At 43.0% G+C, this 51,130-nt stretch overlaps 2 protein-coding genes across 4 annotated transcripts; one reads left to right on the top strand and one right to left on the bottom strand.

Annotated features, from left to right (window-relative positions):
- Positions 1–16,373: 16,373 nt before the first annotated feature.
- Positions 16,374–27,896, bottom strand: EAF2 (ELL associated factor 2). The gene is made up of 6 exons (XM_068407877.1): positions 27,728–27,896; positions 24,948–25,042; positions 24,128–24,264; positions 23,237–23,382; positions 21,611–21,877; positions 16,374–17,215 (listed from the first exon to the last, which is right to left on the bottom strand). Exons 1-6 carry the CDS (start codon positions 27,828–27,830, stop codon positions 17,169–17,171), a joined length of 795 nt encoding a protein of 264 aa, XP_068263978.1. The 5' UTR covers positions 27,831–27,896; the 3' UTR covers positions 16,374–17,168.
- A 153-nt stretch (positions 27,897–28,049) lies between these two features.
- IQCB1 (IQ motif containing B1) lies at positions 28,050–48,326 on the top strand. 3 transcript variants are annotated; one of them, XM_068407686.1, is made up of 14 exons: positions 28,050–28,128; positions 28,661–28,948; positions 29,778–29,940; positions 31,614–31,743; positions 33,998–34,091; positions 35,111–35,210; positions 35,575–35,747; positions 38,398–38,510; positions 39,604–39,713; positions 44,566–44,705; positions 45,136–45,284; positions 45,746–45,874; positions 46,255–46,411; positions 47,510–48,326. In XM_068407686.1, the coding sequence occupies exons 2-14, from the start codon at positions 28,831–28,833 to the stop codon at positions 47,737–47,739; spliced, it is 1,806 nt and encodes a 601-aa protein (XP_068263787.1). In that variant the 5' UTR covers positions 28,050–28,128; positions 28,661–28,830; the 3' UTR covers positions 47,740–48,326. The 3 variants fall into 3 exon arrangements, with proteins under 3 accessions (XP_068263787.1, XP_068263786.1, XP_068263788.1); XM_068407685.1 differs by lacking the exon at positions 28,050–28,128 and adding an exon at positions 28,157–28,261; XM_068407687.1 differs by lacking the exon at positions 28,050–28,128 and adding an exon at positions 28,280–28,391.
- The last annotated feature ends 2,804 nt before the right edge of the window (positions 48,327–51,130 follow it).

Raw genomic sequence — 51,130 nt, 5'->3', positions numbered from 1 at the left:
GTATTTTCAAAGATTTCCAGCAAGTCTTCTGGGCAATGCTCCCAATTTAGAACTTATCTGGAAACTAGAGAAACCTATTGAGTTGGGAGTTTAATTGTCCTGTTCCATTAGCTACTGCATGCATGTGAACATACTGTGCAGTAAGTCCTGGATTTCACCCCTGTGGCTGCTCTACTGAAACAAGTACTGGGTAGGAAATGGGTTCCCAACCCACAGAGATTTTTGCAACTTTGAAAAAAATCCCATTTTAGAATAAACCCAAGGCCTCTCAAATCCTGTCTGAAAAGAAATGCATGTGTACACCAGTGGCTAGGGTCTATCAACTGGGACAGGGCGAGACTCTTCAAGTCCATGTTGACTTCTTGGCAGGTCTCCTGCAAGCAGATTACTGGGCATGCCACTATCTCTGCTGCTGGAACTTCTTTGCACTCCATAAATATCACAGCTTCAATCAAACAATGACTTGAACCCAGCTTTTCAGGGCTAATTAATATTTATTTTCTACAAAGTGGAACTGTCTCAATAGGACAAGTTGATAAAAACCTGGCCCAAAATACCCATGAAACTGGTGTGTGAAGTTGGGATACATTCATCCAAGCTCACATTCAGCAACCTCTCACAGGTCCTGCTGCCAAGATAAGTGCTGCAACTCCCATGCTACGCACTGTAATAGAGCATGCAATCGTTTGTCTGTACGTCCTTCATCCAAGCAGAGTTTAATCAAAACCACCTCCCTTTGGAGAATTATTTTCTGAGCAAAACTTTTTCATCAAAATATTTTCAGCCACTTCAGGTACAACAGCTCAAACCCATTTGTTACATTGTGCATACTCTACAATTTAGCAGATCAATAAGCAATCTTTGCCTTAGTCACCAGCTACAGTAAGAACCTTTGCTGCTGCAGACAGACTCCCTTCTTTCTGTGTGCTTTTAACAACAATTCTGCCTCCAGCTTCTCTTTGCTTCCATGCACTTTGCAGAAACACTTGTGAGCAAAGTCAGCATCTCATTCACGGGACAGACGAGGCAGTACAAAAAGAGGGCTGAAAATACACCTCTCTTGCAGAAGGGAAAGCTGAAGTCTGTCATTCTGCGGGGCAAACCAAGCAAGCAACAAAGACCCTCACTTTCCTTTGGGAATAGCCTCTGTGAAATCCAGCCCCAGAAAGGCAGCCAGGAGCACAGAAGCATAGTGTGAGCAATCTGGCTAACAGAGCAAACTCCCAAATGGTGCAGGACTGAGCATGTCCCCCTGTGCTCTGCAAACTGCCACTGCTTAATTCCTTCCACAGCCCCCTTCCATCCTCCCAGCCCCGGAGAGCCTGCCCAGCGCCTCCCTTGTAGCCAGCACACACCTTGCCAGAGCTGACATCTGGGATTTAGCTGTGCTTTCAGTGCCACTGCCTGGCCAGCCTGGGGACTGGCATGTGCTCCTCTAACCTCGCATCTGCCTGCTACAGCAGTGATGTTACAGATGTGCTGTCCAACTCACAGAGCTCACCGTGAGCCGCTGCTGTGTCAGGGACATACAGGAGCGCAATCTAGCAGGCAGGAGAGACCCCTTCTTCATGGACATCCACAATTTGATGGATAAGCCAGGCTTTGAAGATGATATTATACGTGTTTTCCAGACATTTTATCACTCTTGACGCTTACTAACCAAGTCCTTACAGAAGGATACCTCAGTTCCCCCACCAGCACACTCAAACACAAATAACTATAGTCACCAAGCACTCTCCCTCAGTTTCAAGAAAAAAACAACAGTGTTTGCTTACATAAAGACCTCACAGTCACCACCAAATCTTGGGAAAGAGCTGCAGCAGTTTCTCCCTCTTCCTCCAGGGCTTTAGGGCTCATTACCAAACTAACAGATAGACAGGGTTTGCCTATTAGGAGCTTTTTTGTAAGACAATCTCTCTGCAATTCAAACAGTTTAGAACACAGCATGAACGCATCACAATTTATCTTAATTGAAAACTCCAATCTGGCACCTCTTGTCTTAGAAAGCCGGTCTCCCTCCCAGGGTCATTTGAGTTACACAAAGTTCTGTGTCGGTAGGTATGTAGAGGATGATGCTGAGGACTTGGTACTCAAGGGGGAAAGCAAGGCCGGCAGCCTTTCTGGAGGATCGCTCATCCTCTTACAGCCCACCCAGCTGAGGAGCTGTAGGATACAGTCACCAGTCTCAAGCAGTTCTTTGGCTGGAAATTGTTACCACTCCTCTGTGTTCCTCACCAAATTCTTCCTGCAGGTGAGAGCAGCAGCAAACTGTAACTCTGAGATAAGAAAAGTGTCAAGGAGTCTTGTCACCAGCCCAAGTTTATCATCCTGAGGACCCTGGAGCTTTGGATGATGGCTGAGCAAAAAATGGTCATAACCCATAAAATAGGCCGACCTCAGACAATTTGAGGCTTTTTTTCAGGCTTTTCCAGTCAACTCTGAGCTCTTTGCTGCCTCTAGGCCACACTAAATGTCTCATTTTCCTCCATAGAAATTGTAGTGATAAGCATAACTTTTGACAAAATGTGTCACATTTTATTCTGAGTCTGTCAGAACAAAACCTTCCTTGGAAAAGTTCTCCCTCTTCACTTTTGGCCCAAATGATTTACTGAACTTAGCCCAGATTCCCAAGTAATTTCATTCCACAAAACTATATTTCTCAGTGAATTAAGTATTCCTCAAAAGGCATTCCCCCTCTGCTGATGGCCTCTGCCATTTTCTGCTTTGATGTGGTAATAAAAGATGACTAATGGAGAACAAAACACCCCTTTACCACTGCAATACACTCCCGACCACTTTTTCATGTTAGATACAGGCTTCTCAGACTTTCAGAGACATGAAGCTCCTCCAGAGAGAGGAAATGACTTGCCTATATTCACACTGAGCCAACGGCAAGACAAAAGAGCTCTCTTGCATTGCAACTCTGTGCTTGAACCACAAAACACCCTTGAGAGGAAGAGATTTATTTCTACAGTTTCCTGATTTGCAACAGAAGCACCACCACAGGGGTTATTGTGAGGAATAATCATTAGCAGAAATATCAGAGTCATGCCTAAAAGCACCAGATATGACAACAATGGCATTGTGTGAGATGTCATCCCCACACCTAGTGAGAGACAGGCCTTGGAGCAGAGGGTTTGCAGTCTGTGAAGACAGCTGAAGGACACATGGGAAGTGTTAGTCCCTTTCAAATGCAGAGAGAGGCAGTGACTCCACGGCATTCATTCTGCATTCCTGCAGCAGACCGGCAGCTTATCTAGGCTAGACTTTCTTCCCTAATGTATATTAGCCAAGAAACCACAATTCATATGTGCAAATCTCCCATTTCTCACTGAGACTTTCTTCACTGCCTCACTCAGTGCTGACTGCCTCCTCCCATGCCAAGGGGCAGCGATCAGGGCAAGGATGTGCAGACTAGATTCCTTTTTGATCCGTTGGATAAAAACTATGGAAAGCTCTCAAGGCTGACCCTGCATGAACTGAGGGAACAAGAATGCAGTGCACCTTGCCTATTTCTAACTCCTACAGCTCTGTGAAATCTCAGCATGACTGTTAAATTGTGTTCCCCAGAAGCCCAGCTTCAGTCAATGCTTAGCAATGACTAAGCATTATGTCCTCCTCCTCTGGGGCACGGAATTCAGGGGGCTGTTAAGTTGAAATAGAGAGATCTGTATTTAACACCTCCCCAGACTCTGCTGGCATGCCTGCATAGACAGGCACAGGTCCACCACTCCCAGGCTCCCACCTGCATGGCGCAAGCCAAATCCCGCCTGGAAATACATGGCAGAGCTAGCACAGCGCTGCCCACTCTTGCTCACACTCAGGGGGCAGTGTCGAAGTACCTACCCAGTCCCCAGAACGTGTGTCTGGCAGGGGCGGAACGCAAGCATAGAACGTGTCCTTCACTCAGGCAAAGCGCCCTTCATGTGGCTTTTTGCCACAAATAAGATTTGTACATCTCCTTTCCTGCTTTCCTATAACTAGCATTCTGCTGGACGGAGCAAGTCCAAGGAGTCCCAAGGACACCAGGACTGCGTGGCATCGTACTGCACCATGCAAGGCCTTGCCATACAAGCACTCGGCCATCAGCAGGCAGCGCCTGAACTGAGACGTTTGAGAAACACAAGTTTATAAAAGATAAAAGCCCACGTTACCAAGTGAGGAAAGGGAGGGGACAACAAATCCAAACCACAACATACTGAGTACTTTTTTGGCTGTCCACTCTACTTCTGACAGCAGCTGCCTGCTGGCAGTGAGGAGGGGTTCCCCAGGCAGAGGAGATGCAGTTGCTCAGGCTGCTCCTGAGCCCTATTTTTCACCAGGGCTCTACCCGTACCACCAGCTGTACAGTGAATTTTCCCTCCCAGCCCTGGTGCAGGTGTTTCATCCCAATACTGGGTCTGGGCCTGGGAGAGCCCCGGGGCGGCTGGAGGGACAGGGCTCTCCTCATGGAGGCAGCGGCTGTAGGGCGGGGAAAGGCGGGAAAGCCCCGACAGCTCTCGCAGCTCCTCACCGTCGCTCACTGCGGCCCCAGCCCCTGGGGCCCGCTCCCCTCCAGGCCCCTCTGAGCTCCCCTTTGCTCCCGGCTCCATTCCTCCCTCAGCGGCATTTCCCCGCCGCTGCCCGGCCCGGCCCGCTGCCCCCTCCGCCGTGCGAAGGAGCCCAGAAGATGGCGCCGGCCCCTCAGCCGTGGCCGCCCTCCGTGCCGGGGAAGCCTCGGGGCTGGGGGGGCACCTGCGGGGCGCTGAGTTAAAACACAGCGGAGGAAACCTCCCTGTGCCCCCGGGCCGCGATTAAAATAAAACATCCCCTTGCCATGCCCGCAGGGGAACAGGAGCCACCGCCCACGCCGCTTTCACTGCAGGTCGCGGTGTGAAAGGCGCCCGCAAGCAACAGCCGCCAGCGGGACGTGAACCCGCCGATGCTGGCTGGCACCCGGGCGCTGCTGCGGCCCCTTCCCGCTTCTCCCCGCCCGCCTCCAGAGCGCCGGCGAGAGCTGGAGAGCCCCGGGGAACGCTTCGGGCCACCGCTGCCCCCTCCCCGGGGCTGCTGCCTCCATGCTGGCCTGGCCTGGGCAGAGCTCCCTGGCCCCGGTGACACAGTATTAGGGGAAACGGGAACGTACGAGGTCACCCCGGGAGGGAAAACACCGTTTTTTGTTATGGCAGCCTTCAGCAGGCAGGATTAAACCACGACTTGCGGAGACCAGCCCGTTTGCTGCCTACAGAACAAGTTTTCCAGCACCAGACGGAGCAGTTCGGGGAACCAGAGGGTGAGGCGGCCTCTGAATGCCCAGGCCTGGACCTGCAGCCAGGAGGATATTTATCTTTCCTCTGGATCAGGCTGCAGAGGAGTAACACGCTCTCCCTGGTGCTCTCCTCAGTTGCCAGCACCTTTAAATCTTTAAATCGCTGCTGAGCGATTACCAAACAGCTTCGGTGCCAGCCTGGTGCCTTCTGACTGTGGTAGGAATTCTGTCAGGGGAGGTTTGACGTGACAGCTGGGACTAGGTACTTGTGACAGACCTCACTCAGGAAATACAGGAGAAAATATCCACTTACAAGCAACAAAAATGCAGCATAAAGTTGGGTTGTTTTTTTTTTTTTAACATGGCTGGTTCTTTAGAAATGTTTTTGTCTCACAGCTGCTGTTGGGAAGGCAGTCCTTGGGACGCATGAAAGCCTCTGGAGGAACTGAGGAAGGAAATAGTTCCCCTTCAGGAGTTATTCTCATCTCACTCATACGTAGACGTAAAAATCTAAATCAACACTGAAGCCTGATTTCTCAGCAGTAGCAAACAGCATCAGAAGATGAACTGAAACATCAAGAGTGCTTTTAAAAAGGAAGTCAGAGATCCCAAACACTGGCATTCTTCAAAGACAGCAAAACTCTGGGCAACTGCCCAGTCTGGCACCTGGCCTGAGCGCCAAGGCACGTTATCCTCACTGGAGGAGTGAGCCAGGGGAAGGTTCTTGAGTGGGAGCTGGGGAGAAGCAGGATAGCAAAGCTCACGGGCATGGCCGTGTGGGACCTGACAGGGAACTGTGCCCACTGGACACAGGGCACAGGCAGCTGCCATCTGGGTGTTTGTACAACTGTTGTCAGAGTTCCCTCGAGGGAAACACCTCCTGTGGGAGATGTTTCAAAAAGCTCCACTGTTTTTGTTTGTCTTCTCTTTTCTTTTTTCTATCCTTGCTAGTAATCATCTTCATCTTCTACGTACCCAGTTCCCAGTGTCTTGGTTAGAGGATCTGGTGGCACCCAGGCAATCACTAAGAAATTCATTAGTGAAAGGTCTTGCTCTGGACTGCTCTATGGAATAACTTTGGGAAGCTCTCTGAGCTCTGTGAGTCCTAATCAATACTGACACCAACTCTCATGGGGCTGATTCCTGTCCCAAGCCTCAGAGGATCTCTCCACTCTCTATCTGGAGTTGTGGAAAAACGGTCTGCCTTCCTTGAAAAACTGTGGTTGCACAAGAAGAAAAGCATGCAGCATGCAAAAATAACAGATTTAAGACTAGAATATTGTGGGAAGAGGCCCCAAACCAAATTGCTTCAGATTTCCTTGCAAAGCAAAAATCCAGGGAATCAAACTGTTCCTGAACACAGCACCATCTCCTGTCTCGCACACAAACCCCCCAGTGCCATATGCTGAAACACCAGTTTTAAGTAATATTATTTATGTGCATCACCAGCATGTGAATATAAGTCCTTGGGGTAAGACAAGCTCCTGGAAAAAGGTGTGCATCTGCGGGAACTGAAACTTAAGTAAAGATTTGCCCAGAGAGGGTACAAACTATACTTGGCATCAGTCTGATCAAATAGGTTGAACTATTTGGGATGCCAAGTTTAGGCTTTTGGAAACCTGCAAGCACATGAAATGCAAGTACTTTCATCAGCTGGAGTGTCTTTTAATTGCAGGGGCTTTTTAAAAAAAAGAAAAACTGCTTGGATTTAGACTTCTTCTTTGTTGGGGAGCAGCATGGGCTGGCTGCTCCTCAAGAGATGGGGAGCCAGGAGCCAAACATGATAATGCAGCCGGCAGAGATGGTGGCCTTGTCAGTGAGTTGCTGCAGTCTGGGAGCCTCTCCCCACGGTCACCAAAGGAAGGGGGTTGCCCTTGGCTCTGCTGGCTCTAGCTCGGCCCAAGCCCAAGTACCAAAAGTGGCAGGAGAGGGGATGATCTCAGGACCTTTACACTCTTCCCAGTGACAGCCCAGCTATGCTACTGCGTAGGGATGAACAGTCCTCCTGGCAATTATTAGAAAAGTGAAATGCAGAAAGACCAACCAAACCACACCAGTCATTCAAAATAAGCTGGGGAAGGCAACTCTGGAAGTCATTGTGCATATATCTAATCCCCATGGGAATTACTCTTCCATGCCCTGAAGAATGCCACTTGGATATTTGTAAATTCAAATTGTCATTTTGGTCACATTGAAGTAATTTAGAATTTTGCAATTAATTTAAATGATGGTCAGAATTTAAAATCCATGTTACTACCCTGAGGCATTTAAAGCTGCTGTAAATGAAAAATGAAATTTATCAATCATTTCTCCCTCACACTGAACAAGTGCCCTTCACCGAACAATAGCTGTCTAATAGTTGTCTTCATCCTGTTGAAGTCAAGACCAGAATCTACAGCACCAAATGCTCTTTCTTCAGAGCTGTCGGTATCTCAACACGCACACAGACAAGAGAGCTAACAGCAGGCCTTGCAGACACACGGTTTTATCTTAACACAGCTAACACATTACCAGCTAATTCCTGGAAATTCAAAGCAGGCAGGTCTCGGACCCCACTCACACGTGTTGCTTGTGATAAGAAGCCACACTTCTGTATTTGTGCATCTGTTTGTCAGTGTGACTGAACAGGTAAGCTAGTTTACTGCTAAATATGTCCTGACCGTCTCGTTTCCTCTCAGCCCTGTGTCAGCCAGCTGTAAGCCTGCCTCTCCGAAGAGTTATTTTGGCACTGCCAGTTGCTAACAAACACGCTCTAGTCTAGGGCAGGCTGCACGGTGGCTGGGGATGAGTAAATTTTATGCCATCCATACACGACCTCACAATTAAATGCTTAATTGTATCATACCCTGAAAGCCTCAGATAAAACCATTTGAGAAAGCAGTGCTCTAATTTCCAGTTGATTTGTTGTTCAAGAACAAGAAATGTTAAAAGCAGGAACAAGATTCTAGTCAGACAAATGTGTCTCTGCAAATTGCCAGAGATACACAATTAATACTAAACTGTCATTAACCCTGCATACAGCTTTACAAAGCAGACTATAAAATAATCTGAAATTGCGTCCTTGCCTAATTCATCAGGACATGCCTTTTCAATACAAAGATGACGATTGTTTGAAACAGCTCCTAATGAGTCACTTTGGGCCACAGATAAATTGTTTCTGCCTCAGGGGATCCAACTCTCCTTTGTCAAATGCAACAGCAGCAATAATATATCCCTGGTTTGCTTTTTATCATCAGTTTTGTGATGTCTGCCTGTAAATCCAGCCAGACCCAGACCTGGAGTCCCATTTTGGCAGGGTGGCCCAGGATCAGAGTTTCTGCACCAGCAGCACCTTCCAACACCACCTTGAGCTTCAGCACAGCCAGATCCGTCTCCTTCAGGACAAATTGGGAGCAATACCTGCCTGTTGCTGGGGTGGGTTAGTCAGCACAGCCTCACCTACTCGTACTCACCCACCCTTTGTTTGTGACTCAAACATTTGCATTTTATGCCTTTTCTTTCCTCATGGACGGTAGTGCCAGAGGCTGGGAGACCATGCAGCTGGGTGGGTTATGCCCTGGCAGGACTGTGAGTTTGGATGTGTGAGTAACTCAGACCCAGAGAGAAAACGACTAACTGCTGTGGTTCCTATGGTGTGTCTCCCTTCTGAGATGCTCGCTCTTTGTGCTTTGAAAGCGTCCCCTTTAGGAAGAATCAAAGGGTCTCATTCCCTTTTGTCACAAGGGACACAGCAATGACGTAAAGTACTGTTGCATCTCTGGACCAATACAGAGTAGCTGCATGAAGAGTAGGGTGAGACAGTCATGCCTACTGGTTATGGACATAGGACCTGCCACACATTGCAGCTGCATGTCTGCAGGGAAGCAATGCAGCACTGATACGGAGCTGCCCCAGGCTAGGTTAGGGAGATAGGGGAGAGACCAGGAGAGGGCACACAGATGCCCCATTTCTCTTTTGACCTCATGGGCCGCCCAACCACACACCACCATGGGAGGTAACCCAGATGTTCCCTTGTGCCTCCAGCTTGACTTCAGCATAGTCAGGCTTCAGCCTTCAGAGAAGGTACCTGATGTCGTCCTTGCCACTGAGGCTGAGTGACAGAAGAGTTGTCTCCACCTCCCCCAGTCAGAGGGAGTGGAGCAGCTGTATGCATTGAAAAGGTGTTTTTAATTTTCTTCCTTGATGCAGTGGGAAGGAACTTCAGTGGTTTACCCCTTAAGACCAGGCTAAGGAGGCCTCAGCAAAGCCAGGAAGGAGCAGGGGCATATCATCACTTCCCCATATCAAGGTGCAGTCAACACAATCCTAAATACCCTCTCCCATGGGAAGAGAGTAGGAAAGCTCATGCGAGCATGGGGGGACAGAAACCTGTGAGACCAAGTGGCCTGATTTCACTGGAGCTGTGTCGTGTGCCAGTCTGGGAGTGCTGTAATAGTGCAGCAAGCTGGATGGGTGTTAAATTGTATGGTTTTGTCACCTGAGCAGAGTCTGGCAGCAACAAGTCCTGCTGCTGAGCCACTATGCAACTTTGAACAGTCACCTCACCTTATTGTGGCATGACCAAAATATTTCCCTCCCTGCCAACCACCCTGCCGCTATCCTTGTAAACTGGAAACGCGTGAGGGGTGCCAAGGCAAGCAAGCTTGAAATTACAGTTTTAATTTAGCTTAGAAAACAAATTTACCACTTCTACAGCCCCTCCTCCTTGTCCAAGAAGTACAAGGTGAAGAAAACACAGCTGCGAGGCAGCCTCTTGCAGCTGAGCATCTGTATCAGGCAGAAGGTCTCTGTGTGGTGTGAGCTGCTGATAAGACCCAGGAGGTTCACAAGCTACCACACAGTAGGGAGCAGTTTGCAGTCTCTGCACTTCCAGCAACCAACGCATCTGCCTGGTGGTTCCTCTCAAGGTCCCAGGAAATGTCAGATCAATCCACCAGCACCATCAAACACATCCCACAGACACTGGCTATTTGCCAACCTCCCATCACAGAGGTGCTCCCATTTAACAGCAGCTGAAGTTACCTGACAGTGATCGTTCTCCAGTACGGCACAAACAATCATCATCTCACACATATTTTTGTGAGGTTTAGAGAGATTTGTGCAGCATAAGCACTTCTCGTTTCCAGAACAGAGGTCATTTGGATCAAAGGCTCTGATGTAACGTGGCTTGCTCAGCTCAGAGTCTCTCTACAGAATTATAAATATATCCGAGACATTATTAAAATTTTAACAAGTTTCTCTCTCAGGGACCTCAATTATTCACCTGTGAGTAGCTGTTGTTTCATCACCAGGAGGGAGTCAAATGGAAAGTACAAAAGCAGGGATGCATTCTAAGCTTTTAGCAGTTGTTTTGTTTTACAAATTAACGGGGATAAAAAGTCCCCACTAAGCTCAGTACACTCCTTCCAGGTGGTACTTTCTAAAATGTACTCATTGTGGCAAGAACTTCTTAAATAGCTTAACGGTCTTGCATCCTTGGTTAAACATAGGCAGAGCCACTGATCATCAGTATCCTTGACAAATACCGTATCCTAGTGAAGGTTACAAGGCAAAGTCTGTCTTCTAAGGGGGAAAGTAGCTCAAATAAGGGAGCAACACAAGTGTAGCTGCTAATCTGCGTGTTTTCCCAACTTTCAGTTCACATTTGGCAAACATTTTTTACGACCAGTATTTATTAAAAAAAAAGCATTTATGAAATGTTAGCTAAATGTTTCTATTGGTAACTTTTTGCACAACGCAAAAAAACCCCAAAACAACCAGGTTATCACGCAGCACAGGAGTGGAAGTTGTTCCACATTGTGGTGGGAGAGGATTGTACAGCACACAAGCATTTCTGGAAGAGTTGCTGAAAGACAGCTAATGCCAAAGTTGTTTGTCTGACCCTAATGCTCCGAGTGGCCCATTATCTTGTTCTGCCTCTGTTGTGCCCTCGTTATTCCAGCAAAATCACAGGCACAAAACCTGTTTTTATTCAAAGGGGGAGTCTCAGTCAGACATTGGCCTTTAAAATGGCCTTAGCTTTTAGGAACACCTGGTGGTGGGAGATTTTTTATAACTACCATAAACTCTTGGATGAAAACTCTGGTAAAAGCCTAGATCTTTTCATAAATTGGAAATGCGCAACGAGTCAGGTGTAAAAAGGAAATTGGTTAAGGGATGAGTTGGGATTTCAGGCTGCAACCAGCTCCCATGTCTTTCTGAGAGCTGTGTACGAGGATGTCCACAAGTGTTTATTCCGAAAGTTGTGGCAATGAAAAGGTGCAGGAAAAAGTGGGGGGCTGCAGAGTTTACTGGAAACTTAATACATTGAGGGTCTTAGAATAAAGTACAGCCAATTGGGTGAGCTCAAATTTAATTCTGCTGGTTGCTAAGAGGAAGTCATTGTGCAACTGTTTTGCAAGAGTATCGAACTGGTAGAACAAGATACACAGCATGTGGAACTGAAACTAAAGAGATTAAAGAACAGTTTGGGTTGTTGTTGGGTCTTCTTTAATTACCTTTTTAAGACACTCCACTTTTCTTTAAACTTTAAATAACAGCACGAAGAAGGCCTGATGTCTTAGAGGGAGCAAATAATCCTCTGTCATGCATAAGCATGCTTATGAGAACAAGCCAGGTATGAATTTTCAGGAGACAAACCAAGCTGCACAGAAAAGACAGCATAAGGGAGATGAGAGATGGAGAACAGGTTCTGTAACAAGGGCCCCTGTTCAAAGCAAGTCAGGAGAGGCCTCGGCAGCTAACTCACCAGGTATGTGTTGCACATCAACAAAGCCTTCTCTGTTGAATGAAAGGCTCCTTCATCTTTGCCTCTAACCTCCATTCCTTCCTCACCACAGCAGAGGGATTTGCTTTTCAGAGAAGGAAAATCTGAAAACACACTCATTTCTTCTGTAAATTCAGAAAAAATACAGAAAAAACTAGAGCCCAAACCCTTGCTGTTCCCAGCAGGCCAGACCCTTCACTACCGCAGACATAGCATGGGCTTTATGAAAACCCTGTATGAAGTTGGTATCTCCGCTTAGGAGCTGAATAGTTCTTCCTGCCGACACAAACCCCGAGCTCTGAGCTTGCCCTTCAGGAGCTTTTCTCCAACACTAGAATCTGCAAGTGGTGAAATAAAAGCCATACTAACGGTCACCACAGTTTCACTGAACTGGGCAGAATAATAGCTGAGACACATAGGTCTTTCAATCCTCCCCTCTGATGTGGATGACTACCCTTATCTAGTTTTAGGTCTAAACTGTGAAAGAAGTTATTATATTTCACACTTTTTCCCCCTCATTTCAGTACATCTTCACCTTCTTCTCACATTTCCCCTACCTCCCCCAAAGCAGCAGGAACATGTATTTTAACAAAAAAACAAACATCTTTATTCAAAACTTCTCATTTCCTCATTTTTCTTTTTACATCTTCTCAAAAAGCTGGTCTGAACTCCATATCTACTTAGACTGTCCTCAGCACCTTACGTGGTTAGTTGAATGACCTCAAAAAGTGGTGATAGGAGGAATTCACGTGTACTGCAAGCATTCAGCCTAGGAATCATCATGAGCCAAGTCATCTTCTTTTTCCTTCTCTGGGCTTCTTCATTTCTATCCAGCCTAAGCATCCTCATCTCTTCTGTTTAAGAAGGATTCAACAGTCTGCTTGGCTGTTCTCAGAGACCTTTCTGTAGAAATTCTAAAGAAAATGAAAAGTGTTGGCCAGAAATGATACCATTTTTGTGGGCCAAAATCTTAAGAACAAGAGCCAACTATTACCTGAGATAATTTGTTCATGTTTGGTTCCTCAGAAATCAGTCAAGACCCAACAAATAATTCTTCTTAGAAATACTGCTGCTCTGTTTTCAAGATGATTCACTGTTTGTTAGCACAGAAGTGATTTACTAAAGTCCTTTAATCTGAAAAATTGTTATCTCCTGCCTTCCTCCAAAATAAAAAACAAAGCTCATGCAATAATGCTGATCATATCAGGTGCCTTGACAATAAACTCCACAATGAGCTGTGCTCCAGCTGATGCTGATACCATGATTTTGATGAGCAGCTGTTTTCAATAACCCACACCTTGGCATCAAAATAATTTTCAGAGATTATGTGGGAAATAAGATTATTAGTTACCAAACAATTACAAAATGCATGGACATTATATTGAGTTAGATGCTTATAAACTAGAACTTCCTGAAGGCCCGTTACAACATTAGGGGCAAGAATTACAGATAGACAGAAAACCCCAAGTAAATGGCAATCCCGCTGTAGTCGTAGAATACAGTAGTGCCAGGGCTGCCCTGAAGGCATCACCTCAGGCTCTCCACCTGCCCCAAGTCAGGGTTCATGAAAAACAAGAGTAGGACAGAGATCTTACAAAAATTGGAAGCTGCCAGGCAAGGTAGTTACAATTGGTAAGCATACATAATCACCATTTCAGGACTCAACGAGGGTTGAATACTACAACACTGAAGAGGCAGTTACTAGACAAATTGCTGCACGTACCAGGTGCCATGCAGAGAGAAGGGCTCAGGTGAGCTGTGGCTGCAGTGGTCCTTAGTGCTGCAGTAGTCAGAAGACTAAAAAATTTTGAAGTTTCCAGCTGCATTTGGAAGATATTTTTGATTTATCAATGTAAGTGATATGCAGATATTCCTCAAATCCAAAACATACACAATAGCTTAATTATAATGTCACAATAAAGTATATAATGTAACAATAAAATCTTCTTCAAATGTATCTCCTGCTTAGAGATACATACACACACATATGCTTCAAATCTCTGGATGTAAAGACAAAGCAACAAGATAGAACCAGATATATTTCAGAAGATTATTTTTAAAGAGGCACTCAGAGGTCATAGGAACTTTAGTAGTTGCTGATTTTACTCATTTCTAGTTAAGATGACATCACAGGAATAAACCTGTTTTTAAAGAAGGAAAGAATTTTCAAATCAGGGTCCAAAAAAAAATTCCAAGATCAAAAAAAGACAACTTGATTTGTTGTTCTATTACTAGAATACCTCCCTTATTCACACTTCTAAATCTCAATGCAACCACCTTCTCACTCCTGCCATTTGAGAACACCCTGCAGTAGGAGATACAGGGGCTCAGCACTGCCAGGGGCACACAAACCAAGCCTTAGGGCAGGAAATACCCCCAGCAAGTCACAAGTGAGGTCCAAGCCAATCCCCTCTGAATGACAACAGGCCCAAGCAAGCTCTTTAGCTCACTTGCCTGTGTTTGACACTTAGGTGGAGAAGGGGAGTCAGATCTCATACATTTGGGCTGGAACCAGCATACAGAGCTTTTTTCCTTCTCACATTTAAGGTCTGTTAGCTTTTCCCCTTGTAAGAACTCTGTTCCAGAATCTTATCTCCTGTCTTGATATTTAAAGGGAGCCTTTCCTCAATTATCACAGCTGTGCATTTGACAGAATATACCCATCTAGGTCACATACTCATTTATACTGGGTAGTGCCTGACTGGCCACTAATCACTTTGTACTACAAGCTGTACAAAAGCTTAACTGAGACTCTTCCCGTCCTAGAACGCCTTCCACCCAAAGATCAAATCCTAAAGGTTGTTACCGTCCTGAGACTCAGGAACTTGGAAATCTCCTTTACTCCCAGAGCTATATTTAAGCACCTGTACACACAATTGCAATTATACACAGATACAGGTAGATTGTACTCATCAGTTATATTGCTGAAGGAGTGATTGTAATCCATGAGTACACACACATTCTCCCTGATTTAGACCCTGGCCTGGTCAGTGCTTCCACACATCTGCTCATTCCCGTGCTCCTTCCCATACACCCTGAATGCACCATTATTCAGAAAAAATAGCAGCATTCTGGCTAGAATTAGAATTTAGCGTTGGCCTAAAGGAAGGCTTTGATGCAAATAAGCCACTGGGGACAGAGGGAAGGCAAAAAGAGGTCATTTCATCTCAGGACAGGGCATTATCATGCACCTCTTTATTTAGCACACAGGGCTGCTCCTTAGTACCAAGGTTACCTGCAACATCTCAGCTCCTCACATCACCCTAGCAGACTTTATTAGCAGCAGGTGTCAACAACCAAGTACTCTGCTAGAGTTCCCATACCAGCTATGATCCATCAGAGAACTCGGCACCCTTTCCCTTGAGAAAGTTCTGAGTACCTTACCGTAGTTATTAAACAGCATCCTTCCTCAAGGTTGCTCATTAGCCGTTTCCTTCTCAAAGACCTGTTCGCCCATGGTTATTAACTTGAGCTTCTTCCTTTGAGTATAAACAACAAAATGTTTTGCTTCTTACGATACCAACCTTAGGAAGCTGGAAGACTAGCAAGCTGTTACCTGGTGCAGTGCACGGACCAGTGCCATAGTTTGGGGTACAGAGCATAAGGTGGGGAAGCATCAGAAAGCAGCATTGTCAATATTTCATTTCTGCCTGGTGGTAACAATAAAGGTTCCTTTGTGAGAGGGTAGACATAGTTTTGGCCTCTTAATCTGTCTAGGGGTAAGCAGGGGCTGATACTCACAGCACAGCTGAGAGAATAAGCTAGTCTAGTACCATTTCTTGTATACATTAACTGAGGGAGCATTTTATCATGTCTGCACATTCAGGCGTACATATAGGATTCAATCCTCACAGCTTAGATAGCTGCGATTCAATGACTGTGGTCTAGCAAAGGAGACTTCTGTGCAAGACTGAGCAGATTTCTCTCATCAGAATTCATCCTATAGACATTTGCTACTGTTCGTTACAAAGCTCTTCAAGTAGTAAACTACAGGAGAAAATCTGTACTCCTACCTGCAGTTCTTCAGGTCTTAAAATAAAATTTCAAATGAAGAAAAAATAAGGTAAACACCTTTTCTTGTCTAACACAGTATCACTTACCAATGGCATTTGGCTATCATCTGTAATAAACATTCATCAGTACACTAGCACCACCATAAACTTTTGGTGAGCTCTTATTAGGGCTGTCTCAATGTAGGCAAAAGCAACAAACACGTTAAGTCTTGCAGACGGGGTGGGGAGTCCATGTTAGCTACTGTTTCACTGCGGTCTATTTCTTTGCATGACCCTTTCACTGTCATGACTACTATAGGTAGAAAATGGAATTCTTAACCAGTAAAAACAGAATCAGATGCACGAAAATGATAAATATTGCTTTATTAAATTACTTTTATACTCCTACAAAGAAATTTTCTGATTTCCGTTACAGAATTAAATGAAGGAAATTCATTGCTGTCTCTGCAGTTACCTAAATTTAGGTACAAAAAGGTTGTAAAAAGACCATCCTATTCAAGTTACATAAAAAAGGCAGAGAATAGACAAGTTCCCTTCGGAATCTTGAGGCTCAGAAATATAAAGTCCTATAATACAATGAAATTAAGAATTCAGCAATGTGTTGAACAATTGTAAACTGTAACTGCACTAGTGGACCACATTATTCAGCAGTTTCCTTAAAGGTACAAACTGTGAACTGAACAAAAAGTGTAGCTGACACAGCAGACCTCATTTAGTTGTTCTCCCTTTCACTCCCTCCAAGTAAAAGTTGTGAGATCAGCATTCAGCATTTAAATGATAGGAAGGAAACTTGCCTCCATAAATATCAGAAATTTCTCCATTCCATAACTATTATATAAAGTAACTAGCTGTTACAAATCAGTTTCAAGTAAAACAGGTGGCTGAGGCAAAAATAATCAAAATCAGATCATACACAATTTTACTGTAAATACAGTAATTTGAAAGATAAACACATAACCATAGCACTGACAGGATATCAATGCTGCCATATTATAGACATGATGTGTCAGTAGAAAATTAGGATGTCTATTATCAAAATTGAGGACATTCATTCCAGTCTCTGGTAATCTAATCTTAGTGCAAAACAGATGCTAAGACATATTTAGCAAAAAAGGTGATACATTTAAGGCCAAAAATTTGTTCAGTCATCACTATCGCTTCCAGATTCACTCAGCTGCAAGTCATTTCCTAGAAGAAAGAGAATCATCATATTAGTCATTTTCAAGGAAATACTTTTCTTCTTTCAAGATATTCCCTTTCCCAGCTAAAGGCTTACAAAAACTAATACCAACAGGTCAGGGCGGTTGGACTAGATGATCTTTAAAGGTCCCTTCTAACCCAAAATATTCTACGATAAGAGAATAAATAGGTGTAGAATTAAACTCCCCAGTGACAGAACCTTTGAGAGATCACTTTTCTACAATTTTAAAATCTTGGCAAGGAAGCCATTAGCTTATTAGTCACAAGTGCATTTATTTAATATCACCAGATCACAAAGGACAACACCTAGCTATCTTTGCCACCCACATTTTCATGCTTCATAAGTGGGAAAACTGCTGGTGAAGGCAGTTTTGTGAAAAACGAGTTGTTGGGTTTTTTGAAACACATCTAAATGCTACTCAGCTGTGCTTGAAAACAAAGTGGTGTCTCAATCAAGAAGAGCAGCTCTTTGATGTACCATTTAAAGATGTATCAGTGACCTACTATTTCAAACAGGTTTTGGAACAAGTGAACAAACAAAACATCAAAAGACATTTTACACAGCACTTTAATTTGGTGGCTATATATATTTCAAAAATGGGGAAGTAAGAAGAAAGAGTACATTGTGCTTGCAATGGATGTCCATAAGCTTAGGTGGGGGGATGGAGGGAATCTTTCCAGGATGACAGATAACTGACAAAAAATATACAGAATCTGCATCATATCTAGCAACTTTCCATGCATTTTTAAGAATTTGTTCCAACCAGTATGCTTTTATTCACACTTCCCTTGTCAAACAGCCATTAAAAAAAAAAAGGAACACATCTCAGGTGGGGCAGAAATGGCCTAAAAAGCAAAGGAAAATCACTGAAACTGAGTAGGCACACTATTTTCACGTGCCCTTTCCTCAGCTGCAGCACCCTTCACAGATCACTTTTGCAGATGGGTCAAAAAGTAACCTCATGACGGTAAACCCAACAAGACATTCAGATTGGATCTTTTGTTATCAGGCATATCATTTCTGCCAGAACACTGAAGTCTTTAACATGGCAGCATTTAGCCTTCCTTTGTTTTCCACTACATCATCACTAAAGCTTAGAAAGTGGTACATAATTCTCTGCAACAAAACAGAAAACACTTCATATAAGACAAGAATAGTGAAGATGGCTGTTTCCAGCCATCTTTAAAGTAACACTGTAGACAAATTTTTTCCAATCCTCTATATAGAGTCAACATTTACAGCTGTATTATTTTAATATAAGTTTTAAAAGCAATTTTGAAAGAACAAAATCAAGTAATTGGTCAATAATTATTCAGGACAATATATTATCCTAAGAAATAATATTTTAAGGCAGAGAATGCCATTAGTAGATTAAACTCATGCATTTATCACTCAAATGAAAACTTACAGTGAATTCTTAGAAACCCCAGCCCTGTTATGCACTACCTACTTTAGGAGAGGACTGGGAGCATGAACAAGAAGATAACCTTCCAAATACTGATTCTGCAGCCTTCAAAAGTTATTTCAACATAGTTAATAGAAATTACACAAACCCTATAACACCAGCCAAAAATACCAATGCTTGTGAAAACCAGCAGATGGGAAAAGCAAGAACTCCAAATTCCAGAGTCAGAAATAATGCATTAGGATTTACTTTGGGGAAAGCTTTCTGCCCCATTTTTATAAACCCTGCCTCTAAAACGCACCTTCAGAGAGATGGCAAAATAACACAGACTGGAGTTGGTGGTTTTCAGATGGGTTTGGTGCAAGAACAGAAAGATCATTTAACTAGGACTCTGAAGAAACATCTAGAATCTATTGTACTTATTAGGCAGCAAGAAAGTGGACAAAACTCTTGAATTCAGTTTTCACACTGCTAATTGCTTATTAGCAATATTAACTGGGGAAATAGACTGCAGTGCAAATGACGACATTTCCTAAACCTTTAAGTCAATGACTATAATACATTCAATTGAATTCTTGCAAGTTACAGGGGATGGGGAAACTCATAAGTGATGCATGTTTCACAGATCTTAGTGGTCACACCAACACTAAACTAATACAAGGGAAAATTATTTCACGACTAGCTGCTTGTAACAGCACCAAGTATCAAAAGAAGTGAAGTTGTGCTGAATACTATGTACATAACACAAGGCCCCAGAATAGCCAACCTTATGCTGTTTTTTCTTTGGAAAGTTACTTTATTTAACATAACTCTCATTTAAACAAAAAAGTAGACATAAAGCAACATATGATCAAGTATTTATGAAGAACAGATTCGTTAGTGCCACCATTTACAAACTTTCTTGTAAAGCAAGTTGTGAGCCTATATAATCAGCTTCTGAAGAGGCAGATCATGTATATCTGACAGAAGTATTTGGTTACCATGCTCTAGACCACCTCCTGTGTTTTCCAAGTTCCACAAAACCTCAGCTGTACGGTTTCTACATGCCAGATGAAACTCTGCTCTCTAACCCTTCCCCCAGCCTTCTGCCTGCACACAACAAGCCAAAGAAAAGCTTCACTAATTACCCAGTATGGCCCTGATTCTACAGAGGTGCACAAAACTAGTCACACACATAAGCGGTCAAGCCACAAAACAGGATTAGACAAGCAAACAGCTTGGGCAGACATTTGTTGATTCAATATTTTATTTTTGTAAAACATTGTTTGAGATGGAAGAAATGACTGTACAGGACCCCGACTGAGAACTCTTGCCATTCAAGCTAGAACCATGTGCTACCCATTTAGTTTCTCCAGGTTTCATTCTCCTGCCAAATTCCCTCAGCAGGGAGCTAGAGAAACACATTCTCCTTGAAATAACTTTTCCAATCTTTGTCTAGTTGAAGTGTATTTTAAGTGTTAACCGTACTGGAAGTTGGGGACAGAATCACTTTAAGCAGTAAATAGGTCTGTCACCATAAGAGAAGTAAATGGGATTAAGCTAGAGATCTAGGCAAGCTCTGATACTCAAGCACAAGGCTTGATGGTACAGACAGAAGTTCTGCCTGTCAATGTGGTTCTCGAGCACCATCAAGCCACCAACTTCCCCTGTAACAGTTTTGATGATGTCATGTTTTAAGCAGCGTTTTCTCACTATGACTGTTGGAACCGGTGGACTTGGCCACCTGTACTTTTAAGTGTATTTCTCAGTGGAAGCTTTGCCAGCTGGGATTCTGTTACTGGGGACAGAGCTTAATCTCGTTTTCATAACGGTTTTATTTAAAGCATGAAGAACGGGAAATCCCATTTGTGAATAAGGGTTGAAATAAATGGCACACTCTAAAGTTACGCAAATTATAAACATGAAGACATTGTTCTCTACAGTGACAGTAAAATGAAAGCAGCATTTAGGCCTTTGCGCACGAAGTCACAGGACTTTTCAGTCTGATCTTATCTGTTAATGGAGTACATAATTAAATATCTGCGCTGGTTATTTAAGTATTTAAATACGAGCTACAAAAAAAACCTGGGCCTGTTATCCATTAAGTACCGAAATAAAAGTAGATCTGCCAGAGTCTAAAATTTCAGTATAACAAGTTTACATATAAATGATAAACCTTAAAGATCTTAGGCTGCAAACCAGGGTTGATGGGAATCTCTTCAAACCAGAAGCCTGCAGCTAAGCACCTAATTAAAAATGTAATAATTTTCAAACAGTCACCATAGCTGAATACTCTCACTTCTATGTCTGAATATTCCTGATATTTAGGTAGCAAACTTAAGACTCTCTACCTAGTGGGTTTTTTTCTGTCCAAACTCTCCTTTTTTGAATACACTGAGCATTCAACTCCAGGCTGCGCAGCAACCACTTCTTGAAGAACATCACAGCTACTCTTCAAATTACATTTTTAGTTGCCTGAATGGGTGGAATAAGATAGTATCACCTGAAAGCAGATCGCCTCCTTTCTTATATGCAAAGGACAGCTTGCCATGCTGTCCAGTGGAACAGTGCCATGAACAAGAGTAACTGAAGTAGCTAAAAATACACCATCTCTTCTGTAATTCAGAGTATTGCCAGTATAGTATCCTTCCCAGGGTTCTACCCAAGAAATTATAAGCATATGTTTTGGGAGTGCCCTGTTAGTTCAAGTATTTTCAATACAAAATTACTGTTCTCTGGTCCCAATGTATATCACTGGAAGGAAGCCAGAAGAGCTTAGAAAATATTTTCAACGGCATCAGCTTTAATTTAATATCTCTGGGGACCAAGAACCTTCTATCCCAATGTCTAATTCAGACTGCTGCTGAACAATCAAACCCTAGCATCACTTCCCACAGTTTTAATTATAACAGAGACATACTTAAAACCAATACGGTTTCCTTTCAGAATCTTGATGTCTGGAATTGTGCACTAAGAAAAGAACGGCCTTTGTACTTACGTAGTGTATTCATCATATGACCACTGCTCTCTTGGGATCTGTTATGACTGGCATCTTTGTCAGGGACAGCCTGTTGTGGCATGGCAGACACAGTAGGCTGTGGCTGCAAATACGGCATTGATATAGGAAGAGAGGGCTTCGTTTCCTCATCTTCAGAATCACTAGAACTATTTTCACTACTTGATGAAGAGGATGAAGAACTTTTAGAGTCAGATGAACTGTCAGAGCTACTCAGCTGGTCCATGATACTGGCTTCTGCTTTTAGCTCTGCAAAAAAAATTATTTGTTTCTTAGTTAACATTCATCATAACTGAAATATAAGAAGTGGAAAAAAAAATTAAAAAAAAAAAGTCAACAACAGAAATTGGGTATACACATTATAGTGACTAAGAAAAACAAACTAAACCAAACCAAAAAACACCAAAACTCTCCAGAACAAAGAAAAGGGCACAAGCAAGCATCCAGCCTGTCATGTGGTTTTCTTCTCTCGCAGCTTGTGCACTTTATCCCTTTCAAGCCGAGCGTTACAACAAGGGTGTCTGTGAACCCAAATGCTAACCCCACATTCCACAGGGTAGTGCATCCCACATAGCCTTTAATTTCTGCAGCTAGCAAGTCTTCTGTATTTTCCTTAGCACCCCTAAAGATGCCTTTCACTGACTAAAAACTGCATTACACAAGAGTTTAATACATGTTGGCAGCCACTTTGGTGACTTGCAGTATGTTTGACATCACCAATTCCCCTAGAACAACAGACCACCAAGAAAAAGCATCATTTTATTCCATGCACTCAAGTACTCTTCTTCTTTGCAACCTTAGATGTATTCTAGTACTGTTCTGTAGTACAGCTTTCTGGTCAGAGTTTAAAACCAAAATGGAAAAAAAACCCAAAACCCTTCATAATGACACATCTAAAAAAAATCTGTTTAAAGGAATTCACAACATCTTGGGAGGCAGATGTCAATTCCAGTCAATGAAACTGCCACCTGTCAGCATTTCTGTAGCAAGTAATTACCACCTGCCATCTTCCTTGTCCTCCAAAAGGAAATAAGGCCTCCTATTAAGTGAAATATGAGTGTTGCACCAAACCAGAGTCTCTCAAAAATACAGTGCATAGCACTGTTCAAGGGTTGATTTATGCAGGTTTTTAACTGTCTTTTTCATTGGAACCTCATCTTTCACCAGTCTTATCCAGTAATTTAAAATGGATTTTGAGTTGTAAAGCACTGTAACCTATACGTTTGCTGAGTGGAGAGAAAGAATGAGAAGCGATGTCAAAATGGAACTGACTTGGTTCCAGTACAACCAACTATATACTTGATTAAAGTAGCAGTGGAAGACAGAATCAAGGAGAGAGAGCAGCGAGACCCTTGGCATTATTAAGCCTAATTGTTCATCCGATTTTTCACCTTAGCAAGTTTCAATTACTGCTTTGTTACCACTTGAGCCAGAGTGGTCATTTCCATATGAGGGAAAGAGCATACATAATCAGCTTCTAGTGTGAATCTCAAGATTAAAAAAAAAAAAAAAAACAACAAAACCCACACAAACAAAAAACATTGGCTCTTAAAACTAGTTGCTAGTGAAGAGCAAAGTTTCTGAAATTTATGTGACAGTGGAGCTTACCTCGTTCAATATCATCCATAGGAGAAGACGGAAACATCTTTTCTTTTGGTGGAGAATTTCTAATGTTGTTTGGAACCTTAGCTGCATTTCGCATTTGCTGCTGTTGCTGCTCTATGCGAGACTGGACTTTACTGCTTCCTTCAGCCCTGCATGTAAATGCAAAAGATTTTTAATTACTCTAGAAGACAAGACGCAAGGAAAAAGGCAAGAATACAGGGGATACAGTACCTTAAGATGGAATTATTTGTCATGCCTTTCTAAATAGCATCATTAGATTTCAAGGTACGTTATTATACTGGCATGTAGTTTTATATAGATGTATTAAAAATTGTTTTTTAATACAGTGCTAATAACTTTTCAACCCTTTGTCAGTTGATTTGGTTTTATACCTGGCTACCCAGGATTACTTAATAATAATTCTTCTGGAAATTACTTATGTAGACTCAAGCAGCAGGAAAAAAAAAAAAAAAAAAAATCAAAAACTTGGTATGAGAAAAACAAGCCATTAATATTACTGAAACATGTCACAAAATTTATCTTTTTAATTTTCTCATTTAGAAGTCAGAAGACAGCAGGCAAGCTACTTTCCAGACTCCCCCCTGCCCCGCAACATCATCAGAAAATAGTTACCATCTCTTTCAACAATATAGCAGTTTAGTTAACAAAAAAAACAAACATCCCCATTTCTTCTGCCAGTCAGGACTTAAAAGCTGTGAAGTCAGTGTGCTGAGAAAGCAGGCTTTTCACTCTATTGAACAAGGCCAGGTACTTTCTAAAAATGACGTTTTGCTAAAAATAGTAATGAGTAGTCCTTCATCTCAATTTAGACTCAGTAACAAATCAATTTTCACAATGAGTAAAGCACAGTTGTTTCTCCTGTAAATCACCCACCTGGTTTTTTTCACAGTGATGTTGCTACTAAGTTTCTCCAGGCGACATTCTCCAGTGTCATGGTTGATAATTAAGATACATTCTTTTAGGTAAGGCTTCTTCGAGCCCTTGAACACAGTCACTGGTGGAGTTGAGCCCTATTAAATCACAAGTCCAGTAAGTGTTAGTTCTGTAGTCTTTTTTCCCTTCAAAACAGCAATCCATCACAGTGATGACAAGTTCACTACAAGTGATCACTTCTAGCCTCTAAAAATGTTATCGGTTAATTCAAATCAGATTCACAGTAGCTATGACCAAAAGCAGCTGGTGACTGACTGGAACAGGATTTCACCCAGCTTAGCTTAGTTTGAAACTGATTAAATGCTTATTTCCCAAAGAGAGCATGCTCACTGGAGGACTCTTTTTACCAAAAGGGGTTTCAGTTACCATTTCAGCAGAGCAGTAAAACATGGCAGGTAGTAAATTTTCCCTTTCCAGTCTTTCCTGCTTTAGAACTGCACTAGAGCAGTAAATACCAAGGGGAAACTTGTGCTGCCAACATCCACATGAAGCTTTTCTGTGTACGCAACACTTCTGGGTCATCCTACAGCATATTTCCAATGTGGTGAATACACTTAAAGTTACAGTACAGCTGTTTAACCTCTAGGTCTTTTGTAATTTTACATTCTTACAGCAATTGTTTTTCTACTCTAGAAAAACAATCACACAAGCAGGTCTGAAACAGCACTGAAACTTCATATCCTTCTATATTCAGTATATGCTTATGATAACAAAAGAAACCATTCCCTTAGGCCCGCCACTCTTCAGCCACCCCACTCACCTCAATATTTGGCAGTGTTATTGTCACCTGTTCACCTTTGCCAACTTCAAGGTCTCCTTCACAGGACATATCAATAGACGCAGGCTTAAAGTCATCTAAATATAAAAAACAAACTGGATTATTTACAGGCTTTTCAGGAATTTTATAAACACAGACACCTTTTAATTGCAATGGAGGCTGTTAAGTTAAAGCCTTTTCTGCTAGTGTATCATCTACCATTCCCCTGAGCAGATTGCTCCCTAAGTCAGTAGAATTCAAAGTCAAGATGGTTTTCTCGAGATTCAGTAAAAGTGTTAACTCTTTTCAGTTAAAATCAGAAAAATGCTTTTAAGTTTTAATTGTTAAAGAGGCTGGATGAGCTGTGTTATATTTCAAAAGATAAATCCTCACAAAATTACTTTCAGAAAAATCAATAAATAGTTCTTGAAAATGTCAATCCAAAGCACGGGAGATATAGACAAGTGGCCAAAAATGCGAAGAACAACATCAATCCTCAAAATCAGTTTCTGATTTTACTACAACATGCATGTCAGAAGCTGAACAAAACTCAAGTTTCAGGATATTTATTTTTGTCAAAAACAAAATTACTTCCCAATTAATATTTAATTTCTTTTTTGTCTTTTTCGACATCTGAATTATTGATTAAAATAAGTTTTAAACAAAAGAAGATATCCATTTCTGGTTATTCTCAAAAATCTGAGACATTGAAAAAGAGCATGTGTTCAGGCATCAGCACTGCTGCTGTGTAACATACCATTCCCTGTAAAGTGTGACTTCCACCACAAATGAATTGGGAAGGGCTACAGCTAAAGGCCTGCCTGCACAGATCTAGAGAGAGAGGACGGCATCAAGAGGCCCTGCAAGGCACGTGGTAACAGATGTGGGTTTGGACCTGTGGTTCCAGCAAACATAGGGCCAGTCTGACACCCCGGGGATGGCCGGTGCCCTGCCTCGCACGCCGGGGAGCTGCACCCTGTTGCAGCTGAAGAGAAGCACAGAGGGACGAGGCGTGTATTAGACGGCACGCTCCCTGGCCACAGCACTGCACGCACTCCTTGCCTCACAACCTGTTGTGTCACCCGCTGCTGGTCACGGGCGGCTGCGCTCTGTTACGGCTGGGGAGCTTCCCAGTTCAGTAACACTGCCTGCAACCCACTGGCCAGGCGGCACAGACCACAGCTGGGAGCCCTGGCTCCAGCTCGCACACCAACCGGGCAAGAAAACCAAGCTTCAGGAGCTGCTGGGCAGGACTATGCACACAGCAGAAGGCTTTGAGCTAAGACACAGTCAACAGCCCCTGCCAACCTTGTTTATGGCAAAACCCCACACGTCTTACAGGGATAAGCATAAAATAGTTCCAAACTTTCTCAGCGAATAAGAGAATCTTTGCTTTAATATATGGCTGCTGAGTGGTTAATACTTTAGAAAATTAAGATACTGATTCGAGTGTTTATAAACAGACTCCTGATCTTAAATTTTAACCATCAGATGTCTTCCCCTTTACTTGTTTGTTAACAAAAACTTCAGGTGTCAGAGAAGGATATTTTTGCATGTGCATTTGACAGAACTGATGAACGTGCCAGTTTCTATGTCTCATTTGTTGGAAAGGAAGAGAGATTTCAAAACAGATTTCAGAATAAATCATCAGGGTAGGAGGTACCAGACGTGGTTTTTAGTCCTCTTTAAAATTAGGGTAAATTTCAAGTTACAGCATTTGTTTAATTCCATTTATAGCTTTTGCCCGCTCCCTCCCCTCCCACAGTCACAGACAATCCTACTAAGTGCCACTCCATTTGCTCACAGAAGCACATTACCCATCTCACTGCACTGCGTGAAAGCACATAGGACATTCTCCAGAGAATGTATGTGAGACTGAATCTTGGGGATCCGTCTATAAATAATGAGACATCAAAACCAGAAGCAGCAGTCCTAAATTACCACAACTATAATCCCGAGAGCATTTGTTTCCTAGCTACCCTCAGAATCTTCAAGCACACACCTCTCTAGATAGTAATTATGTACTCAGGGAGGGTATACTAGCTTTGTGATTAATACTGCCTTTAACCTTTGATTGCTGAATTGTACTTAACTTCTAAAAACCAAGCACAAGGAAAGAGGGCAAAGCCAGAGCTTCAACCCAATTCGATTTTCAGCAGAACTGCACCGAGACGCTATTCTGGATGCAAAAGGCGTAAAGTGAAGTTAGTGCCCAGAAAGTAGAGAGGAGCTGTACTGGGATACAATGGCTGTACACCTCACCAGCAACACGCGCTCAGGAGCAAAGGAAACATGACCTGCACCGCATTGCTCCCGACATCCCGGACCAGCACCCCAGCGACAGGGACTCGGTTCCCAGGTGCGTCCCAAGATCCCCAGACCAAGGCAGGCAACTCATTTCAGCTTCCCAGGCCTTACCTGTGTAGCTACCTGATATTCCAGCTCCCACCAGGCTACCGGTACGACCTACTGAACCAGATAACCTCCTCCACACACAGCCTACCCAAGCAGGGGGGTGCCCGGTCACGGCTCAAACAAACCCCCACGGTAGTTTTGCCACGCTGCCCTTCTCCTCCCTCGGCGCCCGGCTGCCTGCCGTGCCATGTCTTCCCTCACACCCGTCCGGGCCTGCTCCGACCCTGCCCGGCCAGCGTTCCCACTGCGGTGGGTCCAGGTCTGGGGGAGGGGGGAGGGCCGGGGGCCGCCGGACAGCGGCACCTGGGCACCGCCCCCGCCCCGGACCCACCGCTTCCCTCAGGTGCTACCCCAGCCCCCACGCTCACAGCGGACGGTGTGGAAGGCGCAGCGCGGTTGTTTCTCGAAGCTCTCGCCCAGTTTCAACACTCGCTCCTTAGGGTCGAAAAGCGACGGGACCGCTCCGTTCATCGCGGCGCCTCACACCATGGCGAGCCCCGGCGGCCCCCGCCGCTGCCGCCCCAGCTGCCGAACATCCCTCGCACCGCCCGGGCACGCCCACGGACGGCGGACACGCCTCCTCTGGCCGCATAGGCCACGCCCACTCGCGCTTCCATAGGCCGACGCCAGCGGAGCCACCTCCCCTTCAAGAGGCGCGTCACGGGCAGCGTGAGTTTGGATTGGGCGGCGAGGCGTCCCTCTGTAGATTTCCACGAGTGGAACTGTCGGATATGCAAATGACACCCTCCTCCTTCAGGAGAGAGCTCTGGTTGGTGGAGAGCGGCCGCGACCACGCAGCGGGGAGAGGGGGAGGGGGAGCGGTCGGGTTAGAGCCGGCGGGTTCGGTTTCCAACTACCCCCCCCCCCCCCTCGCCCCGGATTGGGGGAGCCCCCGCGTGGCGGTGAGAGGGGTCGGGGGGGAAGGACGGGGCTTCCCTCAGAGCGTCTGTGGCGGCCCCGCTCGTGGGGACCGCGGGCCCGGCGGCTCTGTGACATCGCGACCGCCGCCGGCGGAGGCCGTGGGGTCGTGAGGTGACTCCGGTGGGAGAGGGCACCTCTCCCTCGCCGCCCTGCTGGCGGGCAGCGCCCTTCCGCGGCCCCTTTCCCCCCTGGCCCGTGGCTCAGGTGATGCTGGCGGCCCTCAGGGAGGCCTCTGGTGCTGCCCGCCCCGTGGGGCCTCTCTGGGGCTGCCCTGCCGGAGCCCTGCGCTGCCGGCAGAGCCAGTCCCGCTGCCCGCGGCCTCGAGAGGCAGCGTGCGGGAGCGTGGATGGGGTTTCCTCCATGTTTGTTTCCTTCCTCAGGGGGAGACCTGCAGCCCGAGGCGCGGAGCAGAGCGGGAGCTTCCAGCTGATGGTGGAGGAGCTGGAGGTCTGATGGAAGTAGTGGCTTAAGGACCCCACGCCTGCACTGAAACAATTAAAAAGGGAAAAAGGCTTGAATCGATGGTATTGCAGGCCTCTCTCTGCTTCCTATGGCCAACGCGCCCAGCGCGGGGCTGGCAGCTGCGGATCCCCGGGTACGGGCCTTAGCTGCTCAGGTCACTGAGAGCAGAGAACAGGACATCCCCCTGCTACTTCTGAAGTTAAAGGGTAATTAATACCATTTCTAAAATAAAAGGACGAGGTAATGAAGTACAGACAGTTCTTATTCCTTCTGCCTCCTTAAATACAGATTTTTCTGAATATTTCTGGCAGGGCTGGAAACCCTGTAAGGTTGATAATAGGGCTTTTCCTGAGTGGTGTTGGGTGGCATTGGGCTTGGCAACAGTAAGGAGGAGGAGCAGGGGAGCAAATGGAGAGGAAGTCTTTTCTCCCTCTCAGCTGTCACTGTGTTTCTAAGGCTCTGCTAATGTGGGCAAGGATCTTACACTTGGTCAAATCATTTCTCCCAGTGCTTTTGGGTAGAGAGCCAGAGTGGTCATCAGTATTCAATTTTTAAGTCGACATAGAAACGCAATTGTGAGCTCCTGTGTGACTCCCCCCGTCTTCCCTTCTGCCACATAGCCACTGCTCATAGGAACAGTAGAAACAAGTTAGGTCCTGTTCTAAATTGGGATGTAATTATAAGGAAGCTCTATGTTTCACAGTGGTTGTGGTTTTATCTGGCCTAGGAAATTCATACAAATGGGCTATATCCCAGGTAATGTATGTTTTACTACTAAAAGTGTAATGAGAAAATGGAAACCTAAGTTTAGCTATCCTTCCCAATTGTCATATAATATCTTAACAAATGGATTGTAGCTGTAGCGGTGGAAAATGCTGACAAAATATTTAATGCTTTTGTTAGCGCTTTTAGAATTACCTTAATCCTGGCTCAGTGTATGCATATTCCCTCTTACGTTTTGGAAAAAGAAAAAAAAAGTCTTCCACACGAGAATCTTACGCTTCTCTTTGTCTCCCTCCTGCTTTCTTCCCACAGGAATTTTAAATAGTGCTTCCTTGGGATGTGAAGAATCCAAAAAAATTAAGCAAGATATATACGATTATGATCTTACTCAGTACTGCCTGCTGGTCCTTAGGCAAGACCACTCTCGGCTGCGTGGAGGCTGGGCTACTGCTGCCCAGCTAGCAGAGATACTGAGGTACAAAAAAATTGCTAAGAAGTTTTCTTCTTGTTTTCTTTCTGGCCTTTCATCTTGCTCTTTTTCTTTTCAAGCTGTAATACATTGGCTCCCATCCAGAACAAGGCTTGTTGTTCAGGAAAGGCCAGGGTTAAAGTGCAGGGAGCAGTCAAGAGCAGAGGGGTCAGGCATAGCCTAATTGGTTCTGTTTAATTCATTCGCATTGTGTTTCATTGAGCTGGGTAAACTGTTTGGTGGGAACAGTTTTTGTGTTGGCTTTACCTTTTTTTTTGTGAACAGTACTCATCAGTGTCACAGTCCTTACCCAGTAATTGCTAATTTTGAATTGCAGTTATTTTAAGAAGTTTGTTTACTTAGATTTCATCTTGAAAAAATCTTCAGCCTGATTGACTCACAGCTTGGCTTGACTCTATTTAAACATCTATTTACATATCTATTTAATATACCTATTTTAAATATCTATTTACATTTTAAACATAATAGAGGACGCAGTTTATACAGAGTAGATAGCTTGATGTGGTGATACTGTGAGAATGGCATAATTAAGTTCAATTCCTAGCTAGTAAATAAGACAACTTTAAACTCAGATCCCCAGTGATCCAATCTCAGTTTTCGATATTGGGAAAAATAATAAGTTTTACATTTTCCCCAAGTTGTACTTGATTTTGGCTTAACTAGGGAGCAAAATTCTAAGGCATGAAGCAATTAGGCAACCATCTCTTATTTATGCCATATCTGCAGTATGAATTTTTAATGCCAGGAATTTCACTAAGAGGTGCAAGATTTATCACCAGGGTTGTGTGATACTTAAATCATCCCCTATCAGCTATTTCAGTTTGCAGAGAATACTGAAATTTATTTTAGCTATAAAAATGTCCTTTTGTAACTAGGTGAATCTCAGCTTCATGCCTAGCATTTGCTTTCCAAGGGCTTTGGTAAGCAAAGCTTTACGTGTGTGCATTCACAAAAAGCTAACAAAACCTAGATAAGATGTCAGGAAACAAAATTTATAAAAAGTTAGAAAGGCTCTTTTGTTGCACTATTGTCAGTGCGGAGTACAGAACTGAGAAACTTCCCAGTTCTAAAACGTGCAGTTTCTTGTAAAAAGTCTTACAGAAATGACCAACATGTTTGCAGTGAGTAAATAAGAAAAATGAGATTTGAAGAACTGATTTCTAGCCCACATGTATTCCTCAGTTAGAGGAAAGTTGTAGACAGAGTCACTGAAGATTTTGTGGTAAGTAATATTTTTTTTATACGTATTTTGGTTGCCTGATCTGCACCCCCTTCATTAGGTTTCCTTTCTCAGGTTTTTGTCTACCTTTCTATTTTGCCTTTCTTTTCCTCTATGACCATCAGAGCCCTTCCCTAGCACGTGGAACAAGCCTGAACAGATCCTACAAAGCTGAAGGAGAAAGTGCCTCGGATAAGTTTTAAACTGACACATGCTATAATAAGTAGCAACATACTTGCTCTTCTCAGCCTGACAGTGATTCCTCTGCCTTTTGAGGCAGCTACCTTGGAGCCTGTCACAGCAGTTAGCTGTTGTTCAGTGTTGAATTGTCCCATGCCAGTGAAGCATTTCTTCTCCAATGACGATGTGACATTCATTCAAAGCTGTTTAAACAGGCCCTCGACTATTCACGTTGATTATTTTTTTTTCCCTATTTCAGTCATTGTTGTGTAGGACTAGAGGTGAAAGAAGATCCTGAGGAATTTTACAAGAAATTCCTTCCTTCGGCTATAGACAACCTGCTGGTTTTGGGAAGACGCTTGCAAGCACGATTTATCCGAGCAATCGAGGTATTTAAATTTCATAGTTAAAAGAGCAGAGAACCTCTGTAAACTTTCCAGGGTTACGTATTGTATAAGTAGGATATTATTCTAGGAACACGGTATTATGAAAATTTATTTTCCAGAAGTTAAAGTAGTTTTTCTTATGCCTTGGAGCTTTGAAACTGAAATCTGTCATTGTGGAGCATTCGGTCCATTACGTGTGCACAGCTAGTTTGTTACCATGGGTTTGTTTAGAGAATTGGGCTACTACTTTTTGGAAGTTTTAAAGGCAGGGGGAAGGAATGCAATGATAAGTAGGACAGAAGAATTAGAGCAGTGTGATAGAAAAAAATGCCTTACAAAAAGCAGCATCCCAGTCACGGTGGTGTCTTTTTAACTTTGCATATAATTAGTTCAGTCTTTGTAATGGCTCTGTTCCCACTGCTTTATTCAGCTTTACAAAAAAGGTTTAGGAAGTCTTAAGACTTTAAATCAGATTTGTTGAAGTTTTTTTTGCCATACAATTTCTGCCGTGAAATTGGAAAAAAATTCCAAAAATGCTCACTGCTTTTGAAGCTGCGCGTTGGGAACCCTGAAGGCAGACTTTGTGAATTTGTAGATTTGAACACTTTCTCCCATTGCTCTCCCTCTTTGCAGAGAAGAAGGGTTTTGCCCAGCTAGGTTCCCTCATGCTTTTGAAGCATTCTGAGTTCCAGAATCAGAAAGGAAAAAAACAACAAATGAAACCCACGAATAATTTAAATAACCAACCAAATAACATGGATTCCGGTAGTTTCTTTTTAATGTCCCCCTTTCCCCATAGTATCTCACTTCTTGGCACGCTGGCTTCTTGCACTTAGTCTAAGTTTTCTTACGGAGTATTGTGATGGACACCACAAGCACAATCAGTTCTCAGAAAGTATCAGCAGAGTAAGGTATTTTCTGTTAGTTCAATACTTTAGAAGTGCATTTAGTGCTGAAGAAGGAAGCTTCCTGAATGACATCCCAGGAGACTCAAGTCTTATCCGCAATATGTAATTTCCCCCACACTTTCTTATTATGTCTCAGCCTACATGCTACTTGAGTCATGCTTGTGGGCAAAGATTTCTTTTGAATGCAAATGCAGTCTACATTATAATTCGTACTTTGGCTTTTAAACCTTGTGGTCTCAGAGGTGACTGGGCACCCAGACTTGGTGCTTGCTCAGTGGAACTTTGGAAATCCCACTCTACCAATGGAGATTCATAGTTTATTCTGTCCTCGTTTGCTTTTTGTACAAGTCTTTGAAGTCAAGGGAAGCGCTGAAATAGCTTTCAGAAACTGACGTATTGCCAAAACAGAGAACTGATAATATTACAGCTTAACTTACTACTGTGATTTTGTATCATGTCTCATTGTCAGTAAGAACCAAATAAGAAGTTAAACTGTGACTGACGGCTGGGACTTACAGCACAGATCTAGGAATAGGCTTTCCAGAGTTTCATTTGTGGAGGCTCTATTAATGTGGGAGATATCAGGCCAAGTGCTTTACAATAACATTTGTCAGCAATGTAGTACTATCAAAAGCCCCTTTGCTGTCCTAGACACCAAGATTTTACATTTCCAGTGCCCTGTGGCTCACACCTAGAATACAGACTCTAGACTGTGCGTCTGTGTGTGTGTTCACATGTTAAAACCTGGATTCTTCCTGGTCATTTTTTCCAGTCCTTTGTTATCACGGGCAAGCACATAACATAATCTGTTTGGCAAACTGATCAAACTTCAGCTTAATAGTCCTTTGGTATTTGCTCCCAGACCTCCAACTAGGAGGTGCTTCTGAAGCCTCACCATGCCAGTTTTTAGGAACCTTTTCCATTTTAACTGTGTCCTTGGCCACTTTGTACCCTTTTTTTTCCTGTGCTTTAATCTTAAATAACATATTTCCCACTTTGTGAATTAAATATATGATGCATTTGTACTGAGCTATTATTTATCTTCTTAGCCCTCCTATGCTATCAAATATTTTTTAAGGAGTAAACAAGACTTCTCTCTCCCTGTCAGGATGTTTTCAGGAATGGATGCTTTTTTTAGTATGTTTAGAGTTTGTTGGTGGATCTCTGACCCTGAAGGACTCAAGTTATTTTTCTGACTGGTGTTCCTACAGTTTCACCAACCTCATCTGGGAGTTTGATGGAGTTTTGGTCTCCAAAGCCCTGAACCATACAAACCTTCCCACTACATCAAGCTGAAGTCCTCAGTGAAGATAGATACATACACATGCTTTTATTTCTCTTTTGTTTAGGATGAAGAAAAACAAGATTTTTTACACTGGTTCCAAACAGTAACTGATGCCATCTGCTGGCTGTTCTGTGGGCACGTTCAACTAGCAGCGTGTGGTAAGGGAAAAGTAAACCCGCAAAACACCTGAAAATTTATTTATGGCAACTACAGGTATCCAGAATCACTCTTAGGCTAATCTCCACCTAGTTTTCTAAATTGGCATAGGTGTTAAATCAATCTCTTAAAATAGTCCACTCAACAGAAACAGCAATACCTGAAGTGGAAAAGATCCACTAAAGGGAAATACTAAAGAGTTCCCCTCTAACCTTTCAGAGAGAAACATTAAAAGTGTTTTCATGTAATTTCCCTTTGTAGTTCTACACCTTAAAAAAATCAGGTTTTTTTTCTATTAAGATATAGTTGATCTTTTTACCTATGTGATCATCATATGCAGAAATTTGACCAGAGTATATTGCTGGCCCTGAAAAGTGGATAGACTTGAAAACAGATTTCTGAAGTTGTTGCCATGCCAGAAAATTTTACAAATATCTGACAAGCTTCACTATACACTTCTGACCAAAATAAGCTTTCGATTAAACGAATGTTAATGACACTGATTTTACAAAGCAGAATTTGGTTTTGTTTCTAAGGTAGAACAAAAACCACACACAGCCAGAAAAATTACTAAATATACACTGGAATAAAAAAGATGGTGCTTTAATGACATCAGTGGACTTGCATTAAATAAACCTGCTGTAACACACTGTCAAGGTTGAAGTCCTTATCTTTTCCAGATATTGTTGCCCCAGTGATAATTCCACTGTTGTAATAAGAAACTGGTACTAGTGTAACATGAAAGGTTAAAAGCTTTTATTCCATTGCAACAGCAGTGCCTGAGGGATATCCAAAGGCAGAAAAAACAGGGCTCAACATGATTTTTGGATGTTGAAGTAGATTACTGATTCCAGTAAGTTTCAGTGTAAAAATTACAAAAGAGGGAGTTTGTTGCAGAAACAGTATCTGGTTTTACTTGCTATGGTTTATGTTCCATAATGAAGTTTATTTATTTTGTGGTATTTTCATGTCCGGTTCTGATTGTGTGATTTCTTGTTTGCTTGTTTTTGTTTCTTTGCAGTACTGCAAAACGATCGCTTCCTGCAGTTGTTAATAACAGATGATGTTGAAACGGCAATGATAATGATGTCTGTTTTACACAAAATTTTGAGGGTCAATAGGTTAGTTGTTTTTATATCATTGATTTTTCCGAATTTTAAATTTAAAGCTCAGTTCATTACTACTTGGTAAAATGGAACTTTTTCATGTACAAAAATTGTTGTGGTTTTTTTTTTCCTAGTCTTGTTGTAGAAATAGAAGAAATAGCTATTTTCTTTATCTTGTTGTGAAATTGAGGTAATGGAAATCAGTTGATTTAGAACAGTAGTACTGCCTGGATCAGATTGCTGGTCCAGCTAGCGGGGTATGGTGGCTTCCTGAATGCCTGACATATCTAAAAATAAGTCAGTGTTAAAAAGCTCATAGTTTGTAATTAACACTTCAATTCTGTCCTCCCCGCCTTTTTTTTTCTTCTTCTTTTTAAAGTTCTGTCTTGCTTCAGGTTGATGAAGAGACCCTTCACTCTGTTTTGGATGAACTTATTTATAAGCTTTCATCTACCACCAATCCTGTCATAGGAAATGCTGCTACGAAACTGCTGTTGTTGGTGGCAAAATTTTGCAAGCAGCTTGTGAAGTTGCTCACAGCTCGCTACAAAGGTTTGTAAACATGCACGGGAACAATCACTCAGCCTCCTCTTACATTCACTGTGAAAATACAAAGATGGAGGTTTCCCATCTCGGTTCAATAACTAGCCTATACAGACGGAAACTGCAGTGCTGTGTTGGGTTTTTTTTTCCCCTTCTTTTCTGTTCGTTTTCATTGTAGTTTAAGGTGCTGCACCTCTTTCTGTTTCTTAGATTTATTTTCTGTGTATTGAGGACTCTGCATATGGCAACTTGTCTCTTAAAGCTGTTGTTTGTCACTTCCAACCTGATGGGCTTTACTTCTTTCTTTCTGCATCTTTCTTCCTGTGCAGGTTGGATATTGAGAGATCCTAGTAGCAGGGTGCCTGTACTGCCAGGGTAAGAGCTGTGTGTCAGACATCTGCCAGTGTGCTAAGAAGCACACCAATCCAGAAGCATGAAAGTTTTACTTAAAGCCAACTTCTGACCCTGGCTGTTACAGGTCTGCTCATCTGGTGCTTAACAGAACAGGTGCTGTTCTGTTACTGAGGAGCTGACTGTCTTTTGACAGCCAAGTGATTGGAATGAACTCTTTCCAAGAATTCATGAAATGAATTTATGGTTTTGTCTTGATGCCTTTAGATGAGGAGGCCGAGTATGCATATAATGTGCTCTATGTTATTCATTATTAATGAGGCGTCCCATGTTTCTGTCTCTAGCCTAGCAGGGAGCTCCAGGAAACCCCTTTGTCCTTTGTCATGCCCGTGGAGACTAAGAAAGAGGCTTTGATGTTTGTTATCAATGGTCAGAACTACTTGTGAGCAGCCTCAGTCCTTTGGTGACAAGGACAGTAAGAAGTGGGTATGCCAGACAAAAAGGTCCAATTCCCTTTTTTACGCTTGTGCTGACTACTTATTAGGTAGTACCAGCCAGATAAATTTCTGGACCAGATGGGCAGCTTTGCCACCTTTTTACTTACAGAATTGAGAGAGGAGGGCTTCCTCTTGGTGGGAAATTAAGTATAATGTGCCTAAGGCTGGTATCACATTGCAGATTCTTGTGAAGCTGCTGTGATGGTCTGATCATCCCAGTTGTAGAATGCTGGCTTGTCTGAAGAGGTGGAAGTCTCCATCAAAGGATTATGCTTCATTTTGCTCTAGAATCACAATGCCACAGTCATTTAGAGACTCTTCATCCCTCTTCTGTACATGTTTCCTGTTTCCATTAAGAAAAAAAATAACACACTTTTCCTGATTTTTTTTGGTTTTGTTTTTTTAAGTTAGAGTCCCTATGTTAGTTTTCATTCAGGCTTTGGAATCCTTTAGGTAGTTTGAGGAACAGCAGCAACAAAGCAAGCATTACTGTATTTCCACCATCTGGCCATCTCATTGAAGTCACTTGGCTTCACAGTGGCTCAGAGCTGTTGCCAGTATGAGGTACTTCAGGGTAAGCTTTCTGTCAGTAAAGACAGCCTGCTGGAGGTGAGGACATCACCTGAACCTCACATCTCCAAGACTTGCACAGTCTTTACATCGGGTTTCCAGGAGGGCCTAGTCTTTTTGTCTGCATGGGTTGACACATCCAAGAGGCACACTTGAGGTGCTCTCTGTCAGTAGCTGAAAGGTGCATATGGCTGTGTAGTCTGTACAGAACCTGGTAGATGGTTGCATCAGACCCACAGGACTTCTGTGAGGGAGCTGCCTTGTGTAGCCAGGCTACATGCTTTTGCAGAGCTCAGGCAGCCTTAGGGCACCCAGTGACTCCATTTGGACTCTCACCTCTCTCTCCCCTCAAGTGTGTAACCATCATCGGCTTTCCAGAATGGTGCATGTGTGATGGAATAGAGGTGTCATTTCTGTTTGCATGAAGGACTTGTGCTCCATATCCAGATCCTGTAAGTATATATGAGTGTTGGAGTTGCCCAGTGTATGAATATGCTCATGGACCATGACTTGAAGATAGAAAAGTTACTTGCATCTGCAGTTTTTCAGGAGGCTAACCAAACATGTGTCTACTTCCTGCCCTCCTGCCTTTTCCCTCCAACTCCCTGCAGAACTCTCAAGCTCTGGGATTTGTCTGATACAAAGCTAAAAAGCATGTGTTTCTGTCTACTTGTGTCCTGTGTTGCAGCACAGGGACTGTGTGTGTGTTGTGGGGGCAGCACAAGTGTGTGCTTTTTAGCTACTGCAAACCTAAAAAGCTATTTTGTCTCAGGGATTGGATGCACATGTACTCACAGTTAGACTATGCTATACAGATAAGACATCAAAGAATTCCAGTTATAAATAAATAATTTTTATTACGAAAAATATGAAAGCGGTGCTAATAAAACCTCGCACTTGCATGGTGCTTTACATCCTTTTAGTACCTTACAATGAGTTACTGATAAGACACTGAAAGTACATTGATAATTTAACTGCCAGTTATGTAGACGCAATAGATAGTGACTTGGACATACAAAATTACAATCACTGTATAATACTCCTCTGTGATGGAGCACCAGATATTCATTGGTAATGTTCTACATTGAAATTCAAAGATCACTGATGGTGTTCCGCTCCAGTGTAGTGTTCCTTTGCACATAGAATCAGATATGATTTTTTTACTTGAAAATTGTTAGCTTGAAATCCTGAAAAGAAAAATTCACCTTAGCAGTATCACATACTTCTTCTCTCTCTCTTAGGATTAAAAGGGCTTTTAAGTAAACAGTGGACTGGCAAAGGATTTGACAGGGATCTCAGCCAACTCTTGGACCTGCTGTACTTGGAACAATCCAATGGAAAAGGAGAAATGCAGGTGCTGAAGTTTAAAGAGACTTTTGTATGTGAAATCTCAGTTACGTGTGGTTTATTTATCTTTAGAATGGATTTACTCTGTCACTTTGATGAAGCTTTTCAAAGGCTGTGTTATTTTTTCACTATATTAATGGATTTTTCAGGTTTGTATTTATTAATTTTTTTTCCCTTCATCATTTTTGAAGACATCAAGAAATTGTCCAGTGATTAAGGTATGGGATTGTGACTTGAGAGATTAATTTTATGTTGCAGATTCACCATAGATTTCTATACAACCGTAGGGGGAAAAAAAATTAATTTAGTTTTGCTAACAAAAATAACGGTATCTGCTGTTCTCACATCAGTGTTACAAATTTAGATCTGTGAACTCTAGGCAGCATTTTCATAGAATTAAGTCATATAGAAAAAATGTTCAGTAAGAACACCTTCTGGGCTGTGTTCCCAATAAAAGAGACAATGTGTGTTTTATGAACTTCATACCAAAATTTTACATGCAGGTTTCTCAGAGACAGTACTTTAAAGGAAATCAGAGTTATGTTTGTAGAGACTTGCTTTCATCTTCAACAGAGCAGGGTGTTTTGTATTGTGGGGTTTTTTTTAAATCCACTTAAGAATCGAATTGATTTTTTTTTCAGATTTATTTCATTTCAGTGACTTCTGATAATACTGCAAATGTAACATTTTCCCTGCTGCTAATGCTCCAAACTTGTCTTTCTGTCCTCTCTAGTGTAGGTATTTTGACTGAATCACCATTTGAAATACCAAGTGCTTCAGGTGTTTTAAATACAAATTTCTAACATTGATTAATGCAGCTAATATATATTTTAGATTTGTGCTGTAGATTCATTTGTTTACCACAGAGAGCATTGATCTAGATGATCAGATTAACTGCCTTTGGAGCAAGTACAGGTTTCATGAAAATAACTGTCTTATAGGACCTTAAATTCCCCAAGATGTTACAAATATTGAATTTTGATGCATTTGAAAACTGGTGGTTTTTGGTCAAATATTGAGATTGTTCCAAATATGCAAGCAGTAATAAAGTGGTTTTATTTGCAGAGAAAACATACTACTAACTGCTTTATTAATTTCAGAGGCAGCATCAAGCAGCTTGTATAATCCAGGCTATGTGGAGGGGATTTCAGACAAGGAAAAGGCTGAAAAAACTACCCCAAGCAGTGACCACTTTGCAAAGAAGCTTCAGGTAAACAGTATGGCTTTGTTAAAAGCACTAAGGAGAAGAATCTAGTAAGAAGGTTTGGTTTGGTTTTTCTCAGGTCACAGAGTCACAGGAAAAATTTAGGTCATCTAATCCTATCTCCTACTTTGAAGTAGGGCCAGCCTCAAAAAGGGATCCAGCTGCTCGGGGCTGCATCCAGTTATGGAGGTCTCCAAGAATGGAGATCCCACCATCTCACTTGGTCCCTGTCCTGGTGCTGCATGACTTGCCTTGTGAAGAATTCTTCCATTACAGCCAGTGGGAATTTCCTTGTTGCAGCTCTTTACCACTGCCTCTTGTCCTTTTTCTGTGTGTCTCTAAGAGTCTGGCTCTGTCTTCCCTTCCTGTAGGTAGTGGAAGACAGAAATTTGATTTCCCTTCCTTTAGCCTAAACAAGCCCATCTCTTTGCCTGTCTTTGTATGTCATACATTCCGTAGCTCTAATTGTCCCCATCTGAACAATCTCTATCCCTTCAGTTTGTCAACAGCTGTCTTCTACTGGGGGTCCCAGTAGAGTGTGGCTAATATTCCAGATGTGACCTCAAGAGTGCCGAGTAAAGCGAAATAATAATCTTCCTTGAACTGCTGCCTCTGCTTTTGCTAGTGCAGCCCACTACACAACTAGCTTTTGTTACTGCAAGGATACGCTGCTGGCTTGTGTTCAACTTGTCACCCACAGGAACCCTAGGTCCTTTTCTTTGGAGCTGCTGTCCAGGTAGTCAGTGTCCAACCTGTCCTGGTTCATGAGGTTATTTTGTACCAGGTGTAGAACTTCCCATTTGAACTTTATGTGGTTTCTGTTGACCCATTTTCTGTGTTTGTGGAGGTTCCTCTGAGTGTCAGCCCTACCCTGTATATGACAGCCTTGTTAAAGTCAAGGAAAATGACATCCACTGCTCTCCCCTTGTCCACAGAGCCAGTCACCTCATCGCAGAAGGCAGTCGGGCTGGTCAAATATGATTTGCCTGTGACAAATATATGCTGGCTATTCCCATTCACTTCCTGTCCTTCCTGGAAATAGCTTCCCTGAGGATGTGTTCCTATGTCCCAGGGCATAAATTTGGGCTGACCAAGAGTTCCTTCATTTTGATGATGCCTTTTTCCAGTCAGCTGTTCTTTCTGAAACATAAAGGTAATGTGATGCCAAGATGAGCTGTTGCACTACAGATTCTTTTAGCAGAAACATCCAAACAATGTGCTTTTCCAGCAGTACCAAACTGCCACTTCTGGTGCCAAAAGCTCCAACCGTCCCTTTCCCAGCTGCCAAACTTCTCCATGAAAAAACTTACTTCTATGATGCTTTTATATGTTTTCAGTGTAAAAAATTACGGCATATGGAAAACTGAATGCTGTAGCATGGGATTGCACTAAATAGCACTAGAAGATGATGTACTGGTGGTAGAAGAGTTAACAGGTTCACAGTTCACTTGACACAAAATTTCACCCTAAATTGAATGTGGGGCATTCAATTTAGCCCTGGCGTTTCCAATCTGCCATGCCAGAGTGCTACAGAAACCAAGGATCATAGTGCTTGCTCAGTATAGTGCTTGCAAGACCTTGTTCTTTATTAATATTTGAAATCTTTGACCCTCAGAAGCGGAGTCACTTCAATGACGTAGAAATAGTATCCTCTGACTTGGAGCACCACAGAAGAATGAAGCTATGTAAATAATGCTTGTCTTATTTGAAGTAGAATTTCAGCAGTGATGTTAGCATGTTAGGCTAACTCTTTTGAGAAATTTAGTGTGAATTTAACATAGGTTAAGGGATCTAAATTAAGTTCAGACTCTACAGCAGGTTTCTTCAACCTTTTTTTTTGCACATGTTGAGCACTACCGTGCCAAAACTAGATCTTAGAAATCAATTAGTCAATTCACACTGCATTATGATCAGGTTGTTAGAAAGCAGGCAGTTATGATTTTTTTTCTAGACTGCCATTAAGATATTGGACTATCTAGTGTGTCATCTTCAAATTCTGGAAGCTTTGCAGGGTAAATGTGTCCATTGAGGGCCACGAGCCACGCCAGCTTTTGTGCTGAAACACCAAGAATGACATCCTTGTCACTCCTTTTTACTCCACCATACACTTTGAGCCAATGTTTCTTCCCTCATCAGGCACCTTGCAAGCCTGCAAGCCAAAATCATAGCCTAGAAAACTTGGATGATGGGCTAGGACATAACATGGTAAAGCAGACGGGAGAGGGTGGCGAGGCTATCGGCAATCAACAAGCTCCTTTTCTTTCTTATGTCGTGTTTTTAGTATTGTAAGCATTAGTATGTGCCTCTGAAGTACTTCTTCAGTCATTTAAATGGACTTTTGAATGTGTTTGTTTAATATTGAGAGGAATGGAAATGTATTAATGTCCTTACAGTTCTGTGTTCATGGCTCAGTCAGTCCCAATGTACTGAGTACGATATAGTAACTGTACAGCTCCAGTGTTGTTTTTTTTCTAAGTCAGAGCTGGTGTTAGTGTTATGCTGAAAAATAGTGTTTGGACTACTGTAAGCATGACTTTAGGAAAACTTTCAAGAGGACTTTTGAATTTTTAACAGTCAGAGTTTGGTTATATTCACAGATTTATTTTAGAACAAGTATGGTTAAATGCAGCTGAGGTTGAAACTCCAAACTCTGCTCACCTGCAGCTGCTGTGGAAGATCTTAAACTCTGCAAGTTATAAACTTCTGAAACTCTGTGGTTTCAGAAATGTCTCCTCCGTGAATGTTAAAGCCTGTAATCTCTCCTTGAAGTTAGTTCAGTGTTACATAGCTAATTGTAGAACTGTTAAAATGACAATAATTTGTATTAATCATGCTTCAAAAATCAAAGCATTTTATATACATAAAGAGATGATCAGAGGGAGGCTGATCTGTGCCATGAACTGCTGAAGGAAGCTTGGATCTTACTCTATTTGTGTTTTGCTTCTGTTCAGAGGCATTTCCCCATCACAGTGTGGTCTTGTGCAAACAAATATGCCTTATCATTAGGAGGAACAGAGAATGAAGAAGAGCATGTGTTTTGCAGACTACGTGGGGAAGAATCAGTATCAAAGAAACATTTAAATACCTGACAGACACTATTGGTAGTTTCACAGATACATATCTGAAAAGTTCATGAAACATTCTTGTAGTTTTCCACCTAGTGGAGCTGATAAAAATTTCTAGGGAAAATTATTAATAGTTTTATCAAGAAAATGTCATCAGAAGTCCTGTTTCATCCTGTGACATCATTCCACTTAGAAGTATAATATGTGACTGCCTGGATTAAAATGCTAAGATTTACAGCTCTAATTTGCAGAGACGTGAGGGCTGGAAACCTCTAGTTTCCTTGAGACCATTCTGATATAATCACATATATCATGATCTGTCTCTGTAGGTAGATGTGTGGGCACGCTTCACGTCTGCGTTACTGTCGTGAAAGGATTATGGTCTCTCAGATCGTGGTGAAGGCTGTTTATCAGTTAGGGCCAGATCTTTAAATCGAGAGCATCTCTTTTACACAATAGCTTCTATCTCATCTTTCCCCGCCCAGTTATAGAGACTGAGGAGAAAGTATGGTTGGTGGAAAAACTACAACTCAGTTTATGCTAGTGATGGAACACACACAAATAACTCAATAGTACTGCGAGTCTAAAGGTACGTGACATGCAGCAATACCAAAATTACTGGACATTAGTTCTAGTCTATGCCCTTTTTTTCCCCTTTCTGGCATCTCTTATGCCTGTGCTCTGTCCATTTATTCTCTTTCCTGGTGCTTAAGGTGCTCCTTTCATTGTCCCTGTGAGCCCAGTGGGGGGACTCAGGTACTGAGCAGGCAAATGATTTTGCTGCAATAGGAGAAGAGGAGGAGTCACATCATTACCTCACTATGGGGTAAACTCATAAAGTCTCAAGTGTTAAGCTGCTAATGAGGTCAGGTCCATTGGGAGGAGAAGGGGTAGTGAAGGGAGGGGGAGCCCTAGCCCACAGTTCCTCATGCTTCACTGGGACCATGTCGAAGTGGTCTCAGTAATTATTAGTATCGATACATCAGTATATTTAGTATTAATATATTAGTCTCTCTATTAAAATGTTAGCATATATATAATTGATATACACGCTATTATTAGCTTAAACACTCCAGGGCCAGTTACAATTTTCAGCTGTCTCATCTGTGCAACATCTGCTGGGGCTTTTCCAATGCCAAGCACAGCAGGGCAACATCCCAACATCAAATTACAACAACTCATACAGATCAGGAAGAATTTGCAAGAAAATTCTTTCCTAGTGTTCTGTTATTAAAATTGATGGAGAAAATTTCCTGGGAAAAAAAAATCCCTCCAGATTTACAAAGTGAGCCTCAACAGCCAACATTCTGATATACTTTTGTAGCTGGTACAAAAGTAACAGTATGTATTATGGAAAGCAGGTGCCATGCATGCTGATGGATGCACTGGAAAAGGTGCATGCTGGAGCAGATGGCTAATGTTGCTTTACCTCTTCCCTAGATGATGGAATCAAAATTGTTGTTCTAGTTCATGCTGTCTGTGAATGTCCCACATGGAGCATCGTTCCCTTCAGGGTCCTTAGAACTTTTTCCTAAGTAAAAATATATCCTGTGATTTGATAGCAGATTGAGTGACTGTCTCAGAGTTTTTCATGGCTATAGATAGTGTGGTAATTCGTTACCTTGCAGATGATTTCTCGTTGCTTGGTGTGGTCCTGCAGCCAACAGCTGGGATGGCAGATTATTTTGTGGATTTCTTCCCTCGATGCTGGACCATTTGACACAAAGAGAAAGAGAGATGCTTTTAAGAAATGTAGAATTTGAGCTAATCGTTAATATATTTGTGTATTGCAGAGCTAAACGGGAACAGGAGCTGCATTTAAAAAAACAGAAGGAAGATGAGGCTCTAAAACTGCAAATGCAACTTCAGAGAGAGCGGGCCATGAGACTCTTTCGTGAACGACAGCTGGCCGTACTGGAAATAATCCATGCCAGTATGTTTTGTGTTAAACTATATCAGAAGATTAAACTGTCTGTGTCTCCTTAACCAGACCAGTTTCCCCAAATATATTTCCTAATCTTGCATGTCTGTTTGCACTGTAGTCTTACTGTCTCTTCTCCTGACCCAACCAATTATCTGACAGAGAACATGCTAATTCTACAAGGGCTCAGTAACTACTGATCAATGGCACAGGATCAATGGCTGCCTTCACAATGGCACAGCAGAAAGGGAGACAATTTTCTTCTTACAAAACTCCACTGCAGCTACAAGTCTCTGAGATGTGGCCCACAGCTAGTGGACCTTGGATAAAGAGGGGTTTTTAACCAAGCATTTTTGGTACTATCTAGTTTGAGGATTAAAAATGTAAATTGTTAAGAGATCCTAACCCACAGGTTATAACTGGATTTTTGTTACGTTTGTAGGTCAGGTAAATAAGTACATGGAGGAAATGGAGGGGAAATCAGCATTAACTATCCAGAGATTCTGGCGAGGGTATAGAGCAAGAAGAAATTTTCATCAACAGAGGCAATGTCTTAAGGAGTATAAAGCGGCTGTCATCATTCAGAGAGCAGTAAGTATATATACTTTGTTCTAACATTAGGTAGGACTGAATGCATTATTGCAATGCCCCAAAAAGCTCTCTTTATTCTCTTACTGTCGATGTAGCCATAATTTATTAAAAAAATATTCAGAGGATGATAGTTTAGAGCTACAAGTTGTTTAGACGAGCTAAACCGTGCATAGGTTACAAAGCCTGATACAGTCTTGTGACTAAAATATAAGAGCTGCCACTTTGAAACCTAAGGCTGGAATTTCACCACACTGCAGATGAGTCAGTAATTTCTTATGAGTGTTCGTACTTACTATTTAGCATTCATGCTGACCGTCCTATGTTGTCTTTTCAGCATCATAGCTGAATTTATGCTTTAACAGATGCAGTACTGAAACACTTTTCACTGATTGATTACAAACAAAGAGAGAAGACAAACTTCCTGTTTATGATTGTCATATTCTCATATGTTCTTTCCAAAGGCTTGTAAATTCTTGGAAAAACAAAGAAGGAGGAGACTTCTCTCTCCTTGGAAAGATCCTAAGGGACTGACTGATGAGCAGAGACTAGCTTTGCAGCAGAAGGTGGATGACTACATCAAATTGCATCCGGTCTGTTTCTTAGTCATTTCATAATTCGCATTAATGATGCACCATAAAATACTGTAGGGATGAAATATATTCAGCTTCATAAATTCTGATCAAGATAATCCGTGTGAGGTATGCATACATTAACCCTGCTTGTTTGTGAGCAAGGTACTAGGATATTGGGGATTTTAACCATTAATCTAATAAAAAGGGTCAAATCAAACTGTAATTGGAAAATTTATGAACTTGATGATGGATAGCTTTGGAGAGAGCTGCAGAGGAAGCAAAATTATTAAGTTAACAATTAAGAACAGCATTTGCATTCCTCATTTAGACATTATTCTGCCCCCAAAAGATTTAAAATAACCAGCTCCTAATGGTAACAAACTGTTATTTTCCTCCAGGCTTCCCAAATGTCAGAAGAAATGAGTAAAGAATTACATATGCAGGCCCAGGAAAAGTTGGCACAGTTCCTGTTGAGGAGCAGACTGGATCAGAGAGCAGCGCAGCGGAGAGAGACGTTACTGGCTCAGGTCAACACCGATGTGGAGCTGCTAATGAGTATGTGACTGCTCTGGTCATAGTTTTGATTACCATTTGGATTAAACTAATTGAGAGACAAAATTAGAGGGAACAGTGGTAAAGCCTCATATCAAAACTGAAATATCTTTCTTCCTTTGCCATATACCTTATCTTGAGGTTCAGGCTTTGTTAGACATTATCCAGGTGTTGCTATAGGTTAAGTATATACACCTGCTTTTCAAGGAGCAGCTTATTCTTCTGCTAGAAGTCTCTCTCTGATATGTTCACAAGAAAAGCTATGTAAAGGCATTAAAATTTCTCAGAAGGGGATCTCACACAACCTTTTCTTCTACATTTGTTTGGCTTTGTTCTGTTTTTTTGTGTTGCAAGCAAGCTGCTAGTTGAAGCACTCTCACCTCCTCCAGATAAAGAGGGAAATCTTTGAGCTATGAATTCTGAGTCATGTTTTCACTTTCTCTGGCCTGGCTTTATTTGAAACAGAATTCACTATTGGGCTATCTTAATTCCAGACAAGTAGCCTGGAGTGAAAGCATGAGAATAGCAAACTGCAGCCACCAGAGAGCACCCAAGCAGGACGAAATTCAGCAAGTTACTGAATTTCATTAACTTAGTCTGTCACATGATGTGTCACTGCAGTTCATTGCTCCCTGACCAGGCAAATCAGCAACACACTCTTAGCTGTCCTGGGTCCCCTAGGCAGGGAATACACAGTGCTGCTGCACCAGGGCGGTGGAAACGCTACACTGATCTCACCTTGCGCCAGGAGCACTGATCCAGCAGTAGTGACGAGGAACTCCTCTTTCTGTTAGGTCATAGTTTCACAAGAAGTAATTTTGGTGGATGCCACCAGTGCAGCTGAATGAAGTAGTCCTGCTTTCCTCCCTTCTTCTCCCTCCCCCCATTGTGTATTTATTTTTTCAGATTAGCCTTAATTTGGATTGCTTCTCCAGCCAGGTTTATCATGCAGCCATAAAATTGTAATGCCAGCATGGGGAAAGGAGTGACCTAGGACAGGGAGAAGTGGGAGGGTAGTGCTCCTTTTTTTTTGTTTGAAATGCTTGTAAAACCACAGCATAAGAAACAAAATACAGAAAACTCTTCTCCTTGTTCTTACAGATGCTCCAGGGTTAGCAGAGAGCACAGAAAAAGATCTTGATGTCTTTGTGAGTCGATCAATCCCTGTAGCTACCAAGGCAAGACAATCCCACAACACTATGATGAAATACACTCGCTGGCCATGGTGGAAGAAGCTTGGAGACGAGTTTGTGGAGGATGATGTCATTCCTGATGATGCCCTAAATGCAGAACTGGGAACTCTATTTGTTAGTGGAAGGAAATCCTTTTAGGTAACAGGCAGAAGAATTTCTTACTCAACCAGACTCATACCTTGCACTATGCATTCACTTGGGTGTGTTTTTAAGGAAGGAAAACACTTGAATTGTAAGACAAAGCACTGAAAAAGACCAAAGCCTTATTTTAGTGCATTTTACTTATCTTGTTAAGCATATCTTCCTGTACATCAAGAGTTAGATCCTACTGATAGTGCTGCTGCAAGTAGGATTTAAATACTGTAGTTGTAAATGAGGAGGTTTTGTAATTTGTATCACTTTAAAAGTAAGTTCATAACCTTTGGCTTTTCAGTTCTTATTCACACTTGGGTGCGTAAAGAATCATGCCATTGTAAAAGTCTGGGCTTTTATAGGAAAACATTTTATCAGGTGATGTGGTTTGAGATACAGATGGGTTCAGAACAAACCAAGACAGCAATAAGAAGTCAAGCAAGCACTAGGCAGGCTGGGTGCTTACGGTAGGGTAGAACAGCTGACTGCAGTCAGCACAAGCAAAACTCGGCCTGAGGAACCTCCACCAGCCTTTTGATAGCAGCAAGGGGAGAAAAAAAAACACTAATATTCTTGGTTTATATGTGTTTTCCTTTAAAAGCATGCGGTTCTTTCCACAGTCAATGCAGTGCATTGTAACATGGGTGCAGTCCAAACTGTTACATGGGATTGTAGCCTCAGTGTGACCATCTGGACCATCAGCTCCATCTTCTTAAACCATGCAGATGCTGTTTAATCCAGAAAGGTCTGTGACCCGGTACACAGTAAAAACCTACAGTCAAAGGCTAAAGGATGCTGCTTACCGATGTGCCCAGAAAGCAAGGAGAGCTCAAGGCTGCAGCCAGTGCCTTAGGTGCCTGCGCTATTTTTTTAGGTGAGAGGCCCAGAGAGTCTTAAGAATTAGATCTTACCGCACTGCAGAGGAGGAAAAAGCGCAGTGACTTCTGCCACTTATATGTGGGCAGCCATACTGGTTCAGCATGTTTGTTTTCCATTTTCTCTAGAAGGTTTGGAGTTGTAATTTTAGTGGAGATGAATGGAAAACAAATAAATAGAAATAGTGGGCAGAAGCCCAAGCCCATTCAGATGCAGCTGATACATTGACATTAATAACTGGACAGCTGCCAAGAGAAAGAGCTGTGATTTGGAAGGCACTTAATTGGCTCTCAGTTCCTTTCTTGGAGAGTTAACTGGTAGAATAATCCATTAAGTATTTGCCAGGGCACTTGCACATGTCTGTTGAGTTACTTGTTCTGCACAGCCCTGCTATTAGTTTTAGGTTGTGCCCATAACAAGATGGGTTCTCTACAACCACCAGACTGGAGGGGCCGGGGGGCAGTCACCAAGTGCTCCAGGGGACTCCAGTGCTGCCACACTCTGGCGCTGGAAAAGGCCCAGTGTCTCTGGATGAACTGCCGCAAGCCAGCTGTTGCCTCGCCAATACACATCATCGTCCCCTCTGCTGTGCAGCCGCTGACCCAAACTATTTTGAGACAGCAGCCTCTGCTGTTATGTTTATTCCTAATCACCCTCATTATAACAGCTCTTTAGCACAGGGGGATGTTCACAAAGGTGCTTTGCTTAATGTATTTGATGTGAAGAGATGAGCCCCCCTGGCCAGTGTTAAATACCAAGTGAATTACAGTGCCTTCTTACCAAAAAGCCATTTATTGTAATGGTAATGGCCTCTGCCACTCACTGCCATTGGAGTGGGTAATGAACTCCCCCTTTGGAATACGCGATTTGCTGGGTAATGGATTTTTTGAAGTGAACAGAGAGCCTGGTGGAAGGTGCGGTCTTGCTGGAGGAATTCAAGTTGCTGGGTCGTTTATTCCTAGCCCAGCAGCGCAAATTCCCCTGCGTACCACTGCCGTGATAAATAAAAATGCCTCTTCCTACTCTGTGCTTGTCACCAGGAGATCTCAGCCATCTCCATTTTACAGACCAGGGGAACTGAGGCAAGAGAGCCATGAGGGCACATGCCTATGGCCATATATAACCATATAACCTGTCACTTGTTGCCGTTGCTGTCCCAGGCAAAGCAAGCCAGAAGGGAGCCACTGCAGCATGCTGGGGCAGAGCTGGGAGCTGCTCTCGGATGCCAGTCACTGTGGCCAGCTTGGAGCCTGGGCCCAACAAAAGATATCCCCGAGCTCCCCTGCTGCCCCCATTGCTCGGGGGGGGGGGCGGGGCGGGGGGGGGGGGAGGGATGTGGCACGGCTTGGCGCATCCTCTTTTCAGGTCCTCCTGCACCACACTCAGGACATGTTGCTGTTGATTTATTTCACTGTGGTTCCTTCTGAGATAAAGTACTGCTGCCTGAGTAATGGGAATGGATGTAGATGGCTGAGCAGAAGCCACCTACAGCCTGCTGCCAGGTGAACAGTCCTGTCTGGGTTATACGATCACCCAAAAAACGACTGCAGGAGAGGCTGTGAGCTGGGATGGGTCCAGCCCTGCTCCCACAGACCACAGGCACGCCCAGAAAGCTGTTACTCGGGCATGAATGTGCCACACAGGTGGTCCAGCCAGGTAGGAAAAGGGGCAGAATTTGGTCGTGCTCAGCAGGTCTGGGCTGTGCCACTTTGGGTACAAGCAAGCCTGCCCCAGCAGCCTGAGACCCTGCTCACCGCAGAGGAAGCATGGGGGTGCCTCCTCCCACGGGCAGAGTGACAAACCTGGGGGGCACGCTGTGACGTGCGGAGGGGCAGAGGTGAAGCCGGAGCTGCGAAGGCAGCAGCACTCAGGTCATTAAATATTGACACCCTATAAGCTGGCCTGTGGGGGCAATTTAGCTGAATTGCAGGTTTCTGTTGCTGTGATAAATTGGACCGATTTGTCATGTGGTTTTGTTTTTTCCCTCCCTTAAGTAAAGCTGTACAGCAGCATTATTGCTACAGTTTCAGCAGCAGCAACAAACAATCTGGAAAACAAAATCCTCTGATGGATATAGATAAAAAGGAAGGGACAGCAACTGTTCTCCTGCTGAAGGTGCCACCAGAGTCACAGAGCAGGAAGAAGGCAGCAAAAGGAACAACAAAAAAAAAATCACTCAGCCCTTTCAGAGTCAGAGACAAAGCAGTGTCCTCTGCTGGCTCCTGCAATTGGGGAAAATTCCTGTTTATGCAGACGGAGGCTTTTTTTTTTCAGCTTTAGCTGTAACTGGACTCCTCGCACAACGGGATGCTCATCTCCAGGAGAGACACAGGCATGCGCTTGAGACTGCGCTGCTAAGTCCAAGGGCATCCGCTGGCCTTTCAGCCTGGCTGTAACAGGAGCTCTGAACCGAGGGCAGGAGCTAACTAACCCCCACGCTATTTCACCTCTTGTCTCCGAGTCTTCCACTGCTGATTTCCATGGGAGCAGCATCTGGTACAAACATCTGCTCTCCACCGTG

The sequence above is a fragment of the Nyctibius grandis genome, chromosome 9 (assembly GCF_013368605.1).
Source record: "Nyctibius grandis isolate bNycGra1 chromosome 9, bNycGra1.pri, whole genome shotgun sequence".
In the NCBI taxonomy this organism is placed as follows: domain Eukaryota; kingdom Metazoa; phylum Chordata; class Aves; order Nyctibiiformes; family Nyctibiidae; genus Nyctibius; species Nyctibius grandis.
Note: the sequence above shows the minus strand (reverse complement) of the source record. Positions and strands in the feature narration are given on the sequence as shown.

Coding starts and splice junctions, on each gene's coding strand:
- EAF2 (XM_068407877.1), bottom strand. CDS start 27,830: ATGAACGGAGCGGTCCCGTCGCTTTTCGACCCTAAGGAGCGAGTGTTG. Junction 24,265..24,947: donor TAACACTGCCAAATATTGAG/GTGAGTGGGGTG, acceptor GTGATTTAATAG/GGCTCAACTCCACCAGTGAC. Junction 21,878..23,236: donor TATGGATGATATTGAACGAG/GTAAGCTCCACT, acceptor TTTTTTTTGCAG/AGCTAAAAGCAGAAGCCAGT.
- IQCB1 (XM_068407686.1), top strand. CDS start 28,831: ATGGCCAACGCGCCCAGCGCGGGGCTGGCAGCTGCGGATCCCCGGGTA. Junction 35,748..38,397: donor GCTCACAGCTCGCTACAAAG/GTTTGTAAACAT, acceptor TCTCTCTCTTAG/GATTAAAAGGGCTTTTAAGT. Junction 38,511..39,603: donor ATGGAAAAGGAGAAATGCAG/GTGCTGAAGTTT, acceptor TATTAATTTCAG/AGGCAGCATCAAGCAGCTTG.